Source organism: the organism of the source record quoted next, unplaced genomic scaffold, assembly GCF_019419815.1.
Source record: "Pyrus x bretschneideri cultivar Hongxiangsu unplaced genomic scaffold, Pyrus_bretschneideri_v1 Contig18, whole genome shotgun sequence".
In the NCBI taxonomy this organism is placed as follows: Eukaryota; Viridiplantae; Streptophyta; class Magnoliopsida; order Rosales; family Rosaceae; genus Pyrus; species Pyrus x bretschneideri.
The window spans coordinates 6,493,519-6,565,607 of record NW_025999479.1 but is presented as its reverse complement, the minus strand read 5'-3'; the positions used below and the strand labels follow the sequence as shown (position 1 = coordinate 6,565,607).

The 72,089-nt window shown below is 36.9% G+C and overlaps 1 protein-coding gene, 1 long non-coding RNA gene and 2 pseudogenes across 2 annotated transcripts; all 4 read left to right on the top strand.

The window, feature by feature from the left end:
• Positions 1–9,947, top strand: part of LOC125476233 — a 23,197-nt pseudogene extending 13,250 nt beyond the window's left edge.
• A 21,272-nt stretch (positions 9,948–31,219) lies between these two features.
• On the top strand, positions 31,220–33,452 carry LOC103931422 (heterogeneous nuclear ribonucleoprotein 1-like). Its single transcript, XM_009340898.2, has 2 exons — positions 31,220–31,492; positions 32,253–33,452. The coding sequence occupies exons 1-2, from the start codon at positions 31,271–31,273 to the stop codon at positions 32,799–32,801; spliced, it is 771 nt and encodes a 256-aa protein (XP_009339173.2). The 5' UTR covers positions 31,220–31,270; the 3' UTR covers positions 32,802–33,452.
• A 1,641-nt stretch (positions 33,453–35,093) lies between these two features.
• LOC103931594 lies at positions 35,094–41,972 on the top strand. The gene is made up of 2 exons (XR_007257527.1): positions 35,094–35,774; positions 40,577–41,972. It is a non-coding gene; the product is annotated as an uncharacterized LOC103931594 (long non-coding RNA).
• A 10,343-nt stretch (positions 41,973–52,315) lies between these two features.
• On the top strand, positions 52,316–53,127 carry LOC103931421 (annotated as a pseudogene).
• Positions 53,128–72,089: the final 18,962 nt, after the last annotated feature.

Sequence of the window (72,089 nt, the reverse complement as noted above, 5' to 3'; positions counted from 1 at the left end):
ATGGTTCTATCACAACAAAATCTATGCAGCTTTCACATGCATTTGTATATTTACATATACATTCATGCACAAAATTCCATAACTAGGGTAAGTGAGGATCCCCTTACCTAGTCTCCAAGCTAAGCAAGCAATATTCCTCACCAATACCTTGAATAAACGCAAGCACCGTGTGTAATTGGAGTCTCTAGTTCAACAATTACAATATGTCACTATATGTCCATATATAATGACCAAACTTTATTCCCATAACAACAACTATATCCAATAGGGACCTTCACTTTACTAGAAAAAAAAAAAAAAAATTGTATTTGAACTTTTTATTATTTCAAAAAGGTTCCCAAACTTTTGATAATTGCATTTTGGCCCCTAAACTTTTGGTAATTTGCAAAATGACCCCAAAATTGAAACTATTTTCGTAGTTCAGTCCCTGGTATGAAACCAGCGGCTTTGAGGTCTGTTTTCCCAACAATTCAACATATATTTCAAGCCAAAGCACAATCCATCAATAGTACAACTTACTTCGTCTATACAAACGTCCTTTAAAGACCAAATTTGATGAATTTCGAGTCAAACATCAAATTTCTCTAAATCTCATCTATATGAAACTTGTACAAAATCCCAAAAATCTGATCATATGTAAATCTTTACCTTAATGTCTCAGAAATCGTTGTCTAGTCATCAAATAGGCTTCAAAGCCCTCAATTCCAAAGCTAAAACGAAGATCCACGCCACTACTGCAATAGCTAAGCTCCACTTAAGCAAATTCCTTGATCACTCCTAAACCAATGTATTTCTTCCACCCTTATTTCTTTTCTAATCTCTCTTTTCTAATCACTCTCCTCATATGTATATAAATATTAGAACTAACACTTTGCATATCAATCTCTCGCGGTTCCTTTCTCCTTGGTATACATGCATGCAACCTTAGATCTCATTTCCAATCCAACTCATGTTCTGAAAACAGAGAAAAGTCCCTATTTATAGTAGGCAAAGGTCTGCTAAGGGAAGAAATACATAGAAATGGGCAGAGAAGAAACATTGGTGCAGCCCTTAAAAGGAACACATGGTTGATGACTCATGGAATGCAGTACCACGTGGCAATTCATAATAAGGTGACTAACGGATCACAAGATGATGTGTCATGCATTTCATATGGCCATGTAGGAAACCATTTTTCCTCATGGTTCTATCACAACAAAATCTATGCAGCTTTCACATGCAGTTGTATATTTACATATACATACATGCACAAAATTCCATAACTAGGGTAAGTGAGGATCCCCCTACCTGGTCTCCAAGTCAAGCAAACAATATTCCTCACCAATACCTCGATTAAACGCAAGCACCGTGTGTAATTGGAGTCCCTAGTTCAACAATTACAATATGTCACTATATGTCCATATATAATGACTAAACTTTATTCCCATAACAACAACTATATCCAATAGAGACCTTCACTTAACTAGAAAAAAAATAAATAAATAAAAAATTGTATTTGAACTTATTATTATTTCAAATAGGTTCCCAAACTTTTGATAATTTCACTTTGGCCCATGAACTTTGGGTAATTTACAAAATTACCCCAAAACTGAAACTATTTTCGATGTTCAGTCCTTGGTATGAAACCAGCGACTTTGAGGTCTATTTTCCCAAAATTCAACCTATCTTTCAAGCCAAAGCACAATCCATCAATAGTACAACTCACTTCCTCCATACAAACGTCCTTTAAGGACCAAATTTGATGTATTTTGAGTCAAACATCAAATTTCTCTAAATCTCATCCATATGAAACTTGTACAAAATCCCAAAAATCTGATCATATGTAAATCTTTACCTTAATGTCTTAGAAATCGTTGTCTAGTCATCAAATAGACTTCAAAACCTTCAATTCCAAAGCTAAAACGAAGATCCATATCACTACTGCAATAGCTAAGCTCCACTTACTTGAGCAAATTCCTTGATCACTCCTAAACTAATGTATTTCTTCCACCCTTATTTCTTTTCTAATCTCTCTCCCCATATGTATATAAATATTAGAACTAACACTCTGCATATCAATCTCTTGTGGTTCCTTTCTCCTTGACATGCATGCATGCGACCTTAGATCTCATTTCCAATCTAACTCCTATTCTGAAAACAAAGAAAAGTCCCTATTTATAGTAGGCAAAGGTCAGCTAAGGGAAGAAATACATAGAAATGGGTTGAGAAGAAACATTGGTGCAACCTTTAAAAGGAACACGTGGTTGATGACTCATGGAATGCAGGACCACATGGCAATTCATAATAAGGTGACTAACGCATCATAAGATGATGTGTCGTGCATTTCATATGGCCAGGTAGGAAACTTTATGAATATGAGGTAAAGATGGCTTAATTAGTGACTAAGCTATGCATGCAAACTCAAGCTAATCATGTAAGAAAAGCTCCATGTAAGTAGCTTGGTGGCTATCAAATTGATCTCCAAGTGGCTAATTCCATCAGTTGTGGCTACCTTGTGTCATCGACACACTGGTCTAGCATGAAATTATCTTAAAAATTCATTCAAGTTCCGGAAAGTAATCCAAAGATGTTATAGAACTCGTAATGACATCCACAATCTTTTCATAAATACCTTCTCAATAAATAACATAAACATATATATATATATATATATTCAAATATTTCTCTTCTTAGATAATAAATTATTAGGATCTCACAATCCACCCTCCTTAAAACAAATCTCGTCCTTGAGATTTACTTTAAGCACCGAATTACTTAACAAGTCTAGAGTTTCCACCTTTGATCAGATTGTCATTTACAAGTCAAGTTTGAAATCTTAAGCGTATTGATTATGCATACCCACATTTAACACTTAGTCGAACACACATAAACTCTCAAGAAAATTATGGGTACCTTTGCACAATTTTCTTAGTGTCATATCTATTAAATTTCTTATTCCTTAAATCAATGAACATTCCAATGTAGAGTATCAAAGATCCGGTGGCCAGTCGGATACTTAACTCGAGCGAATGACAATGATTACATGAATAAGAAAAGAAACAGATAGCCCGATACTTTCCCATCATGCCACTAAGTAGTGAACTATTATACAAATGTAGGTGGATATCTAAATGTCGGATTCCTATTTCCAAGTTGTTTCTTCAGGTTCATGGTATTGTCATTTACATTTCATAACCCGATTTCTAAGCCCTTTCATTTCCCAATCAAGTATGCATGTATGAACCATATCCTCCAATACTTGAATTACTCGCTCTGACTGTCCATCATTTTGCAGATGGTAAGCTGTAATTAAATCAAAGCGATTTCCATGCTCATTTTGTAACTTATTCCAAAGTCATGCAGTGAATCTTGGACCTCAATTTGAAACTATTGTATTTGGAATTCTGTGTAATTGAACAATCCATTCAATATACAATTTGGTGAAATAACTGATAAACCAATCCATCTATACAGATCAAAAGTGAGCTACCTTAGTAAGTCTATCAACTATCACCCAAATACCATTTTTTTGTTCTTTCTTTGATCTTGGTACGCCGGTAATAAAATCCATCATGATGTTGTCCCATTTCCATTTTGGGATCAGTAGTGATTGTAGCATTCCAAAATGGCTTCTGGTGTTCTACCTTTACTTGTTGGCACACTACACATCATCCAACATAAATAGCAACATCACGCTTCATACCTTTCCACCAATATTGCCTTTTCAAATCCTTGCACATTTTAGTACTTCCAGGATGCATATCTAATTGCATTCTATGAGCATCATCTAATACTTTCTTTCCGACTTCTTCATTTCAGGTACAACCATTCAGCCTTTGTACCTCACACTACAATTTTCATGAAGCTTCCATTCATTAAGTGCTTCTCCTGAAACTATCTTCTACTTTACTTTTTGTAGTTAAGGATCTTCATGTTGTTTCTGCACTATATATCACTCCAACTAAGGTGCTAGACTAAGATTCACCAAATAAGAACTTATGCCATCATGTTGCAATTCTAGATCATCATCTTGTATTGTATCAAACATCTCTTTATCCACCAACATCAGACAAGACCAAGTGCTCATGGTCTTTCTACTTAAAGCATCAGCAACTACATTTGATTTCCAAGGATGATAGGACAATTCAAAATCATAATCCTTTATGTACTCCACCCATCTTCTTCGCCTCAAATTCAAATCACGTTGAGTAAATATATACTTAGGACTTTTGTGATCTAAATAAACATTGAACTTACTGCCGTACAAATAACATCACCAAATCTTCAATGCATGTACTATGGTAGCTAGCTCAAGTCATGTGTTGGATAATTCCTCTCATAATTCTTTAACTATCTTGAAACATAAGCTACAACTCTTCCATTTTGCATTAGCACACATCCGAGATGCATCCGTGTATATCTCAAATGGATCTTGGTTACTAGACAATACTAACACCGGCGATGTGGTAAGACTGGTTTTCATTGCGTCAAATGATGACTCACACTTATTGTCCCATCAAATCTTACTCATTTTCTTGTGAGTCGGGTTAGTGGAGTTACAATCCTTGAGAAATCCCAAACAAATCTTTTATAATAGCCAGCTAATCCAAGAAAACTTCGTATCTCTGAAACACTCTTAGGTTGCTCCCAGTTCAATACCACTTCTATCTTACTAGGGTCCACACAAATTCCATCTCCAGATATTACATGTCCAAGGAATTGTACTTGTGTTAGCCAAAAATCACACTTCAACTTCTTAGCATACAATTAGTTGTCCATTAAAATTTGTAAAACTATATGGAGATGCATTTCATGATCCTCCGTAATAAGGATATCATCAATGAAAACAATAACAAACTTATCCAAGTACTGTCGGAATATTCGATTCATAAGATCCATAAATGCAACTAGTGCATTTATCTCTAGTATATCCAAATTCATGGCAATGATAACATTCAATAGGCCTTGGCCTTCTAAATCCGTATCCATCATTGCCACTACTACTTCCATAATTTCATGATAAGTTTTAGGTCCTTGACCTACAATGTGCCTTCAAACAAAGTCTCTAAGCCCTTGTCTGAACTTAATTGCCATTGTCTTCTGTATTAGCAATACCATCAAAGCACTTACTCAACTCAGTAAATTTGGCGATATACTCAGCCACATTCATATTCCCTTGCTTAAGATCAAGAAATTCTTGAATCTTGGTATACTTCATTGCATCAAGAAAGTAACGCTTGAGAAAAAGTTGCTCAAAATCATCAAAATTCATCTCTTCAATGTTATATTGAGCACGTATAGTACCCTGCCATAAATCTGCTACACAAGAACATGTGAAGATAAGTTAACTTGAAGTTATAGTGGTACATGAAGAGTTCTCATATTCTTCTTAATATGTTCCACCCAACTCTCAACTTTTTTAGCTTCAGGCGCTCCCCAAAACTTGAGCAGCGTATTTTTCATAAAATGATCGAGATAAGACATCTACTGATCATGTGTATGTTCCTCATTAGTGTGCATATAAGCATTCGTCGATGCTTGAAAAGTCCTAAATATTTCAGCTATTTGTTGTGCATCATCTGGTGCCCTATTTCCATTTCAACGTGTCAAAGGACTAGGCATCTTGTCAACAGAGTAAGAACTGAAATGAGAGATATTGACTCAACAACTTGTTCAAGATTTGACGCGACAACAAATGAAGTAGAAGTTTGAATTGAAAGGGCATGGTAGAGTCAATCCAAAATGCAAATCGAAAGTGGAATTCAAAACTCTTTTTAGAACCAAAACAATTTAAAATAAAGAGAAACAACAAAAATTTTTAGAAGTGGATCAACCATTGCACTGATACCATTTTTCTTCACGCTCCAAAAATGGGCACGTAACAATGCCACACTCTATTAGTAACGCAATATTATAGTTTTAAAATCCAACACTATAGCACTAAATTCTCAATAGAAAGTACGGCTATTTGAGGGGAAGTAAAATATTTTTAACCAGTACGGAAGTGGAAATGATTTTGGTAAAACGAAGAATAAAAGGGCAACGGAATTTGGATAAAATTTTTACACAAGAAAAGAACTTCACAATCTACAACAAAACCAAAGAGTTTAAGGTAATTATCATACTAACCAACTCTTTAATACGATTTGAAAATGCAAAACGTTGAGTTTGGCTACAAAAATCCCTTCAAGATGGTGAGGCAATGAATGACCTAGAGGTTGACAAGTAACAAAAAACGATAGTCCCGACTTTAGTCCAGAACGTCTTTTTGCAGGTGCACCAGTCCTGTAATAAAGTAGGGGTGAGCATCACAAACGTTCATCACTCCCCTTCGGGGAATCCACCCCCAGCTAGGTTTGAAAATAGTATACGACACTATATATACTATAGGTAAATGACTGATGCAAAAAAAAGCTTTGTTTAGTTTGGAAATAGATTGTATGCTCACACAATTTCCTTTTTAAAAAGAAAACAAGGATCCCAATAAATCGCTACATGCCTAATGATTGGTCCAATGACCAACTACCCCTTTACTTGGACCAACTTCGAACGAATATACTTATAGTAAGGTGTAACGATAGTGTCCTTTAATGCTTTACTCTTAGATATCCTAGTACTCTCCTAGAAAGGTAGTGGTACTAATCCCTTTATAGTAGCCCATTCGGAGGTTTAGGGGATCGAAACCCAAGGTGGTTGCTATGCCCCCTTCATTCTCAAGTCATCACTTTAATTTGTAGCATAAAACAACATGCATATCATGATATAAAACAAAACCATTTTTCCTCATGGTTCTATCACAACAAAATATTTGCAGCTTTCAAAGGTATTTGTATATTTACATATACATACATGCACAAAATTCCATAACTAGGGTAAGTGAGGATCCCCCTACTTGGTCTCCAAGCCAAGCAGGCAATATTCCTCACCAATACCTCTATTAAATGCAAGCATCGCGAGTAATTGGAGTCCCTTGTTCAACAATTACAATATGTCACTATATGTCCATATATAATGACTAAACTTTATTCCCATAACAATTATATCCAATAGGGACCTTCACTTCACCAGAAAGAAAGAAAGAAAAAAAAAAAAATTCTGTATTTGAACTTTTTATTATTTCAAATAGGTTCCCAAATTTTTGATAAATGCACTTTGGCCCCTGAACTTTGTTAATTTACAAAATTACCCCAAAATTGAAACTATTTTCACAGTTCAGTCCCTAGTATGAAACCAGCGGCTTTGAGATCTATTTTCCCAACTATTCAACATATATTTCAAGACAAAGCACAATCCATCAATAGTACAACTCACTTCGTCTATACAAACGTCCTTTAAAGACCAAATTTGATGAATTTTGAGTCAGACATCAAATTTCTCTAAATCTCATCTATATGAAACTTGTACAAAATCCTAAAAATCTGATCATATGTAAATCTTTACCTTAATGTCTCAGCAATCGTTGTCCAGTCATCAAATAGGCTTCAAAGCCCTCAATTCCAAAGCTAAAAAGAAGATCCACGTCACTACTGCAATAACTAAGCTCCACTTACTTGAGCAAGTTCTTTGATCACTCCTAAACCAATGTATTTCTTCCACCCTTATTTCTTTTCTAATCTCTCTCCTCATATGTATATAAATATTAGAACTAGCGCTTTGCATATCAATCTCTCATGGTTCCTTTCTCCTTGACATGCATGCATGCAACCTTAGATCTCATTTCCAATCCAACTCGCGTTCTGCAAACAGAGAAAAGTCCCTATTTATAGTAGGCAAAGGTCTGCTGAGGGAAGAAATACATAAAAATGGGCAGAGAAGAAACATTGGTGCAATCCTTAAAACGAACACGTGGTTGATGACTCATGGAATGCAGGACCACGTGGCAATTCATAATAAGGTGACTAACGCATCACAAAATGATGTGTCACGCATTTCATATGGCCAGGTAGGAAACTTAATGACTATGAGATAAAGATGGCTTAATTAGTGACTGAGCTATGCATGCAAACTCAAGCTAATCATGTAAAGAGAGCTCCACGTAAGTAGCTTGGTGGCTGTCAAATTGATCTCCACATGGTGGCTGTCAAATTGATCTCCACGTGACTAATTCCATCACTTTTGGCCGCCATGTGTCATCGACACATTGGTCCAACATGAAATTATCTTAAAATTTCATTCAAGTTCTGAAAAGCAATCCGAAGATATTACAGAACTCGTAATGACGTCCACAATCTTTTCATAAATACCTTCTCAATAAATAACGTAAACATATTTTTTTTTTCGAATATTTCTCTTCTTAGATAATAAATTCTTGGTATCTCACATAGTACAACCCCCTTTTCTGAGTACCACACCCAATGATCGCTTGAGTTCATATATCCTGAAGTAAAGAGAAAGACGAAAACATTTGCACAACACAATCTAATTGCTTGGTGACCTGTCCCAAGGATAACAAATGGCTAGAGATTGTGGGAATAAGTAAGTAGTTATGCAATGATAGATTAGGAGTGCTATCGAACCCGCCCCTGTAAGCAAGGCAACGCCTCCATTGGTTGCGACAATACTATCCCATGGTGGTGGGGTTGTATAGTTAAACAAAGTACGATCATAAGTCATATGATCAATGGCTCCGAAGTCAATGATCCAACCTATTTCAAGATCAATAAATGCTATTAAACTTGTGTCTGTGTTACCTGAATCATCGGATTTCTCATTTGAAGCAATCATATTTAATAAAGAGAGTTGCGGGCCCAATTCATCTGGGTCTGCTTTCTGACCATTTTCTTCGGGTGGGCAGGTTGAGCCCATGCTGTTTGGACCGGTGCATAGTCTGCTGTTGCTTTTCCATGGGAGTGTCGGGCTCCTGACTTGGCAGGCCCGCTTCCAGATGCTGCAGCAAGTTCTTTTCCGTGTTGGGCCCCTGACTGGGCCTGCTTCCAGGCGCTGCAACCATTCCTTGTTTGATCCTAGTCAAGATTCTTATGAAAGTCTCTAGCCTCGAGCCTTTCAACCTTTGAAAATAGGTAATTGTTTTTGGTCTGTGGTTTTGGCAGCTAGTCAAAGAACTCTGGGCTTTCTGCAGTCGGCTGGTCAGTGAGCAAGATTTATTATTTTTTTATTATTTTTTATTTTTTCTTCACGTTGGCAATAACTGAGTTTAGAGTTGAGGAAGAGCCAAGCGGGAACCTCCTTTGATGCCAAGATAAAATTATTTTTAGGGTTTCAATCTATTTTCCATATTATTTTTCTCCCTCTTGGAGGTAATATATATACTAATATATCTCTCGTAATACAAGCAATGGTAAAGGACTCCTAACTAAACTAGGAAATACAATTCATTATATTCCTAATCTATTAGGGCTTACGCCAACAATTCTTTTCCCCATGATGTCCTATGTTCAGTTACCATTTCCAATGGATATCCTTTATGCTGATCCTGATCGCAAGGTAATTTTATGGTGTACAACATTGTGTATGTTCAGTTGTTGAATCTGTAATTCTGATGAATGTAACTCTGACTTGACACTTCTGTTACAGGCATATGATGTTTTGGGATTATACTATGGACTTGGCCGAACTTTCTTCGATCCCAGCTAGTGCACGCTCTTTTCCTGCTTTCTGCTTATTATCTTTAATCCAGCTACTACTTTCTATGATATTCATATTTTTTTGGAAAACTATGATATACGCAGGCAAAGGTATTTTCAAGATTTGAGGCTTTGCAGAAAGCTTTGAAGAACTGTACCATCGAAGCCACTCCAGATGACAGAAGTAGCGTGTTACAACTGGTTTAAACTCTGATTTAGTCTACACTTGAGTCTTTTTGGAAAGATCTTTTACTTTCCTTATTTGTAATGAAAATCGGGGAGGGATGTTTGTCTTCAAAGGTTGCATGGAAAGACGAAGGGACAGGTGATCATGCCCCGTTAGATGATGTCTTCGATGTTCGCCGCAAAGTTTGAGTCTCGTAAACCAGGTAGTGTTTCCATACGAAATACGGTCATTCATATTTCATGCAGCAGTAATCAGACGTTAAAAAACAGTGCCAGTAAGACCATGCATGCCTTAACATTTATATAACATTTATATAGTTATAATTTAGGAAACTTTAACGGAAAGCTTTTGGTGCTGTTCACTTTAATGAAAAATCATATTTTTATACTAAAAAGTCAATCATGATATCACTTTACCTTTTATTTTGTCTTTACCGTTAAAACTTAAAGTTTTTAAACACTTTTCATCAGTTTTCCTTATAATTTAATGAACGCAGATAGATTATGTAATTATACCATATAGATTCACATACTACACAAAAAAAACTTTATTTTTGTACATAAATAGTACATGATATTTTGTGCACCTTCGATCAAGAGTAAATCATGACTCCTCGAGGAAGTTTACGCTTAACCTTCATTTTAATTGGTTCATCGTCATGGTTATATGGATGACTGAACAAATCGGAAGACGCTTGCAAAGTAACAAACACATAATCCACCATTCAGCGAAACTCTCTAAAACCAGAGCAATTAACTTACATGTGACGTGTTTACACTGTCACCCTCCAGTTTGATAATACTATGCAAATCAATATGGTTCTTCTGTTACAATTTGGTCAAAATTTTTGTTATGTACTTATGTGGCACATATGTAGGTCCCACAAGTTTAATAAAATATTGTCACGTTTTCATCACAAATAGCCTTTGAATTTGACTCTTACCATCAAGATGGTCCCTGAAATTGAAAATCGATGAATTTATCTTGAAAATGAGTGTCGCAAATCAATGTGATCATTCTATCATAATTATGTCAAAAATTATTTTATGTGCTGATGTGACACATAACCAGGTTCCACAAATCTAATTAAATATTGGCATGCATGTGGATTAAAAATCTGATGTTTTTGTTTATTACTTTTTAATTTAAGTTTTAATTATTTCAAATTATTTCATTATTTTGAATCATTTATCCACATTGCACTATTTTATTAAACTTGTGAGTCCTAGATATGTATCACATCACATAACATAAATTTTGACAGAATTGTGACGGAATGACCATATTGATTTATGACACATATTTTCAGAGACCACATTGATCAATTTTGAATTTCAAAGACTGTCTTGATGGGGTATGTTAATTTCAAAAACCATTTGTGATAAAATTAAATTTGTGGAAAACCATTTTCAAGGACTACATTCATCGATTTTCAATTTTAAAAACTATTGTGATAAAAACCCTTTAAAAAAAATTAGTTTTTATGATTAATTCAGGTGCCACCATATAATTAGATTAGTGGAACTCTCATGAGCCATATCTTCACACAAACAAAATAATTGACAGAATCCAAAGGAGATGCTAAATTTTAAGCATAAAATTTGAATTTGAAAGCTTATGCATAACCTTGATTTTTTTCCTTAAATTTTTTTTACCAATATCTCAAATTTAAACTATTATTGATTCATCATTTATTTTTCATAATTATAATACACATTTTGAAAAAAAAAAATAGAAATGACTAAAAATAAATTTATTAATCACTAAAAATATATTTAAAGTTGCTGTCGAATTTGACATTAATCACATTTACGGTCAATTCACATTATGCCACATATAAATTAGCATTTATGTTGGAAAATACTAATGCTATCTTTTTTTTTTTTTTTTTACTATTATTACTAATGTTGACTTTTTGACTCATCCTTTAGAGATGCTTTTAGACAACGAGGACCAAAGTAATTTGTGATACCTATATTCAGGGATGATATTGATGAATTTTTTATTTTAAGGAACATCTTCATGGTAGAGGTCAACTTCAGGGACTAGTTTTCCGCCACCTGAAGTCGAACCAGGATGTGTAAACTCGATCCATTTTTATTGTGTTATAGCAGAATATGTTGCTTATTGGAGAACTACAAAGCAATTTACCAGCAAAACCATTTGCCTAAAAATTATACAAAAGTCAAAGGTTTTCTCCATCGTGAGAGCCCTTCTCTTCGCCATGAGAGTCTGATCAGCATCATTCAGGACATCACTCACTCTCCCTAGAAACTTCAGTTTACTTTAACCCTCTAATCTACTCTCTCAGCTACCCATGCTTTTAGTATCTTGAGTTCTCAACCACATATGCTCTTTAATACTCTGAGTTACTCCTTCAACAACCTAGTCATGTTTTGCCCACTCTGTCTTAACCTCATATCTACTTTCCTAAATTCTCTGGCTTTTTATTACCCTGACTTAGTCATTCAATAACCTAGTTCGGTTTGCCTGCTTTGTTTTATTCTTAGATTTACTTTCTTAAATCTCCCAGAGCAACCCCCATTTTAGTTTGGTTTGTTGTGTGTCCTTGGTTGGGGATTATCCCCTGGATGGTTGGTGGGATGTAAGGCGGGGCTTTAACTGAGATGAAGCCCACTTTATTATCTAAATACTTATTGCCCAAGATAGGATTGTCAACCACCTTACCAAGGGAAGTTAAGTCCGGATTTGGGACCAGTTGCAGGGAACCAACAGACGAAGATTATTCGGGTGGTCTTTTGCCTTTTTTTGTGTGGTCTCGTCTTCTTTTGTTTTGGAACCTTTGAGGTGCAACATCATTCTTACCTGGAGGGTGTGGATGTAAGATGGCCGATCAAAGTGTGGAAGATCTGGCGGTACAAGTAGAAGGGACCATAGAGTTGACAAGTATGGAGAATGGCATAAAGCTGGTTACGGGTGTTCTGGTAGACCAACCACTCAACAAGTGGGGGGGTCAGAAATATCATAAGGAACGCCTGGAAGGATATGGGTGAGATTCAGATCAACTGGGTCAAGGACAATACCTATATCATCACAGTAAGAGACGAGGAGATTGTGTCACAAATTCTAAATCAAGTACCGTGGGCTATGATGAAACAGAATGTCTTGGTTAAAAGGTGACCTTTAGACCTTTCTTGGAAGAAATCCCTGTATATCTGGTGCCATTTTGGGTACAAATGAATGGGATTCCATTGAACTTTGGAACATAGGAGAATGTGAAGAAACTTACTACTGAAGTAGGGGACTTCCTCGAATTAGAGAACGTGGCTCTGTCGAGAGGTTTTTTAAGAGTTAGGATCTTGGTTAATACCAGAAACCCCTTGGTGATTGGGTGTTGGTTAGCTAGAAACAATGACTGAGACTTGTGGGTTGAGTTCAGGCATGAACAGCTGTAGGATTTCTACTATAAATGTGGAAGAATTGGACATGTTGTCAATGAATGCTCTCTCCAAACAAATTCGAGCAATGTAGCAGCATATGGGGAATAGATAAAAATGAAAATGATTTGCGATTATCAAGAACCTCTTCTGGCTCAACCAGTCGTGGTGGGTGGCCGGCGACATGCGGGGGCGAGCTGTGCAAGACACTTAACTCTAGCCCAGGGAAGGGATTCTCACACACATGGGGAAGCAAGTGGGGGAAGGTGTTGTCATGATGTGAGGTTGCAACTGCTGCAGAATGGATTAATTGTCGGACGTGGATTGAGAGACGTGTTAGGAGGATGTTCAGAAAGCACAAATAAAAGCAGGGGAGACATTAATCCCTCTCTGGGGACTGTCAATGATTTGACAAGGTGCGGCCTTTACCAATTAGACGTAGGTAGTCAACTTACAGGGGTTAGAAGGGGGCAGTTTGTTAGGCTCACGTAGGGAGTCCAAAATCGAGGACTGAGAATTGAGGGGATAACTGAAGATAAGCCGTCGAACCAGGGGAGACCTTTATATCGAACTAGATCAATGAACCCAGAGCATTGGGCTGGGTATCCCAGCATGGGTGAATAGGTGTAAGCCCAAAAAGTTGGAATTAATTCTCCAGGGCTTTCAGATCAAAAAATGGTGGCCCTTTTTGAAACACTAGGAATGAAGAAGGTAAGGGTTGGCAACACATATGGAGGTAAACAGCTATTAAGAAAGCAGCTGAGGAAGGGGGAAACAAGCGCCGTATGAGGGAGTAGGAGAGCATGACGGGGTAGGCTTGCAACGGGTGGTCTATATGCATAAGCTCTGGACAATAAGAGTATTCATGTTTCGGTTGATGGAAATTTACAAGAAGTCCCAGTGATACAAGATGAATCTTGGTCACATAAGGAGGGGGTTGAGCTTGCAAGGGTCCAAAATAAAGGAAAACAACAGGGAGGCATTGGCGGCTAGCCTGAAACAGCCGCAAGGTCGCCATGATCCACCTAATGTAGAACTACCGTGGTCTTGGGTCGAACATGGCAGTTTGAGCTCTTAACAAGCTCATTAGACAGCACAGACCCTCTGTGATCTCTCTAAGAAAGCAAAATGAAGGATCACATAATCAATGGGGTAAGAAGAAAAACGAGTTTTAGTAACGGGTTTAATGTTCACCCTATAGGGACTACAGGAGGTCTTAGATTATGGTGGGAGGACTACTGGGAGGTAAGGATTATGTTTCTAATAAGAACCTTATTCACACGGAGATGTGCCTTTTTAGGCAAGATGAATGGTTTTTTGCATTCTAGATCTATGGGAATCTATATCGGACCGAGAAAGAAGGTTTTGGGAGATGGGCTATGAAGTCTTTACAACCATCTTCTCATCCGTGGTTTTGCGGAGGGGACCTCAATGTGTACCTGTGGGATGATGAGAAGGATGACGGTAGACAAGGCTGTTCGAGTTAACCGCGCTATTTGCACAATTTCATGGCAAAAATAGAGCTTTTTTATTTGGTTTTCAATGGACGTCATTTTAATTGGTGAGGGACACAGAATAATTGTCTTGTGTATAAAAGATTGGACCACAGAATGGTGAATGAGGCATGGCAAAACTGGTGTCCTGGCATAACGGTAACCCATGCCGTTATCAAGGCATTGAATCACTTTCCTCTGGTGATCAACTCGAATCCAAAAAAGGTGAAGGGATTGAGACCCTTTAGGTTTGAAGCGTTTTGGGTGAAATAACCAAGATGCAGGGAAGTTGTTGGTAATAGTTGGAACAATCAATATGATAGGTAGTGGCTCTACTGATAGCAGAAAAAGAAAAAGATCACCAAAAAGAACCTAAAGGCTTGGAGTAGGGAAACCTTCCATGACCGGAAAATCCAAATCAGCCATCTTACGGAGCATTTAGGTTCTCTCCAAATGAACTGGGCTGAGAATGTAGAGCAAATTAAGGCCACTACCGCAAGAATCACGAAACTGGAAGAACAAGAAGAGTTGTTTTGGTTGCAAAGATCTCGTGTTCGTTGGCTACAGGTCGTCAACTCCAATACGGTATTCTTTCATCACTCTACCATTCAGAGGAAGAGATCAAATTGCATTAGGATGGTTATGGATGCTGGCGGGTCCTGGATTGAGGACCCCGATGAGATCCGAAAGTCTATCAACTACCACTTTCACAATCTGTTCAGATCGGTGGGGCAAAGGGATTGGGGGAACCTTCTTGATTATATAAACCCTAGCGTTACACCGAAGATGAATGAGATGTTCTTGAATCTAATTACTGAGTCTGAAGTTAAAGAGGCTGCTTTCCAAATAGGGGGATCCAAAGCCCCTGGGCCATATAGCTTCCAGGGCATTTTTTTCCAATCCTTCTGGACATTATTTGTGCTAAAGTGAATGGGTTTACAGTTGAGTGCCTGGGTGGTGGTCACAGCCTTTGCTCTATTAATGCTACGAACATTGTGTTGATCCCAAAAACCCTAAACCCTAAATCGGTTAATCAGTTTAGACTGATAAGCCTCTGCAACTACTCGTACAAGATACTCTCAAAAATTCTTGCCAACCGACTAAAGTCCCTCATTCCCACGATCATCTCACCAAGCCAAAATGCTTTTGTGGGAGGCCGCCTAATACAGGACCACATTGTCATCGCCCATGAAGTATTCCATTTCCTCAAGCTCTGAAAAACCAAGAAGAAGCTCGAGCCTGACATCAAACTAGACATAAACAAGGCCTACGATAGAGTTAAATGGGACTTTCTTGAAGCCACTATGCTGAAAATGGGGTTTAGCCGATTCTGGGTGAGGCTTATTATGAGATGTGTCACGATGTGGAGTTTTCGGTATTACTGAATAGAAGTTCGGGTGATTACTTTAGACCGACTCGTGGCCTTCACCAGGGGGATCCAATCTCCCCCATATTTATTCCTTATCATTAGCGAAGTTTTGTCCCGATTATTCATGCATGCTTTTGAGACGGGTTTTATCAAAGGAATTAGGATTAGCGCCCACGGTTCTACATTATCTCACTTATTATGATTTTCTTGTCGGCATCAAGGCGATATTGAGAGAATGTGAACATGCTACTGAAGACTTATTGTCATGCCTCGGGGTAGAAGGTCAGCACCCAAAAAAATGATTGTGTATTTCAATGTTAATACACCCTCATTTGTTTAGGATGAGCTATGTGGGATTTTGAACATGATAAGGGTAGACGATCGTGGAACCTACATTGAAATCCCAGCAGGGTAGGGTAAGACTAAGATGGCGCCTCTGTCTTATATTAAGGATTGGGTATTGTAAAAAATTCAAGGGTGGAAGAACAAATTTCTTTCATAGACCGGTCATGAGGTGTTGATTAAAGCAGTGGTTCAGGTGGTGCCAACTTATCCAATGAACGTTTTTCGCCTCCCAGATAGGCTTTGCAAAGATATTGACGGGGCAATCGCGAAATTCTGGTGGGCCAATTTTGATAAGGCTCAGGGCATCCACTGGGTTAATTGGCGGGACATGGGGATGCCCAAGTGTGATGGCAGTTTGGGTTCAAGAACTTTGGGGACTTTAACCTCGCTCTTCTTGCTAAATAGAATTGGTGTCTTATCCAGAAGCCTAATTCATTATAGGCTCGGGTCCTTAAAGATCTGTATTTCCTAAATTCCTCGTTCTTTGAGGCTAAAAGGGGAGGCCGAGCTTCATGGATCTAGTTTAGTATTTTGGAGGGATGAGATGTAATTATGAAGAGTGCTCATTTGCAAGTTCTCAATGGTAGGCAAGTTCGACTATGGAAAGATGTATGGGTCCTAAGTATTGCGGTTAGTCATCCTATCCTCATTGGCAATGGTGCAGTGAATTTGGAGCAAATGATAGAGTCAATCATCAATCACGAGGCTGGTGCATGGGATTTGGATCCTACTTGTAATGTCATCTTGGCGATGGATAAAATGGCAATTGAGAGTTCTCATTTTGGTGATCCCAATAAGCTTGACCGTCTGGTTTGGTGGACAAACAAAATGGGGAGATACACGGTAAAATCAGGTTATCCGTGGATTCTTGGGCAAAGGCCACCTTGTACAGGTCCTATTGAATCAATTAACTCAAATGTTTGGAAGTTGTTTTAGGGAATACAGGCGTCTCCCAAGATGCAAAACTTCATGTGGCGTGGAATTCGTGGAACTATTGCTACCTTCCGAAACCTATTTCGGAGACGATGCTCCCCTTCCCCTACATGTCCAATCTACGGCGAGCATGATGAGTTAACTGAATACCTCATTCTCCTATGCCCATGGGTAAAAGCGGTTTGGTTTGGTGACCCTCTTGGTTTTCAGTTAGACCGGAATTTCATTTCATCATTTGATGCTTGGTTTCTCAGGGTGGGAAATGGGAACTATGGATCTAAATTGGAGAGGGCAAGGTCTCTCACACTGGTTGCATTCTCCTGTTGGTTCATTTAGAGATCTAGGTGCATGGTAGTCTTCGAATAGCACAAACCGTCGCCCTCAAATACAATTGCTGACATCAGGAACGCGTTTGACTGCTTCTTTTTGGCAATGCACTGCTTGCCTTCGTCCTCCCTCCAGCGGGTGTCTATCCGGTCCCTTCCATGGCCCCCTCATCCTCCAAATTTGGTTAAGGTCAATGTTGATGCCAGTTGGAGGTCGGGGGATTCTCGGGGTTTTGCAGGCATCGTTATCCGTGATGAACACTGTAGATGCATCAAGGTGGCTTAGGTGGAAGTTGCTGCTTTTAGTGCCCTGATGGTGGAAGCCATGGTGATTTGGGAGGGGTGTGCCCTTGCTCATCGAATGAACATGCTCCAGATTGTTGTTGAATCTGATTCCAAACTGATGATATCCTATCTTAATGCTGGCTTGGATTATACTCCTTGGGAAGTTCTCCTCATTCTAAGCCGTGTCTTGGCTTTGGGAAGTTCTTTCCAGGCTTGTACCTGGTCTTGGATCTCAAGATCAGCAAATTCTATGTCGGACTTTGTTGTGTCACATTGTGTGGCAGGGATGCACAATTTTGTGTGGGTCAAAAGACCTTCATCCTTGCTTGTGGGAATCCTTAACAAGGATGGTCTCCCATGCTCCCAGTAGGTTGTTTTGGTTAGAAAGCGTTGGATCGATGTGTTTGCCGATACTCAGCTACGTCTTGTAACCCTTACATCCCTCTTGCTTTCTCTCTGTTGGTTTCTGTCAGCCTTCGTGACTCTCTCCTTGTAATTTGGCTTTTGCCCTGGTTTTATGAAAGTCCAGCTTCCTCAAAAAAAAAAAAAAAAAAAAAAAAAAATGTCTTCCACTGTCAAGTCGAACCTGGATATAAAAGTCTCTAGTGAAGCGATATTCAGCTTTATTGTGCTACATCGATGAGATGCTATCAAGGAAGTTGAAAAGTTCTTAAACGTAAAAGAGTTGTTGCAATTTATGATAATAAAATAAACAAAATATTTTCAAAGAAAGGGAAGTCAAAACTACATAAACTTAGCATAGTATGATTCATCACCGATATTATTAATTATTAGGTGTAGGTTTTATCATCAAAAATCTCGATGATATATTATGGGTGAAATCTCCCAAATATTAGTTGTTTATTTTTTTTATCATATATATGTCATATGTAGAATTCTATTTTCCAATTAAACTACGAGTCCTTGCACGGTATTTTATGTATGATTTCCATATACATATATATGTGTGTGTGTGTGTGTGTGTGTGTATATATATTAAATTGTTTGAGCTTGAGCTTATAACAAGATTTTCGTAGTGGCCCGCTTATTAGAATCCGAATCAAAGTCAAAACTTTCGACTCACTTAGAAAGGTGCTATAGAACCAGAAAATTATATAAGCCGTGTGCATTAGAGGCTTCGAGCATCTTGTATATTGAAGTGAGTGGCCAACTAATATATATGTCTAAAATAAAAATAAGATGTTTGCCAAAAATAAAAGTAAAAATAAGATTTCTGACTAAGGCATCAACCAATTCTAGAATAGATGGTGAGGTTGTTTCCGCAGATCCCACATCACTTTCATTGGCCTAACCCTAACATGTATATAAAGGCATCCATTAATTCATGTTCTCACAATTAATCGCGGTTATCATATAGTATTCATCTTTATTTGGTGATAAATAAAGCATCATTTTTTATCTCTCAGAAATTTCATAAAAATGACTATCTAGAGACCCGTAATAGCCAATCTTCATGTCTCACTACTATATAGTATTTATCTTTACTTGGTGATAAATAAAACATCCTTTTTTATTTCTTAGGAATTTCATAAAAAGGAATTTCTAGAGACCCCCAATTGTTCTTAGTTTCTTTGTTTATTTGTCATGGGAGAAAACCAAACACCATTAAAATGGGAAGGCAAAACCTCTCGTGAGCTCGAAGGCCACCAGCAGAACAGGTTTGGCATATCTTGGTTGATTTTTGTAACTTGCACAAATGGTTGTCAATCCTTGACACATGTTACCTAGTTGACGCAGTCCCCGGCCAACCGGGTGTGATCCGTTACTGCGCCACTCCTCTCCCTTATCTGAACGATGGGACGACCATCAAATGGGTTAAAGAGAAGCTCCTCATGATTGTTCAATCAACCATTGTTTAAGCTATGAGATCAATGAAAACAATCTCGGGTTCAAGTCGTACATTGCAACCATGCAATTAGTCCCAATCAACGGTGACGAAGGCAGCACCGGCTGCAGGATCGAATGGTGATTCATTAGTGATCCGGTTGAGGGATGGAAATATGAAGATCTTCAAGCTTTTTTTGAGAATTCTCTTGGATTGATAACAAAGAATATGGAGAATGCTCTTCTATCTACTACTTCTAGGTGAACGTTGAATTGGTTTCATCCAAGTTGACATTATTGTATTGTGTCGTATCACACTTTGAATTGGTTTTCATCCAAGTTGACATCATTGTATTATTGGTTGCATCACACCATACGGAAGTCGTTCTTTTGGATGTTGAGATTGAGCAAGGCGCGGGCGAGGGTGAGATTGTGGGGGAAAGAGGAAGTTTTGAAGAAGCCAGTGAGAGAGAGGTTGGGATCTGCGGGGAAAAGGACAGGGGAAAGAGGAAGTTTCAAAGTTTATAATTATCTAAAAATAAAAATTGTTTTTTATTATTTAAATATTTTTAATCTATAGGACAATATTTAATTAGATGTATGGGATCCAACTATGTGCCGCATCAGCATATAGTAAAATTTTTGACAGAATTGTGATGAAAGTATTACATTGATTTGTAACACTCCTTTCAGGTACTACATTCATCAATTTTGAATTTTATGACCATCTTAATGAGTTTGGTCAATTTCAAAGATCATTTGTGATAAAAAAAAAACACTTCAACAAGTACGGTGAAGTTAAGTATTGTGAGATCAAACCACTACGGGCACATTTTAGGTTTGATTTCTGGTGCTGGTGATCATATGATAGTGACCAAAGAAGACTAAAATGCTTCTATGAGTATTTTCAACACCCGAAATAATGAAATGCCAAGCTAATCCCTTTTTTAGAAAAAAAGGTACCGTGAGATCATTACCAACAAAGTTAAACGTTACCCAAAACGATGTGGCTTTGTTACCTTCGCTGACCCATTGGTGGTAGAAAAGGTCTTGATTTTAAGGTTCGTTTCAATTGCCTTTTCAATCTATTCATTTTAGATGTTTGAACAACATATCTCTTCTGTTTTTAAATAGGGGATTTTAACAAAAAACTTCTGATACTGTTCACTTTAACGAAAAATCATATTTTTACACTAAAACGTCAATACTAGTACTATTCACTTTATCCTTTATTTTGTCATTTTTGTTAAAACTCAAAGTTTTCAAGCCATTCTAATTAGTTTTCCTTTTTAAATAATGTTTGGACAATTAGCTTAGTTAGATCATTTTTTTATATTTGTTTGCAAAAATGATCAATTTTTACCATGGCATTATGTTATCATTCTGTGGTCATTATGTCATCATTGTGTTATCAATAGATGATTAATATGCCGTCGTTACTAAAAATTGATCATTTTTGCAACCAAAAGTCAAAAACTAATCATTCCGCACTAAAGGGACTTTGTATTTTTTTTTTTTTTCATTAGTGAATAGATTAGGAGTTGTTATTCAAATTCCAAAAAAAGCTTTCGCGCCTTATTTATTTCCCAAATTTGTTTGATGATGAGTGGGTTACTATAAAGCAATGTTCTAAAAAACGGTCTAGGTGCTGGACGGGTTGGAACCGAGGCAATTTCGTGCAAAACGGTTGGAAAAATCGGGGTGGCTCTAGGCAGGCTAGGCGGTGCTAGGCGGCTGGGCGGATTGTTTTTTTTTTTTGAAATTTAAAAAATAAAAAATAAAAAACTTAAGTTCTAATTATCTTACATTACTATATTTCCTTATTTTCCTCCTACTTTGCATTTTATGTTGTTTTAAATTGTGAACTTGTTGTACATGTGTCATCCTACATTACAATACTCTTCACCATGGTTATATGGCATATATATACTTAATGCGTTTTTAAATTTCGGACTTGTTGGATACTCTTTTTGCATTTTATCATTCTTTTATTATCTTATCCATGGATTTCATACAAGTATAATTTTATGTACGTGTCAATATGTACTTATTTACAAGATGTGACAGCCCGTCCCGGGAATTTTAAAAATGTACGTGTGAAAAGACGATTTTGCCCCTAGCGAGATTTTTCGTTGTGTGGTTGTTCTTTTGATTGGTGTGGCCAGTTGTGGACCACACACACACTCCCAAATCCCCCACACCCTTTCCCATTATCCTTGCACCCTGTCCCGAGTCCCTTTCCCTTCCCATTTTCCCTATAACGTACGAACACACTCCAAAACCACCCAAATCTCCACAGATCGAAGGAACAAAATACATATCCATGCTCGTGAGGCTCGTGGGAGTCCAACCATACCCATTTCAGGTAAGGTTACCTTTGTTTTCACGTCGAACTCGTGATGTCCGATTTGAGGTATTGTTCATGCACACATGATTTCTCACTTTTTAGGGAATTTCAAGCTTGTAGGGAGCTTGGTGAGGTCCCTAGGAGGCTCGGGGTGGTTCGTTTGATGGTTTTGGACGTCGGGATCACGAGTTTCGAGGTTGGCCGGAGTTGGGGTGATTTTTCAGGTGAGATTTTGTGGATTTTAGCATTTGAAAGTGGTATGATTGTGTTCCTCTCGTTGTAAGCTTCATTTTGGTACCAATTTTGTGAAATTTGGTTGAAAAACGAAGAAGATAGGACGTTTTAAAGTTTTCCAGATTTTCCGGCGCCGGAGGCTCGCCGGAGAAGACGACGGAATATTCCATCAAATCTGACGGAATATTCCTGACACCGTTGACGGAAACCGTTATAGATAACGGAATATTCCTGACGGCGTCAGTTGATGCCGTCAACGTGTCAGGCACGTGCCTGCGCGTGGCCGGCGCGTGGAGGCGCGTGCGACGGTGAAAAATTATTTTAAAAATATGGGGATGTTCCTGAGGTTGAGTAGATCACGTTGATGTATTCATACACCCCATTTGAGCAATGTATGAGAAGTTATTTCTAAAGGTTGGTTATGTGCTTTAAAATTAACCTTTTTATAGTTGTTTCGCATATAGGTGAGACGTATCCCGAGGACGAGCGTGGTCACTCGAGGCAGGGGGGTTACGACCCTTCCACTTACCAGTGAGTGGGCTTTTGGTTTTCCGTATATACCTATATACTTATACTTTTCCCAGAAATTGATTTTAATTCGTTATTCGTTATATGCCATGCATTATATTGCCATTTGTCATGCGTTATTAGATATATATATATATATATGTATGTGTATTGGTGCCGCGGACGCACAGGTAAGTGCCAGGTGAAGGTGACTTTATATTTACATCCAGTAGTGATTTTAGAGACTTAGTCTGTTAGTGCTCCCGCCCAGAGTAGGGCACAGTCCTTCACGTGATGTTCACCTCCCGCACCACACGCTCATCTTGGATCCAAGTTAGGTGCACAGTCTTGTCGTACAGACCACTTTAGGTGGTTCCGACTCGTAGGTGACCCACGATTATTCGCCCAGCCTTCACGTGATCGTAGCACTAGAGCGTACTTATATTACACCCAGGCCTGTCGTACAGACCACTTTAGGTGGTTCCGACTCGTGTACAGGTATAGTTAGTGAGATGGAGATTCGAGCTCTAGATTCAGCCGTACAGGTCACGTTAGGTGACTCCGGCTGACAGTTACTTGTTATTGATTGATGTTTCCTGAGCATTTGCATATTACTTCGAGGCATATTGCATGGCACGTTTTTCGAGCATGACTTATATATATATTCTATTTTCTGGGAAGTATACAGGTTTTACGGCGAGGGGTTAAAACTTATTTATTGAATTGGTTTTCGAAAAGCTTTGTTTTTTGCCCACTCACGCTTTTGTTTTGCGCCCCTCCAGGTTCTAGTTGGCTAGCACGTTTGGTGGATTCCCTGAGGACTTTCCCGGCATATCTGACAGACCACCACCAATGTAGGACCACCTTCGGGTGTGCTTTTGTTGTCGTCGTTTTCTTTTGGACTGCATTAGGCTTTACGCTCTGAACTTAGTGTCGCACTTACGCTTGCACTTGTTTTATTACTTGGTGTAAAGCTAGTTTTTATTTATTCGTACTATTTACATTATTTTATTAGCTTCCGCACTGTGCACATGGTTACGTCACTTCCACGTGACGGCCAGCATGCCCTGATCTCGATCGGGGTGTGTCACAAGATATACAAGAAATTTACCTAAATCCGCCTAGGCCACCTAGCCGTCTAGGCGCCCGACTATCGCCTAGTGTTTTTTAGAACCTTGCTATAATGAGTTTTTCGGAGTCTGAATAAAATTATTTTTCTTGATAATAGGGTTAATTAAAGTTTGTTCGAGTTTCAGGAATTTTATTCTCTTTTATTCATCTTTCTAATTTAGGCCAATCAGTCAGTAATCTATCCCTTCTTTCTTTGGGTATGGTATCCTAAACTTATGCTCATTAGGGCCGGATTTTTGCCCAGGGAAACCAGGACAAGAGACCAGATCCTCATCAGACCAGGGGCACCAATCTTTTTAGGTTGGTCGATATATATATATATATATATGTATGTATGTATGTATGTAAGGCACACCCGTATATGCTTATATAGCTTCTTTTTTTTTTTTTTCTTGGATAGAAATTGGACATTCAATACCAGAGCAGAGAAAGCCGAAGCATGGCTAACAGAAAGCTTAAAAACAAACACAGCCGAAGGAATGTTGTGGAGATACAGAGACCTAGACGCTGCACTAAGTGCCGAGCGTCACTCCACAACATCCCTGGAAACTTAACTAGACGGAGGACTAGGTAAGCCATTCTTGGACATGCACCGGAGAAGATGGAGGTCTGACGACCCAAGTTTCAGTATCCATCTCCTGAAAAATCTTTTACATAAATTTATCATCCGCCATATTAGCTGATGTTGGGTTCCAGACCAGAGACTTGAAAAATCTTTGACGCCAAATTTTCAACCTTTTTAAATTTGTTTAGTTCAATAAGAAGTAGCCACGTGCTACTTTGTTTTCCCAAAACAGCAGCACACTACTTTTTCCCTTTCCCAAAAACAATTTTCACCTTTCTCTTTTTAAACAAAAAGGGGATAAAAAGGGACTATGATTCTCTCCTTTTTTTTTTCTTTCTATCTCCTTTTATCTTATCCTCTCATATTTTTTTTATTTTGTCTTTTTCTTGTTATAAAAAATTAATATAAGATGTTGATGTACCTTAACCGTAACCGTTCAAATAAAAGGGGAGAGAAGGGAAGGGAAAAAAAAAAAAAAAAGGAAAGAGAATCTTACTCTATAAAAAGGGGCAGGAATTTTTTTTTAAAGTATTTGGATATGATTCCTTGTTCATCCATATTATGGTAACAATATTATACATATACTAAAACTCAGTTCGGCCGACACTGTTTTTTACTGTTTGTGAATAGTGAAATGACAGAAATACCCTTTGTTTCTTCTCACTTCCAAGTTCTATTGTTTGCTTGGTATAGAAAAATTCCCATTTTGCCCATCTTCACCACGAGTCACTCATCGTTAACCCCTGGTTTTGTTCCTTTTTCTCTATCATTCTTTCGTCTTCCACTTCTTTCTTTGTTGGCTATGCGTCCATCATCGTTGCGACTGGGATTTCATCGCTTTACCGTTTGGTTTGCGCGTTGTCTATCGCCACTTTCTGCTTCTTTCCAGGTTTTGCTCTTGCTTTTAGTTCTTCTCGAATTGTCTCTCATCGTTAATCTCTCTACTTCAACTGTGTCTTCTTCACTTTACTTTTGGGTTTTGTTTTTCAGCTTAGCTAATCTATGATTCTCTTCGTGATGTAGGCTACGACGAGTTGATTCGGAGAATCGATTTCGTGTGGGCTGTGGAGAAGGACGAGAACAAGAAGCAGAAGAAGAGCTCGAAAGAGAGCACTGCAACGTAGTGGCAATGGCAGAGCATGGTGGAGAACTTGCAGTGGAGGAATCAATGAAATTGGCGTCTGGATTTCGAATTGAATCCGACTACAAAGCCTGCACCATCCTCTACAGATTCCCTTCCAACAATCCCCGCAAGCCCACGCCTATTGAGCTCTTCTGGATCAACCTCTTCTACAACTCCACCCCCTCCTTCAAGTGATAATCCTCTCCCCAACCTCCATCATAAACCTTAATTTCTTGGGTTTTTCGCTAATGGGTTTGATTGGTTTTCGGCAAAAAACAAGCTGAGTTTGACGCTTAGGTTCCCGCTCCAGCTAGAGCTAAGAAATTTGCTCAAAGGTTTTTTTAATTATTTGAGAGAAGTTTCTTATGCGTCTCAATTCTTAGCTTGCTAGGGGACATTGTGGTGGGTTTGCTTGTTGCCATTGGTGCATTGTTTGGAGCTTGATTCAATGGTAGTGCCTTCCTTTTTTTGGTTTGAAATCTGACTAAGATTAATGGGTTTTGATTAATTTGTTGTAAGTTAGTTTGAAATTTGGTTTACTTTTTTTAGATTCTATGTTGCTACTTTGATGATGCATGTGTTTTTGTGAATGACCCGTGTTATACTGTTGCAAATTTGATTTCACCCATTATATTTCTGTTGTTTCATGAGATTATAATTTTGGGTTTTCTAAGATTTATGCTCTCTTTTTGGGGTTGCCAAGATGGTGTCTTTGTTTTTCTAGAATTAGTTGTATTAATTTTTCCTAATTTAGGTAATTACAGATGTGGTTTATGTTCTTATGTAAAAAATGAGTTTTTGAAACCAGCAGTTATTGTTGCATTGATGCTTAATTTGATGCCTTTAGATTTAATTAGTTATGAATCCATCCATGTTCCTAATCAGTGATTCATTCTTTTTCCTTTCAACATGAGTAGGCCAAAATTTTCTATAACCATTGAATGAGCATGGTGAAATTCCTTATAATCTCTCCGGGCCCGGAAGGGGTGGATAACTGTGACTTGCCACCAATTGTCTCCCTTCCGATTATCCCATGATCAACCTCTACCTTATGATAACGCGATAACAACGTCGGTGTTCCTTGCTGTGTTTTGATGGCAGTTTTGTTTGTTTCACACATGTATTTGGAAATAATAAGGTTATGACAGCTGTTGGTGATTTGAGAGATTCCAGAGTGCTTCCGAGAGATCATATTTTGTTGCATATTTTGTGTATTACTCCTGTATATATATCATGTATTTGTAGGCTAATTGGAATTTGAAGCAATGTTAGCACACGACATGTTTGACAATTATGTACCCCATCGTGTATTTCCAAACAGTTATTCCTTAATTTAAAATTTTTAATTTTCTGCAAGCGCGAGGGCGATGCATATTTCTAAAAGATCTTCAAGGTGTAAATGCGCAATGATAGATTTCTGCATTCTTTTGATTCAAGTAAGAAGGGGAATATTGAATGCAGTTTTCAATTCAAATTGTATGTGGAGTGTTGTTTGTTGTTTTTTTTTTTTTTTGGTTTCTTTTTCATACAATTATCATCATTTGGTCATAGTTGCTCGAGTTTGAGTAGTTTGTGTCCAACTTTCATGTTGTACTTTCTGTTGACAATGATCTCATTGTTTCTAATGTGGGACAATGTTTTGAAGTTGGAGAGACCAAGAACTGGCCACCCTCTATAGATTGCAGTACTACTACTCTTGATGAGGTCTATTTCAGTTCCTCTCTACTCTCTCAATCTTCATAACTTGCTTTTTTATGTCTATCAATCTATCTATCTTCACATTTATATATTAGAATAGACTTAAACCATTTACTACTTGATTATAAGGCTCTTTCCTTTAGCACTTATTTGTGGTAATGATCCATATGGTTTCACCAATGAACTCACATCCTTGGATGGCAAGAGGACTCAATAGAGCTCAGTATATAACTCAAAATCCTTTCTACAAACCTATCTTTTTTACCTTATTGAACATAAGGATGTAAGTAGATTTGGATATAAATGTACATAGATTTAGTATATTCCGCACATTAAACATGGTTTCAAAACCCGCAACATCGCGCAGGCTGAATTCCTAGTGTCAACTATAACTAAACGTATTATAAATAAGTCAATGAGGTTTTATGGTATAGTAATGCACGTAAAAAACATTATAACTAATAGTCTAATACCATTACTTGGCAGCTGACATTACAGCTGAAAGACACTTTCTAAATTTTTGAGATTTAAGAATGAGGTTTTATGGTCAACCCGACTTCGGACTATGCAACTGCAGGTTTTGTTCTGCGACTTCAAATTCGTATTGTGGTTTCTATTTTAGTATAGTCAAATTAGTCAAACCAAATATTCAAATTTAGTATGAGTGGTTTCAGGCTCCTATAATACTACAATCCAAAATTAGATGTGCCTAAATTTAGATTTGGAATTCGTGTCGTGTTTTCCGTGTTAGTATCATTTTTGTGTTATACTCGATATCTTAATGGGTTGTGTCGTGTAAGATCCGTTAAAGTAAACGGGTAATATGATTTGATCCGAAATCGACCCGTTAATACTATCAGGTAATATGACCTAACCCGTTACATGTTAAAGAAAATATTTTTTAAATCAATAAATAATGAAAATGAAAAACATAATTTGACAAAGAAAAAGGGAAACATGGTACTAAATTAGTATATGCATATCACATTGTCACATAAATATTACTCCAAAACATAATAAAAAAATTGGTCTTTCAAGTATTTTATACTCCAAAATAAGAGCCTAATGAAAAAAAATTAGTATATTACTATAAAATACCAAATGTTTGAGCATATGCAAAGTGAAGGAAGGTGCGTTTTAAGGTTGAGGAACCTTGCACGTTTATATATGCTTTCACATTTTTTAGACTTGTATATTAATGATTATGAATTTTATTTATTTTGAACTCCCTTAAAAATACTATTTATGAGGGTTTGTATGGTTTTAAAATTCAAACGACATTGTACCTATACTCATAGCGTAGAGGATGCAATCACGAGCCTTTGCATATTTTTTTAACATTTTTCGCACTTGTAAATTAATTATTATAATTTTTTTAATGTGTTCGGTATTTTTAAATTACTTGATATTTTTATTTTAATGTGTTTTATAATTTTTTTTAATCTCACTCTTTGCCTATAGTATACTATAAAAATAAATAAATGCATAAAACTTAAATTTTTAAATTTATATAGAATAATAATACAATAATACATATTTAATATTTAATATACAATATATACATATACACAATGGCTATTGTGTTTATATATAGTAAGGTTTCTTAGAAGTTTGAAAAACTAAAATCATCAAAATAACTTTTTTTCTTAACGTGTCGAAATAGGTTACACACGTGTCACTTTTGTGTAAACCTATTAAGAACCCGTTATTAGTGGGTTCTTATTGTGTGACCTGATAACGATCCGATTAGTTATCGTATTGACCCGAAACCCATTATTTTCGTGTCTTTTACGTGTTGTGTTAACGAGTTGTGTAAGAAATTGTCAGGTCTACCTAAATTAACTATAATAAAATAGAAACTGCAACATATATTATGAATTCACAGAATTACAAAACTTAACTGCAATACAGTATTTACCCTGGTCTTCGATTGTTTATGAAAGATTTGTTGGTTTGTAGATGATTTTGTGAGTTGTGATGGATGAATTTGGTAAAGAAAAACGGTTGTCCAAAGCAATCTCATAACGTGGGAATTAAACCCAGATGAGAAATCCGTAGTTTTTATTTCTTTACTTATTTATTTTTTAATTTTCAATTTTAGTACAAGAGAAATCCATAGTTGAATGGGTGAAATGGGACATGGTGAGTAATTCGATTCCATTTTCTTTGAACTAAAATTTTAATTTTCAAGCGAAATAAAGCATTTACTTAAAGAATGGGTGGATTTGGCAAGAAAAAGAACGGGTGAATAATTGCAAACATGGACGACGGGGGGAGGATAAGGTGGGGAGTTGGAGGGATTTATTTTTTGTAATCATAATGTTAGGGAGACCAAAATTTTAAATCAAATTTATAAACCAAATGTTGTAATTGATGATTAGATTATTATTTAATTGTTGAATAAAAAATATTTTCCTATTTCTATTTCTTTTTATTGATTCAGTCCAGTTTATAAGAAAATAGGAGATTTTGTAACAAAAAAGGAAGAAGAAGAAAGTACATTTTATTGGTAAACAAGAAGAAAGTACATTGGTCGCCCATGTTTGGTCCCAAATGGAGATGTTAGTATGTTACCCAAATCATCTTCAATTGGCGTCAATGTGTTTGTTTGTTTTTTTAGGAGATTGTTTCTGCTTACCATCTTTAAGTGATTGTGATATTCACCATCTTATTTATCACTATTGGATGAGTTTAAATTTTAAGATTTATATAATGCATAGACACAAGTATCAAAATTTAAACTTATCTAATAGTAATAAGTTCGGTAGTGAGCAAAAATACACTTTTTTTTTTTTCCGAGACTAGTACGTTGACCTATTCTTAAAGGTGTTTCTTTGGAATTTCGCATTTATTAGTATTGGTATTGGAAGTTCACCTTAGTACTTAAAGTTCGTATTGGTAATATCATTGGAATTTTGCGTCGACATTGGCATAAAAAAGGGCATCATTATTTTTTTTTTCTTGGCAAACTCATATTGTTCACCATCATTTTTTTGACGCATGGGAGGAGGGGGAGTGGCAAATAATTTAGCAAATTAGCAATACAGTTTAATTATATGTTAAAAGTAATTTTGTATTTCATTTATTGGGATTTCTCTAGTAGGATAAAGATTAGGATGTTTTCCCATGGATTCAATATATATTTTCATATTTGTTTTCTACTTTATTGTTTACACAATATGTCACATCCTGACCCAGGCCTCCACCACATTTCGGGCCCGACTCCACCGTAGCACGATATTGTTCGCTTTAAGCCTCCCGACCACGCCCTCACAGTTTTGTTTATAGGAACTCACACGAGAAATTCCTAGTGGGTTACCCATCCTAGGATTACTTTCGCGCGAACACGCTCCAATTTTTGGATCGGGGTGTGTCACAATAACCTATCCAATACTCATAATAATTTAATTCAAATTCGTGTTTGAAAAGAATCAAACTTAAAATGACTCACTTACATATGTAGAAGATTACCACAAGACTTTAATACTAACCGCCAATTAATTTGAGAGAAAAAGATGAAATGGTGAAGGCAAGGATGGAAAAAAAAAGGGCAAGAAGATTGGGTTAGTAGAGCAGAAAGGAAAACAAAAATAAAAAATTGCCTTACTAAGGATCCGACACAATCTGAGCCGTCGAATATATTTTGAACGGTGAATTTCATATGTGTACGGACGGGTAAGAAACCTAATCCTAGCAAATCTCTGTTTGTTAGTCAATATGATTACGTTATGATTACTAATACCTTAGGGAGAAGGAATACTCTCAAAGTAATTAAGGTAAACTCTCCTAGTACGGATCACTTGTAGTATTTGGTGGTGCTATTTTCGTTCTATATAAATTTAACTTTCTTCTGAACTGCTTCTCATCGATCATTACTTTTTTCTTTGAAAAGTTGCAAGGCTTTTCTGGGTTCTGGTTGCGATGGAACCTCTGACCGGAAAGTTGTTCGTGGCTAACTTACCAAACGAGTTTACTGAAACTACCGTGAAAGAATATTTCACCAAGTATGGCGAAGTAAAGGACTGTGCAATTATTGTACACAAAGTTACTCGTAACCCTAGAGGATTTGGCTTTGTTTCCTTCACTGAGCCATCGGTGGCTGAAAAAGTCATGGGAGAAGGGCATATCATCCTTGGTAGAAAGGTATGTTTCAATTTTAGTTTTGTAAATTTGTATACAACATAGGTGTTATGATTCTCTACTAACTTTAGCAAAAGTGTGCATGAAACTTTTAGTAAAACTTTTCGTTAATTTGGAATTATGACTGAGGGTTTAGGGTTTGTATAAGAATAATTTATAAAAATCCATATTCATATAACGGTTTGTTCCTAAACAAAACTTTTCTAATTTATTTTCAATTTAGTTTTTTTAGAGGAAATTGAAACATAGAATTGTTATTTTAATAAAACGTTTATACAAATTTCATAAAACGTTTATATGAGTTTGTCAAATAACAATTTTAATAAAACGTTTATATGAGTTTGAGTCATCATTCCGCATTGACAAAAAAAAAAAAAACAATTTTAATAAAACAGTTAAAATTGAAGCATAAAATTGTTATTAAAATTATTCATCTACCAACTGATAACGGTTGCATCTGTCCATTAACAATTTTATGTTTTAATTTAACCGCTTTATTAAAATTGTTATGTTTTTTTTTGTCAAGGCGGGAGGTTGACTTGTACTCATGACTTTTATTTTCCTACCAATGAGAAGAAAAACAACAGCATACTAAGAGCTATTTGGTTTTAATTATTTTTCTTAATAAAAAAGGGGTCAAATACTTTGCTAGGTTTGTTCAAAATTTTATGAATCTATATTTTTTTCAATTTAATTTTGTGTATTAAATAGTCACCTCTCTTTTCTTTGGTCATGGTATACCTTATTTCAAATTATAATGTAGGTAGATGTGAAGACAGCTTCACCTAACAGTACTGTGAAAAAACAAAATCAAGAAGGCCAACATGGTCAATCAGAACCATATTATAACTCTAAAAGGATTTTTGTTGGAGGTTTACCACACAATCTAACACAAGAGGAATTCAAGAACTACTTTGAGAAGTTCGACACAGTTACAGATACGGTTATAATATGTTGCAAGGAAAGTGGCAAGTCCAGGGGCTTTGGCTTCATCACTTTTGAATCAGAGGAGGCCGTGGATGATGTTCTGCAGAACAAATATCATGAACTGAATGATAAATTCGTGGAGGTAAAGAGGGCACAACCAATGGGTTCGAAGAAGAATCCGGTCACGACACATGACCGTAACCGAGTAGTATTCGATTATGGAAGAAGGCCTCATCGGTTTGCAAATTCTGGAAATTTTTACTATAGTGGTGCTTACTGCATTAGTTGTTTGTGTGCTTATGAGTTTGGACACCTAGAAGGGTGTCGTACACTTGGTTATCTTTTGCCTTATGTATGTCCATATGACCACCAAGTCTATTCCTAGGGGCCGGATGGATTAAGTACTTGTAATTTCAGACGCATTCAGGTTTTGATTAATGAATGTGACATATGGTATTTGCTTATGATTTATATAGAAAACTGTGATTCTAATTCCAAACAGTTACCTTAAGACGCTTAGAATTGCAATTTCTCTTATGTTTTATAAAATAAAATAAAACTATTGAATGATGACACTAAATGAGTATGAATAGCAACCCTTTTTATATTTTAGATTATGTTTTTGTTCAGAAGTAGTTGTTTTGAAGTTTGAAATTATGTTGAAATAGTATTTTTGGTTTTAGGGTTTATCAACTTGTGTTTATTTATTTATTTATTTATTTTTTTTTTTGAGGTTGAATAGGGTTTATGAACTTTAGACAAAACAGTTGTCGATTAAAAGTACATTACTTGTAGACAAAAAATTATAACGGTAAAAGATTTGACTTGTTGATTATTATCTTTTAGATTCAGAATTACAGGTTTGTCACATAATAATTTATGATTATGTAGCAAATTATGTTTTATTGTAATGATTAAAAACAATTTCTTTGCATTCTGATTTCTTTTTTGTCTAAATATTTAATTTACTAACGTTATGATTTATATAAAAGAAAAAAAAAATTCTCCAATTCCAGCCACCCGAAGTTTTTCACAGGTCTATGATAGTGGCATTAGTCCAAATCAACTGATATAGCTTGGACTACTACTCAAGTCTGCCTCATAAACATCGGTCATAAACATCGGTCCATTTTGTGAAATAGGTTCTCAGATAGTTCACACACCTCACATCTCATGTGACAATCTATCCTTAATTTTACGAATTTATTAATTTTAAAAGAATAAATTGACGAAAATGCCCTAGAGGTGTGATTGTTGACTTTAGTTGACCGCCTTTTAGTGACACGCAGAAGTTATAATTTTATTGTATTCTTAAACTTCTCGAATGTAAGAACGCGTAGGCTCAAGCGGAAGCAAATTTGGAGTTATGATTAAAATTTTACGGAAACTACGAACGTGAAAGGCATTTTGATAATTTTACATCGCAGGGATATTTTTCCGTTTCGTTCTTTTGTGACATTGCTTTGTGAGCCAGTGGGGCCCATAGCCCATTCTCTCTCCCATTCCCCTGTGTTCCCTAAGAGCAAGCCCAACGTGGGCATTTGCTTGGGGGACGGGGGACAAAACAGGGGCCCGAGGCCCCGTGGACCAACTCCAGCGTGGGCAAACCCGAGTGAAGGTGGAGGCCCGAGCTCCGGGCCCGTGGAGAATTGCCAGCCCGAGAGCCTGAGGCCATTTGACGTCAGGCATTATTTAATTTTTTTTGTGTCAGGCGCGTGCACCCCACTCGCGCGTGGGGGCGCGTCGCAGACACAAAATCAGAAAAAAAAATTAACTTTTTCAGTTACCGTTGGGAAGCCACGTGGCTTCCCACGATCCGTTTGATCTCAACGGATATTTAATTCGGACCGTTCGATCTCAACGGTAAAAAAAAATAACAGAAGTCTTATTTAATATCCACCGTTGAATCTGAGATCATAGGTGGATATTAATATGCTTTATAAATAAAAAAATAAAAGAAAAAATAGTTTTAAAATTAAGAAAAGTTACTGTTATAACACGTGGCACAATCTGGAGTGTTGGAATTCAAATTTTTTTATATCCAACTGCAGAGATTAATTAATTGAATAAAAATTTAAAAAAATTGTAAAAAATTCAAAAAAATTCAAAAAAAAATCTGAACACGTGGCATAATGAGTACGATTAAAAAATTTATCGGAAATCCATCCCCAATAATTGTCTTTTCGGATTTTATGACAAGTGGCGCAACGACAACGATTAAAAATCTTATCTGAAATTACAAATAAAATTATTTTGTATTATTTTTTTATACTTCGGATAATGATACGTGGCGCAACGAGAACGATTAAAAATCTTATCCGATATTACAATTAAAATTATTTTGTATTATTTTATAAATAAAAAAAATACTAATATTTTATTGCCTATTGCCAGGGCTATTGAAGTGTAACGTTGGAGATGTAAATGCTATTGCTAGGGCTATTACTGTTCATTAAGGGCAGTTACTGTTCATTAGGTGGATTGAATAGTGCATAGCCTGGGGGGAGGGCTCCAATGCTGGAGTTGCTCTAAGGTCCCATTTGGTACGTGGGACGTGATGGAATGGAGTGGGATAAAGTGTTCCGTCCTACGTTTGGTGTGCCTAAAACAGGTGGAACGCGCTGTTCCACGGGATGAGTTTTGGGTGAATTTTCGTTTCACCTCCCTCTTGGAACGACTTGTTCCACCTCCGTGGAACACAAAATTGAAACATTTTAGGACAAAAATGCCCCTCATCTTTTTCAATATTTACCATCCAAATCATAAAACAAACCCCAACCATTCTCTGCCGCTACCTCTCTTCCCGTAGCCTTCCTCCTCATCCTCATCCTCTTCCGTAGCCGCCGACTACACCTAGCTCGCACGGAGCCACTACTGTCGCTAGATCGTCTCAGCGAGACCCCCCGAATACCAGCGGACTAGTAAGACCGTCATCTCTCACGTCATCCTGCTCTGCTCCATAAGCTTGCCGGACCATTCCACGACCAACGCTGCGTCCTCATAAGTCTCTCAGGGCTTCCTCTTCCCCTTCCTCTTCTTCATTTTCTTTGATTTTGTTTTGAGATTCGTGAAATTATTAGTGGGTTTTGAATGATTTCTGGTTGTGATCGATTTCTGGGTTTAATCGATTATGGGTTTTGATTTACTTTTGGGATTTTTGCATTCTGATTTATTTCTAGGTTTTGATTGATTTATGGGTTTTAATTTGATCCACAAATCAGTCATATTGTTTTAGGAGAATGTTTGATCTTGCAGAGAATAATCGTCTTCCTCTGAGAAAATTGTTCTGTGCATGTCATTCGAGAGGCCCTGTTGTTATTCCTAACATCGACCTTGTCGATTATGCCTATCAATTCGAGTAAGTTTGCTTCTTAATTTGTATGTTTTTTCTGTCATGTTTATTTTGTGTTTAGTTGCACAGAAAGTTATGGAAATTAAATAGTGGAAATGTTGGAACTGGACTAGGTTACTCAGAGTTTTGAGAATGCAAAGTATGAAAGCACTGGTATACTCGGGAGAATTCTTATTAACATGAAACAAACAACTTCGGCTATTAAATAGCCTTACATCAAACAGGAAATCAAATAACAACCCACGATTATACAGGACCTAAAATCGTGGTGAGTGACTAGGTTAAAACAGAAAACAACTTGTCCCTCAAGTATAGGAGGGTTATTAGCACGTCTAGGAATGAAGCCTAGAATAAAAGAACCCTAACAACTAGACTTTTGACTATTTCAACATCCTCCCTTAAACTGAATACCATTGATATTCAGTTTATTCCAGGGTATTCACGAACACCCATTAACTCTCGCATCTTCAAAAACACTTCAAGCTTTAACGGCTTTGTCATGATGTCTGCAATCTGTTCTTGAGTAGAACATTGTAACAGCTCCACAACTCCATCTTTGACAAGATCTCGAAGGAAATGAAACCGAACATCTATGTGCTTACTGCGACCATGCATTACCACATTCTTTGAAAGTTTAATGGTTGAGACATTATCACAATAAACTACTGTTGGACCACTTTGCCTCAAACTTAAACTCCCCAGAATTCTTCTTAACCACACCACTTGACATGCACTTGAAGCTGCAGCTATAAATTCTGGTTCAGTAGTAGAGAGAGTAACCACTGGTTGTTTCTTCGAAGACCATGAAACTGCACCTGAATTCATCATAAAAACATAACCTGAAGTGCTTTTTCTGTCATCTTGATCACCGGCATAGTCACTATCCGTGTAGCCAATCAGCTCTTCATCTTCTCCCTTCTTGTAAAACACTCCAAAACCAGTGGTGCCTTTCACGTACCTTAAAATCCTTTTAGCTGCCATTAGATGAGTCTCAGTAGGATACTCCATATACCTACTAATCAAACTTACAGTGAACATAAGATCAGGACGTGTAGCTGTTAAGTACATAAGACTTCTAACCATCTGTTTATAAAGCGTGCTATCAACCTTCACCCCCTCTTCATCACGAGTCAGTTTAAAACCAGGAACAACAGGATTGTGCACTGAGTTGCATTGATCCATATTAAACCTTTCCAACACTTCCTGTGCATACTTTCGTTGACTGATGAATATTCCATCCGTTGTCTGCACCACTTCTATGCCAAGAAATTACCTCATTTGCCCGAGATCAGTCATGTCAAACTCATCCATCATAGACCTTTTAAATTGCTCAAACTATAACTCATCATTCCCTATGAATATAAGATGATCAACATAGAGGCATACAATCAAAGTTTTACCTTCAATTGCTGCCTTAATGAACAGTGTATGCTCGTAGGGACATTTATTGAAACCTTCCTTGATGAAGTACAACTCTATTCAATTGTACCATGCCAGTGGAGCCTGCTTGAGTCCATAGAGTGCCTTCTTGAGACGATATACCTTGGACTCACTCCCCTTATGTTCATAACCAGGTGGTTGTTCAACAAATACTTCCTCATCAATTTCACCGTGCAAAAAGGCTGATTTGACGTCGAGTTGGTAAATCTTTCAACTCTTTTGTGCAGCAAGAGAAATGACCACTCGAATTGTATCCAATCGAGCTACTGGTGCAAACACCTCAGAGAAATCAACTCCATATTGTTGACTATATCCCTTCGCAACAAGTTGAGCCTTGTACTTGTCCACCTCCCCATTTTCATTCAGTTTTGTCTTGAAAACCCACTTCACTTCAATAGTTTTTCCCCCGATGGTAGATTAGTCAACTCCGACGTATCATTCTTTTCTACAGCTTCTATTTCTCGATCCATTGCTTGTCTCCACTTCTCACTCTTCACGGCAACGTAATAAGTTGTTGGATCACCATTAGTAAACAAGGCTAGGTGAGCCAAGTTTACACTTTCTTCATCAGAGAGACCCTCGCCAGTTTCATAATCTCTCATCCAAATTGGTGGTCTTCAAGTTCGTCCTTCTTGAGATGCACTGTCTTCAGCCGTGACTTCTCCTAGTTCAAATGAATCATTACCATGAGACTCATTGGTTCCCATATCTTCAATAACCCCATATCCTTCTTCATCTTCTATGATTGTTTCTTCATCAGTTTCCCATTCAAGATCAGTTAAGATAGCCTGCTCATGAATGTCATCCCAATTCCATTGTTCATTTTCCTCAAAAACCACATCTCGACTCACAATAATTTTCTGTGAGATGGGATCAAACAGTTTATAAGCCTTGGATTCCTCACTTACCCCCAACCGTATGCATTTGAGGCTTTTGTCATCAAGTTTCACTCTTTTGCTATCAGGTACATGCACATGAGATACACATCCAAAGACTCTAAAGTGATCCACCGATGGTTTGTGCCCACTCCAAGCTTCTTCAGGTGTCTTGCTTTTTACGGTAAGAGTTGGACTTCGATTTAATACATGCAATGCCCAGTTCACTGCTTCGGGCCAGAAAGTTTTTGGAATTTGTTTCTCTGATAGCATGCACCGAACCATATTCATGATGGTTCAATTTTTCCTTTCAGCTACGCCATTTTGTTGAGGTGTGTAGGCAGCCGTCAATTGTCTGTGAATGCCATTCTCACTGCAGAAACTTATGAATTCATGTGACGCGAACTCACCTCCTCGATCTGTCCTTAAGCCTCTTATGAACGTTGCTGTTTCCTTCTCCACTCTAGCTTTATAAGTTTTGAACATGGCAAAGGCTTCTGATTTCTCCACCAAAAAATAAACCCACGTTCTTCTACTAAAATCATCAATAAAAGTGATGAGATACCTCTTCTTGCTATTTGAGACTGGACTTATTGGGCCACATATGTCAGCATGTATCAATTGTAATATCTTAGAGGCTCTCCATATACTTTCCCGTGGAAAAGAGTCACGGTGCTATTTTCCCACAAGACAATCTTCACACACTTTCTGAGACGCTTTGAAATTTGGTAACCCTTCAACCATATTCTTTTGTTGTAGCACTTTCAGTCCATTCCAGCTCAAATGCCCATACCGACAGTGCCAAAGAGTTGCTTGATCAGTGGTTGTCATGGTGAGACTTTTTTGTTCCTTCAGTGAGCAGCGAACAACCAAGGCAAACATCCTATTGCATGTCATCTCAGTCTCAAGAATTAGACCTTTCTCAGGATGAAAGATCTTGCACTTTCCATGTTGCATGAGCACAACAAGTCCCCTCTCTTGCAGTTGACCAATACTCAACAGATTATTCTTTAACTCAAGTACAAAGAAGACTCCTGTAACAACATGCACGATCCCATGCACCACTATTCGCACCTTGCCCTTGCCCTTCACACTGAGACTAGAGTCATTTCCTAGCTTTACTGACTCTCTGAAACTGTCATCCATCTCGATAAATACTTCCTTGCTGCCACTCATATGATTACTACATCCAGAATCCAGGAACCAAGTGTACTCCTTCTCAGTTCCCTTAACATCCACTTGCGCCATCAGCAACATTTCTTCCTTTGTTTCTGCAAAATTCGCCTGTGAAACCCTAGCTTTCTTTGGACATTCCCATTGAAAATGCCCTAGCTCATGACAGTTGTAGCATTCAATGGTAGATTTGTCGAACCCAAATCTACCTCTTCCTCTTCCTCTTCCTCTTCCACGGTATGAGCCACGACCACCACCTCTTCCTCCTTGTTGAATTCCATAAATGACTTGAAGAGCTTGTTCATCCACAACTTGCCGACTGACTCTTTGTTCATGCACAAGAAGACTGCTCTGGAGTGCATCAATGGATAAAGCATCCAAGTCATTCGACTCTTCAATCGAGCAAACAACATAATCATATTTTGAAGTCATGGACCTCAAAATTTTTTCAATGATTACCACATCCTCCATTCTTTCTCCATGAAGCCTCATCTTATTGGCTATAATGAGCGTTCTTCCAAAATAGTCATTCACTGTTTCTCCAGCCTTCATGTGCAGTATTTCAAACTCTTTCGAAGTGCCTGCAGTTGAGCACGTTTCACACGTGTTGTTCCCTGATACTTCTGCTTCAAGGAATCCCATATATCCTTCGCAGTTTCCTTTTTCAAGATCGTTTCAAAAATTGCACGATCAATGGCCTGGAACAAATAGTTCTTGGCCTTCAAGTCTTTCAATTTCTGCTCCTCCAACGCCTTCTTCTGTAAGTCACTAGATTCAGCCCCTCCTGCTCCTGCAGTGATTCCTGTCTCCACCAAGTTCCAATGTTCTTTGGAACACAGAAAGTTCTCCATTAGCATACTCCAGTGATCATAGTGCCCATCGAACCTTAGGATGGCAGGTTGTACAAAGCTACTCTCAGACGTCATGTTTTTATTCTCTCACACTGACACCAGGTTTGGTCTGGCCCCGTGATAGGGCTCTGATACCAGATGTTGGAACTGGACTAGGTTACTCAGAGTTTTGAGAATGCAAAGTATGAAAGCACTGGTATACTCGGGAGAATTCTTATTAACATGAAACAAACAACTTCGGCTATTAAATAGCCTTACATCAAACAGGAAATCAAATAACAACCCACGATTATACAGGACCTAAAATCGTGGTGAGTGACTAGGTTAAAACAGAAAACAACTTGTCCCTCAAGTATAGGAGGGTTATTAGCACGTCCAGGAATGAAGCCTAGAATAAAGGAACCCTAACAACTAGACTTTTGACTATTTCAACAGGAAAGAACTAATAAAGTTGATAAATTTTCTGTAGAAATAGAAAATATGTGCTCTTGCAGATTGCAACATTTTGGTTATCATTTTCACTTCCAGATGCTACCCTCACCAGTGTAAAGTAATCTCATTCTATGATAGGTGGTCTATACCATTCATCAAGTTTTGGCGACTTGAAACTTTTCACTCGAGCTTCCAGCGCATGTAAATGGCCATGCCTGTTTTGCAAATGTGATTTAAACTGATTAAGTTGTCGTTTAGGAGGGACAGTTTATCCCCGCCACTGTGAAGGAAGGAGACAGTGTTCTGCAGCCAAAATATGAAGGAACTGAAGTGAAGCTTTGTGACAAAAAGTACGTATCTCACAAGGCCTTATTGCTAGTTTTCTTAGATGTGCAATATTTTAAGCTGCTTTTAATTATGTATAAACTTCTGAAAGATTTCTGTCATGATTCTAATAGTTTTTGGGGCCTATTTACTAAACCATTGCTGACCTGAATTCAATCGAGAGATACAATGGAAGCTGAAACTCACTTACTTAAGCACTGGGACTTTTGTTTTATAAATTGACTTCACATCACGTAGATAAAATATTCATATGGAAGAACTGTGTAGAAAACTAGATCTTAGATTTTGTGCTGATGATCTCCCTTCCATACGTGATTCAGTGACTTGAAGTATTACTGAATAATACGGCTGAGATGCTTTCCATTTCATGATTTTGCGCATATATGTTTTATGAATTTTTCCATGATATATGGATACAATACGTAGTGAAATGTTACCTGTTTCTCTTACACGAATGACTGTCCATGGGGTTTGTATGTATGTGTCTTATTTGTATCGCTCTCTATAAACAGGTGTGCTTTTGTCCATTGTATGTGTCTTAGTACTAGGATTACAATTTGGCGAATTGACTCAAGTAGGCATCTTTGCAGTAAAGCAGAGGTGTGCTTTAGTTAGCATGTGTATTTGGATTTCTGTATGTGACACTGAACAACATTTGAGAATGCATACTATGTTATGTATGTTACAAGAACTTGTGAAACTAGTCAGGATTGAGAAATAGATGCAGTTTTGAGAACATTTACTTTTGTATTATTTCTTTCGACATTCACTTCCTTTGTCCGATTAGGTGCTCATTATTTTATTTTATTTTAGTTTTTTGTTTTTTTTTTGCTGTTTTAGGTAGCATCTATATCGAGATGAGGATATACTGGGAACACTGCACGACTGATGTATTGTTTGACCTATGATCGTGTTAATTTTGTTCATGATTTATCCTAGTGGATTTAAGTTCCATAGCATGAAGTCGATCTTTGTCAATGCCCTACTATTTAAATTTGTTATGTGCTTATATATTAGATGAAGGAGAACGTGTAAAACTGTTCTGCTATTGGGCAAATAATTTGAATGCAACTAAGACGTCTTTAATATGTATCAAGTTTATCTGAATCCCTACCACATGTCTGCTCCAGTTATACAATGTTTATTCTTTGCTTATTTTTGAATTCGCAATGTCAACGAGGACCAGAGATGCTTGCAGACCGGTGGTCGCGGCTGCTTGCTTTCTAAGGTAAGGTTTGTCAATTCGCTCGGTCACCGAGTGCTTCTGGTTGTGGCTCTTTTCAGTTTTTGACAATGGAGCTTCACGAGCTACTACTGTTATGGTAGCGTTAGATAAAATCACAGTAGTGGTGCTTTGAACCAGAATTTGTTATGTTTTTAGTTCCAATCTTCTGCCGATTGCTCACCAGATTTTGTTATGTTTTTAGTCCCAATCTTCTGGTGATAGTGTTGTTTTCATTATTCTGCTTTTTAGATCGATACTGCACCAAACACTTCACTAAGCTAGTCCAACTTAGTCTAGTCTAGTCTAAGCCAGTCCAGCTTAGTCCTTGAAGCTAGTCAAGTCCGAGATAGTCCGGTGCAACAAACGCACCCTCATTGTTCAAGGAATACAATCTTTAGTCATTCACTTTCTCTCTCTAAATTCTCCGCCATTGTTTTTCATTTTGGTTCTTTTGCAATCTCCAAAAGCTAATCATGGTATTGTTATAAAAGATGACGAAATTCATGGCATAATATATCTTTAGCCATGTGCTAGTGTAAAAAATATATCATAGTTGAGCATATATGTGTTCAAATATGAACAAGTTAAAAAAAAAAAAAAATTGTCCCGTCCCGTCCCACGCATAAACATTGTACCAAACAACAGACGGAATAGGGTTAAGTTAGTCATTTAATCCTTTGGTTCCGTTATGTCCAGCGCACACCAGACGCAGAACAGAACAATCGTCTTGTTCCGTCATGTGCGTATCAAACATAACATGGAACCTTCGTTTCGTCCTGTCCTGTCCCATCCCGTTTCGTCCTGTCCCGTCCCGTCTGCATACCAAAAGGTACCTAATCTCCCAGGCCTTTCTCTTTCAACTCTCATTTCTGTCTCTCCACTCTTTCTCATCTAACTTTCTCTCTTTTCACTCTCTTTCTCTCTCTGTAAACACAGAGACCTGCCATCACTACCACACCTCTGGCGACCTTAAGGCCATTACCTGTCATCCTTTCCAAAACTCAAATTCAAGGGGATCGAACTCCCTCACATCTTCCTTAGACGCCCTACCTTTCTCACTCACTATGTGCTCGTTGCACAGAAGCAACTATGGCGTTCACCAATGCCCTACTTCACGACCACCATCGTCCTTGTCTTTAACCCACCACGAATGCAGTACCATGTACAAACACCCTGTTTGGGCATCCAAACCCAAAAACTAGAACTCGGAACTCTCCAAGTATTTTTTCCGTTGTCCCAAGTGTAAGACTCAATATCCCTTTAATCTTCTGCTTGTTTATGTTCTAAACAATTACTAGGTTGTTACGTGTGTCTTAATGGTGCAAAAACCTCTTAGGAATGGAATTTCCAGTTTTCTGGAAAACCATTGAACCGTGGCTGTCAGGCCATCTTTAGGCCATTTTTTCGACCAACACTGACATTAACTCGGCCCCAATTTGGTATAGACTTTTTCTCCACATTTCTAGCTTCAATATGGCTTTTGAATCATTGCATTTGGTTAAAAATTAAGCTTGAAATGATCTGTAAAAGTTGAGAGAAAAACCTACAAAAATCTGGAAATCGGGGTGACCACATGTGGACGCACGTGGTGGCCAGTGCGTGTGGTGCATGACTGCCGGTGCAGCTTGTGGTGGCGCGTGGAGGAACCCGAGGTCCCTCCTTAGGTTTCTCGAATCCGAATATGCTGTCCGTTTTCCGAAATTTGATCGTTTTAAAATAGTTCATTTATTAGCCGTACTTTGTATGAAAATGCGTAATTACGTTAATACGCTACATTTACATAAATGGTCTCGTTTCTAGGTGAAACGTATCGCAAGGATTATATGTGTGTGTGTTTAGTTTCCATATATACATCTAATAATGAATTTTCTATGTGACTGCCGTAATTAAATTAACGTTCATAGGAAATGACGTAATGATGAGAATTAGGAAATCATTATAAATCTTACGGGATGCTTAATTAAATTTATGGCTACGAATAATAATATTGTTGACTAGAAGTATCGAATCATTGTAACATGACTATATTTATGTTATCTGCTCATCGTTTACTGTACCAGTGTTTGTACTAGCTCGGGCCAGGGCCAATTTTTCACATGTATGTTCACATCGCACTGTACGTTAACTTTGGATCCATTGTAGGTGACAGTCTTATCCTAAATTGATATAAGCAATTAGGACTCGTAAGCGATGGGCATAACGCCAGTCTTCACATGATTGTAGTATTAGAGCGTAAACCATTATTACATCCAGTCATGTTCATGTCAGAATACCTCTGCATGAACTCGTGTGTATCAGCATGTGTCGATGAGCACTTGATGTGATATATTTATTTCTGAGAGATATTGGGATTACTAGAAGTTATATGCTTATTTATGAATTTATGACGTATTGAAGTTTTGAGATATTGCAGGCCACGGTAAGTATTTCATACTATATGTAATATGTATATTTTGAAAACTATACTTGTTCTACGGCGAGGGGTTATAATGTTTTCAAAAAGGTTTTATAAAACTTTATTTTTAGGCCCACTGACCTTTGTTTTTCACCCCTTCAGGTTTTAGTGGCAGTGTTCGTGTCGACGAGGATTTATGGCAAACGCTATTATCGGAGACAACTTCCAATGGCATAGTTCTTATTCTAATTTTGCTCTGACATCATGTGTGAAATGAGTTCATTCCAGCTCACAAGCGCACTCTTATATTTAGGCACCTTTAGGTTTAAATTTATTCACATTTTCCACATCATTACACTTATGGCTTCGTCACCCTCCTGGTGTCGGCCAACACAACTTGATTTGGAGTCCATGTGGACATTTTAGGATGTGTCACCTCAGGCCATATCAACAAAACAAAACAGTTCATCACATCACAAAAACAAAATAAAAAAAGATAATTAGGAGGATTATCAGTTTTTGATACTTGGTTACAAAAATAATCAGTTTTAGCATGTTGTTATTATATTGTCGTTGTGTTGTTGTTTTGTCATCGTTGTGTCATCGATATATAATTAATATATTGTTGTTACTATAAACTAATAATTTATGCAATCAAATGTAAAAAACTTATCATTCTAGCTAATTGCCCAATAAAAACGAGGTGAACTTAGCAAACTTGTATTGGTTTTGGTAAGTAGTCTCACATTTGAGATGAATTAAAATAATATTTACAATTGGAGGTTAATTGCTAATGTCACTGAGATCTTTTGTGATTAAACCTCACACCTAATAATAGTTGTAAAGTTATGACAATATTGATGATATTGGTTTTGGACCATGAGGAGTCTAAAGATTATTATGGTACCATTTTTGCACACTTTTCCCCCTCACACAATATACAAAGGCATTATTGCTCATGTCACTGCGGCAGGGAACTCATTTTTGCACACTTTTTCCCTCATTCTACACAATATGCAAGACATTATTGCTCATGTCACCGCGGTAGGAAACTCATTTTTGCACACTTTTTCCCCTCATTCTACACAATCTCTTAGGGCATTTAGCTACAATAAACATATTTTGATACATTAATGCAAAAAAAATTAGTGTTTATTATGTCGTCATTATATCATCATTTGTGTTGTCGTTGTGCTCAATATATAATTAATATGTCTAGCTGGAATGATCATTTTGGTTGTAGATATGATAAAGTGTCATTGTGTGGTCATTCTGCCATCATCACGCCGTCGTTACAAAAAAAAATTATCATTTCTATCCAAATGTAAAAGAACATGATAATGCGTGATACACTTAAAATGCCGTAATTATAGCGTCTCTATTACATTTATATCCAATGTAAGGAGTTTGGATTTTTCTTTAGAAAAGAAAAACCTACCTTCCAAATAGGTGTAAATTCAAGTATTTCTAATATACATTTATTTTTGGTACACTTTTTTCACCCAATTCGTTGCTGCTCGTGTGGTCCATTGGAAAATGTTTTTCGTCCGGTCCAGGTGGAGGCTCTTGCTGCAAGGGAAGGTTTGGTGATAATCGTTGAAAGGGGCTTATCAAATGTTATTTCGGAATGTGATTCTTTCCAGATTGCAAATGCGTTGCGTGGACATTCTCCGACAAGGTCAATGATTGGGCCTATTATTGAGGATGCTAAAGCATCTATATCGTCGATCACTGGAGTTGTTCTGGCCCATGTTCGTTGTTAGGCTAATGAAATGGCTCATCAGCTCGCCAAGTTTGCGTTATCTTGTGATAGTCTTCGGTCTTAGGAACCTCTTGATTTTCTTGCATACCCTTTTGTAATTGATTGTAATGGTTATGTTATGTGAGGGCTGTGCTTGTACTGTGTAATGTATCAACTATTCTTTTTGTTGGAAATGAAATATCTACAGTTGCTTTCAAAAAAAGGAATGGGAGAATTGTAATGATTGAATTATAATGGCTATGTTACTAAAAAAAGATATGAGAATTGTTATTTTTATGCTTCAAAAATTTTATTATATATTTTTCATAAATAATTTTTTTTAAATATAAAAAATTTAGAACATACAATAAAAATAAAAATGTTGAAATGATAAGAATTCCCAAACAAGTTATTACTTACTTTCTTGTATATCGGATTGTCCTCTCCTATCAGAGCAACTCCAGCGTTGGAGCCCTCCCCCCTGGCAATACACTATTCAATCCACCTAATGAACAGTAATTGCCCTTAATGAACAGTAAGTAGCCCTGGCAATAGATTTTGCATCTCCACCGTTACACTTCTATAGCCCTGGCAATAGGCAATAAAATATTAGTATTTTTTTATTTATAAAATTAATACAAAATAATTTTAAATGTAATATCGGATAAGATTTTTAATCGTTCTCGTTGCGCCACGTGTCATTATCCTAAGTATTATTAAATAATACAAAATAAATAATTATAATACAATTATTGGTGATGGATTTCTGATAAGATTATTAACCAATCACGTCGCGCCACGTGTCATAATCGGTTCACAATCTTTGAGGATAGATTTCCATCAGATTTTAAACGAATGACGGCATGCCACGTGTCATAATCTGTTAACAATCTTTGATGATAGATTTCCATCAGATTTTTAACGAATGACGGCATGCCACGTGGCATTATGCAGAACCTAATCCTTTCTGAATCCTCTATATAATCCACCATCCATCTTCACAAATCTCACACCAAAATTCTCAAGATCTCTATCATTATTCATAATTTCTGCTTCCTTATTCACAAAAATCAGTTTCAATATTCATAGTTTCTGTTTCTTTCTTTCAATGTCTTCTTCTTCTTCCTCAAGGATGATGTGGGAATTGAATCAGGAAGAGGAAGACTTGTTTAACCAATCAGAATCAATGTTCAATCACCAGGGGGTAAGAAATGAGAGGGAAGAAGATGAGGAGCGTCAAATGAGAGATGACGACGTAAGAAGGGGCAGAGCCTCACATTCCCGTCGAGTCATCCAAGCTGCGGCTCAGATCTGCAGGCCCAGGCGTTCCGGAAACCTTGATAGAAGCAGGCAACGACGAGGTATGGAACTCTTGGATGATTATTTTGTTCCTAATAGTGCATTCCCTGATACGTACTTTAGACGTCGTTTTAGAATGGAACGACATTTGTTCAACAAAATCATGATTGCTGTTTGCAACCATGATTCTTATTTTGTGCAAAAAAAAGATGCTTTTGGTGCTATGGGTCTACTGCCGGAGTAAAAAATTACTGCTGCCTTGCGGATGCTTGCATATGGAGTATCTGCAGACCAAGTGGATGAGATAACGAGGATGGGGCAATCAACCATTCTTGAGTCCCTGATGAGGTTTTGTGGAGCAATCGAATCTATCTACACCGCTGAGTACCTCCGCAAACCCACACACATGGACTTGGAGCGGCTGTTGAAGAAGGCGGAGATGCGTGGCTTTCCTGGGATGATTGGAAGCATTGATTGTATGCACTGGACGTGGAAAAACTGTCCAAGTGCATGGCAAGGCGCTTACGGGGACAGAAAAGGGGCAAAAAGTATCATTCTAGAGGCGGTGGCATCTTTTGATACATGGATTTGGCACGCCTTTTTCGGGGTCCCGGGAGCTCAAAATGACATCAACGTCCTTGCCCAATCCCCAGTGTTCAACGATGTCCTGCAAGGAAAGGCACCAAAAGTTACATATGAGGTCAACGGACGTATGTACGACGGGCCATACTACCTAGCTGACGGCATCTACCCGCGCTGGTCAACATTTGTCAAAACAGTGCCACGTCCGCGGAGTGCGAAGGAAAAACACTTTGCAAGCTGTCAAGAGGGGTGCAGGAAGGATGTGGAACGTTGTTTTGGTATCCTCCAAGCTCGCTGGGCGATCGTCAGGGGTGCTGCCAGATTGTTTGATGTAGAGTCGCTTCGATCCATCATGATGACGTGCATCATTCTTCACAACATGATTGTGGAAGATGAGTACGATTATGAAGCTGTTGATGAATATGAGCCAGACCCGATGAACAATTCAAGAACACGTATATATTGTGCTCATGACGCCATCGATGACCCTGTGCAACATGAGCCATTACAAAGGGATGGACGTTACAATGAAAGGCTCATTCAACGATATACTGCATTTCAAATGCCAGACATGCACAATGCCCGACAAATTGACTTGATAGAGCACCAGTGGGCATTGAAACAAGCTGAAGATAATTAAGTTCATTTTAGTGTGTTATTTTGAATTTGGTATGTTTATGTTATTTTATTTGGTGTGTTTTATTATTTGGTATGTTTATGTAATTTTTTTATGTTTATGTTTATGTAATTCTTAGTATGTTTATTTAGTATGTTTATGTTTATGTAATTCTTATACAAGGACTTTTAATTAGAACGATGGTCATGGTCATGGACTTTTAACAACATAAATAACTTACCAAATTAAATAACTTACCAAATTAATTCTTAATATAAATAACTTACCAAATTAATTTGAATAAATATTCATGAACATGGAAACAACATAAATAATACAAACAATAAATAATAAATTACAACCTAAAGTGATTGGAAAATTATGGGCTCCGATTACAAAAAGTACTCTATTCATCATCACTTAACCAATTTGTGGTGCTAGGATGATCTTCTCCTACGGTGCTAGAACCACCTTGGCTTGCTATTGTTTCTCTTGCACGCCTCCTTCGCACCACGTCCGCTTTCTCTGACTTCCAAAAAAATTTAGAATTTGGAGACTTCCCTTCTAAAGACATGTTCATAATCTCACGATCTTGTTGAGGTCGTCTTTCTTCTCTAACATGTTCCCTTTCTTGCCTAAGTAGCTCTCTTTCTCTCTCATTAGCATAAAATTCTCTCTCAACAGCTGCTGCTTTTGATGCCTTATCAACCTTATCAGCCTCATCTTTCGCCAGTTCCCTCGCCAAAGTCAATTCACCTTGGCGAGTAAGTTCTTCCATGAACTTTGCATAATCGTTCTTGGAAGCACTCCCTTTTCTCTTTGAAGCCTTCTTACCTTGAGGCCTAATTGGAAAACGGGTCGAACCCGACGTTTGTTCAGGGAGGGGCGTTTCGGGCACTTCTTCTGCATCATCTGCTCTCTCATGATCGGGTGTAGAGTGTAGAGGGGTGCTGTTCATGTGCACTTCTGGATCAACTAGCACAACTCTAAATTTAGGACAATCTTTGACAATATTCCAACATTCCCACCGGTTGAATGATTTATTTTTGCTTTTGGTTTTGGCAGCGTACCAAGCTTGTGCTTGAAGTTCCTACACAATAAAAATAAGTAACAAATAAATAATACAAAAAAATAATTATAATGAAATTAAGTAACTAGCAAATATATACATATATATATATATAAGTAACAAAGATAATGAAAATAAGTAAGAAGGCTTCAAGTTTAGTAAATAATGAAAATAATTAACAAATAAATATATATATATATATGTCATGTTAACAAGCAAATATATATATATATATATATATGTCATGTTAATCATAACATGGGGCTAGAGTTCCAAGTTTAGTAAATAATTTTAACCTTAAATATACACATTTTTTTTTCTTAATGTAAGTGATATTATACATTAATTTTAATGAAAATAAGTAACAAATAAATAATACAAACAACATAATTATAATGTAACAAATAAATGTAACAAATAAGTAACAATAACATAATTATAATGTAACAAACAAATTAATAATACAAACAACATAATTATAATGTAACAAATAAGTAACAATAAATAATAAATTTTGAACGTAACAAATAAATAATACAAACAATAAATAATAATATCTTGTTACAATATCCGAGTAATTTTCCCCACTTCGAATATTACTACTAGCTTGTGCCAAAGCGTCTCTCCACGTACTAAACGATTAGCTAAGTAATTTCCAACGATTGGACATCGATTCTTTGGTTCTTTTCCCACCAATTTTCTCAAGATAATTGGTATGAATAAGACTCCACATTTCTCGCAACTGCATCTCATTACCCGTAAGCGAACTATGAGTAACTTCAACCCAGCTAGTACACAACGCAACATCTTCAATAAGCGACCAATTCGTACCTGCACCAGTGGTCATTTTGTTGAAAAAAAATGGATTCAAACTTTGAGACAAAGAAAGGAATGTGATTGAAAGTAGTTGAGAAAATATGAAATTGTTGTGAAGGTAGATGATAATGAGAAGGTATTTATAGAAAAGTAAAAACAATTTTTTTTACAATTTTTTTCAGATTTTTCAGATATTTTTTTGAATTTTTTTGAATTTTTTACAATTTTTTTAAAATTTTTATTCAATTAATTAATCTCTGCCGTTGGATATAAAAAAATTTGAATTCCAACGCTCCAGATTGTGCCACGTGTCACAACGGTAACTTTTTAGATTTTTTAAACTATTTTTTCATTTATTTTTTAATTTATAAAGCATTTTAATATCCACCGTTGATCTCAGATCGAACGGTGGATATTAAATCTGACACTTTTTTTTTTTTTTACCGTTGAGATCTAACGGTCCACATTAAGTGACCGTTAGGATCTAACGTACCGTGGGAAGCCACGTGGCTTCCCAACGGTAACAGACAAAACTTTTTTTTTTTCTGATTATTGTGTCAGGACGCGTCCCCACGCGCGGGTGGGGTGCACGCGCCTGACACAAAAAAAATTAAATAATACGCTGATGCCACCCTGGCGTCAGCATGGCGTCATCCCCACCTCGGGCTCAAGGCCTGGCAATCCCTCACGGGCCTGGCCCTCGGGCCTCCCCCATCCCCCGGCCTACCTCACGCTGGAGGCCATCCACCGGCCCTCGGGCTTTTGTTCTGGAGACAGTTCCCCGAGCAATTTGCTACGGTGGGGATGCTCTCAGTGCATTTGAAAATCTAATAGGGTCAGTCGGTACTCTCCTAATTAGGAGGGCTACAGGATATATGAGTCATATACTAGATTCAGCCTTTTTTCTCACCCAAATCTAGCAGAATAATAAATCTATAGGCATATAGAATAGGGAAACCTACTTAATGAAAATGTCAAAGAAATTTGTAGCAGCAGCTCTAGATGTTCCAGTTATACAAGTAGCTGGAGAGAGAGAGAGAGAGAATCTTAATTTTTGAATGTGACATGACACAGTTTCTGTGCCTGTGTATGGGAGAGAGAGAGAGTAATGGGCTTTTGGAGATTTGCAGAGAAATGGGATTGGTTTCGAATTAGATTTTGTTTCCAATTCACGTTTTCAAATGTCAAATGCGACATTCCCCTTCTGCAAATCTTAAGGAGTATATAATTACTAATTTATTAGTATTGTTGGTTCACATTCAACAAGTTTATTCTGACACGGATAACGTGTATGCGCGGCCATTCACACAAAACCGAGAACTCCTGCGTTAATCAAGTTCATTTGCGATTCTACTTGCATGTGGAATGCCATGTTCAGTCGGGCGTCCTGAAACATTTCCCACAAAGAGAGGTCTGTCTATTAACCTTCACATTAATCATAAACAACTAAAAACGTTAAACTAGAATCATCATTAAAGAATACCTCAATACCATTGCTTAGTCCATTAAAGCCGGCCGATTATGATTGAAATAGCATATGCACACGAGGATATTCTAATACGATAAACACTATATAAAATCAACAACAAGAATTATATACCATGGCGGAACAAACAATGTTCATGCATGCCTTCTATACAAGCTTTATGTAATCCAATCCATTAATTAATCAAGGGAAATTGAAGAATATGAGTACCAGTGACTCTAAGGTTGTTCTAGTCACAGGTTGTGCCAAAGGCGGAATTGACTATGAATACTGCAAGGCTTTTGTCGAGCAGAAATGCCGCATCTTCGGCATCGATTTCTCACAGCGCATGAACGACATAGACCTAAGTCTTTCGAACAACATCGACACACTCGAGCTTGATGTGTCTTCGGACGAAAGTGTCGCATTGGCTATAAAGACAATTATTTCCAAGTACGGCCGCATTGACGTACTTGCTAATAATGCCGGAATAGGAAGCACGGGACCTCTCGCGGAGCTTCCGTTGGACACTATACAAAAGGTTTGGTAGATTGGGAGATTAACACGCTCGGGCAACTCAGACTTGTACAACAAGTAGTGCCCTATATGGCATCACAACGAAGTGGCAGTATTGTAAATATCAGCAGCGTGGTGGGCAAAGTACCAACACCATGGGCAGATTCTTATTGTGCAAGCAAGGCAGCAGTGCATGGAATGTCAAACACATTGAGAGTTGATCTGAAGCCTTTTGGGATTGATGTTGCTCTGGTTATGCCTGGGGCCGTTTGATCAAATTTTGGGAGTGCAAATATAGAGAGGTTGGACGGTCAGGATTGGAAACTTTATTAGGAGTTCAAGGAGGCCATTGTTGAGAGAGCTAGGGCTTCTCAAGGAAGCAAAGCAACAGATGGTTGTGTGTTTGCTAGCACTACTAAGAATAACTTCTTGGGTGATGAAGGGGAAAGCATCGCGCAAAGTCCAAAACCATCGCCGAAAACATTGGGCGGCAAAGAGAGCGTCCCGCCAAGCTTGTGACGTCAGTCATTACGCAACGAAGGGAAACTCTTCGTCACACAAAATGAAGATTGAACGACGAAACTGGTGGTCGTTGCATGTACCGAGAGACAAAACTAGGGTTCGACCCCAAAACTCTTACAAGATGGAAATAGAGGACGTCGCAATAAAATTTTGAAATTAGTTTTTTAAATAATTTTTTTTTTAATTTTTTTTCCTTTTAAATGTTGCTAATATTGTTTTATGTAAAAAATAATTTAATGAAATTAAAAATAGAAAATGTTAAGAAGAATATTGAATTAAAAAATTATTGTAAATGTACATACAATGGAAAAAAGTATTTTTAAATTTGAAAACAATTTAAAACAAAACTAAAATAGGCAGTCCTCATCATCATAATCGCCGGCTGGTGGTATTGCTGTTGCGTTGGGGGGCTGGGAGGTCGTTTCTAGAGGTGATTCAACGTTGGGGAAGTGAATGCTAGAGATTTGAAGTGCGCGACGAATTTGGTTCATCAAATTGTTTTGGGCTTTGCCTAGAGAATGGGGCAGGCGGGTCTCGAAGGCGAGCTTTCCCAAGCCCCTGGTGAACATTCCCATACTGACGATCGAGGGTCTGATCAATTGTGTCTATCATGATCTGAAAACAAGCTTCCTCATGGAGGAACCACCTCCTTGATCGGGATCTCTAAGGGAAGCTGGGAAGCCACCTCCTCTAAAACAGTCTGGCCCTTCTTCCACCATGGTGGACTAGAAAAATGAAAAAAACAAATTAATTTGAATATACATGTAATTAATATTAATACTAATTGAATATTAAAAACTGAAATAACTTGCATGCAGCTACTCCGTCAGCTCATCCCCAGGCTGAACGTACACCTCTTTGAACATGTTAATTTCAGGAAACTTTGACCCCCCCTGAAAAAATTTAAAAAGTGTTAACATAGATTACCAATTGTGTAATAAAGAGTAAAAACATTGAAAACTCAAAATAAATATAGGGTTACCTTACGTCGCTTTTCCAACCTATAAGAGCACTTCCAGCGTTGGCTGGCGCTCAGGGGAAGGTGGACCAAACAGGGCTCCATAGCCCGGCAGAAGCACTCCAGCGTTGGGAACCCGAGGGACTGGCCAGGCCCGAGCAAGAGGCCCGTGAGGAATCGCCAACCGACGCGCCCGACGTGGAACTGACGCAGGGCTAACGTAAGCTTGGTGTTAGTAACAATTTTAAATTTTTTTTCTGTCAAGCGCGTGCGCCTCACTCGCGCGTGAGGGTGTGTCAGCAGACAAGTTTCAGACCCTAAGGGCCCGAGGAGTAGTCGGCCTCAGTTACCGTTGGGAAGCCACGTGGCTTCCCACAGTGCGTTCGATCTCAACGGCTCTTTAAAATGGGTTGTCCAATATGCAACGGTAATGAAAAAGAAAATTCTGATTTAATATCAACCTTTCGATTTGAGATCGACGGTTGATATTAATCTGCTTTATAAATAAAAAATAAAAGAAAAAATAGTTTTAAAATTAAGAAAAGTTACCGTTGTGACACATGGCACAATCTGGAGTGTTGGAATTCAATTTTTTTTTATATCCAACGGCAGAGATTAATTAGTTGAATAAAAATTTTAAAAAAATGTAAAAAATTCAAAAAAAAATCTGAATTTTTTTAAAAATTGTTTTTTTAAATCCATTTTTTTTCAACAAAATGACTACTGATGCAAGTACGAATTGGTCGCTTCTTGAAGATGTTGCATTGTGTACTAGCTGGGTTGAAGTTACTCATAGTTCGCTTACGGGTAATGAGATGTAGTTGCGAGAAATGTGGAGTCTTATTCATACCAATTATCTTGAGAAAATTGGTGGGAAAAGAACCAAAGAATCGATGTCCAGTCATTGAAAATTACTTAGACAATCGTTTAGTACGTGGAAAGACGCCTTGGCACAAGCTAGTACTAATATTCGAAGTGGGGAAAATTACTCGGATCAGGTAACAATATATTATTTATTTGTTTGTACTATACCCAAATTTACATTATAATTATTTGTTTGTATTATTTATTTGTTACCTACTTACATTATAATTATTTGTTTGTATTATTTATTTGTTACCTATTTTCATTATAATTATTGCTTCTCCCGTATTGTGTAGGAACTTCAAGCACAAGCTTGGTACGGTGCCAAAACCAAAAGCAAAAATAAATCATTCAACCGGTGGGAATGTTGGAATATTGTCAAAGATTGTCCTAAATTTAGAGTTGTGCCTATCAGTCCAGAAGTTTTCATGAATAGCACCCCTTTACACTCTACACCCGATCATGGCTCGCATGTTCATGAAGATGATGCAAAAGAAGTGCCCGAAACGCCCTTCCCTGAACAAGCGTCGGGTTCGACCCGTTGTCCAATTAGGCCTCAAGGTAAGAAGGCTTCAAAGAGAAAAGGGAGTGCTTCCAAGAATGATTATGCAAAGTACATGGAAGAACTTGCTCGCCAAGGTGAATTGACTTTGGCGCGGGAAATGGCGAAATATGAAGCTGATAAGGCTAGAGAGGAGGCAAAAGCTGCAGCTATTGAGATAGAATTTCAAGCTAATGAGAGAGAAAGAGAGCTACTTAGGCAAGAAAGGGAACATGTTAGAGAAGAAAGAATGGCTCAACGTGATCGTGAGATTATGAACACGCCTTTAGAAGGGAAGTCTCCAAATTCTAAATTTTTTTGGAAGTCAGAGAAAGCGGACGTGGTGCGAAGGAGGCATGCAAGAGAAGCGAGAGCAAAACAAGATGGCCCTAGCACCACAAATTGGTTAAGTGATGATGAATAAAGTAGTTTTTGTAATCGGAGCCCATAATTTTCCAATCACTTTGGATTGTAATTTATTATTTATTGAAAACAGTACTTTATGTTATTTCCAATTTATTGAATTTAGTACTTTATTTAAAGTGAGAGTAAATTTATTGAATTTGGTAAGTTATTTATACTAAGAGAATATTTATTCAAATGACAAAAACACACCAAATAAAATTTTATAAGCATACCGAATAATAAAAAAACTCACTAAATAATAAACTGAAAAAAACACACCAACTAAAATTAAATAAACACACCAAATAAAAACTAACACACTAAAATGAACTTAATTATCTTCAGCTTGTTTCAATGCCCACTGGTGCTCTATCAAGTCATTTTGCCGGGCATTGTGTATATATGGCCTTTGAAGTGCAGTATATCGTTGAATGACCAATTCATTGTAATGTCCATCCCTTTCTAATGGCTCATGTTGCACGAGTTCTTTGGTGCGGTCATGAGCCAATATATACGTGTTCTTGAATTGTTCATCATGTCTGGCTCATATTCATCAACGGCATCATAATCGTACTCATCTTCCACAATCATGTTGTGAAGAATGATGCACTTCATCATGATGGATCGAAACGACTCTACATCAAACAATCTGGCAGCACCCCTGACGATCGTCCAGTGAGCTTGGAGGATACCAAAACAACGCTCCACATCCTTCTTGCACCTCTCTTGACAACTTGCAAAGCGTTTTTCCTTTGCACTTTGCAGACGTGGCACTATTTTGACAAATGTTGACCACCTTGGGTAAATGCCGTCTGCTAAGTAGTATGGCTTGTCATACATATGTCCGTTGACGCAGTACATGACTTTTGGTGCCTTTCCTTGCAGGACATCATTGAACACTGAGGATTGGGCAAGGACGTTAAGGTCATTTTGAGCTCCCGGAACCTCGAAAAAGGCATGCCAAATTGATGTATCAAAAGAAGCCACTGCCTCTAAAATGATACTTTTTGCTCATTTTTTGTCCCCATAAGCGCCTTGCCATGCACTTGGATAGTTTTTCCACGTCCAGTGCATACAATCAATGCTTCCAATCATCCTAAGAAAACCACGCATCTTGGCCTTCTTCAGAAGCCTTTGCAAGTCCATGTTTGTAGGTTTTTGGAGTTACTTTGCGGTGTAGATAGATTTGATTGCTCCGCAAAACCTCATCAGGGACTCAAGAATGGTTGATTTCCCCATCCTCGTTATCTCATCCACTTGGTCTACAGATGCTCCATATGCAAGCATCCGCAAGGCAGCAGTAATTTTTTGGTAAGGAAGGAGACCCATAGCACCAAAAGGATCATTCTTTTGCACAAAGTAAGAATCATGGTTGCAAACAGCAATCATGATTTTGTTGAACAAATGTCGTTCTATTTTAAAATGACGTCTAAAGTACGTATCAGGGAATGCACTATTACGGACAAAATAATCGTCCAAGAGTTCCGTACCTCGCCGTTGCCTACTTCTATCAAGGTTTCCAGAATGGCTAGGCCTGCAGACCTGAGCCATAGCTTGGATGACTCAACAGGTATGTGAGGCTCTGCCTATTCTTGCTTCGTCATCTCTCCTTCTACGCTCTTCATCCTCTTCCCTCTCATTTTTTGCCACCTAGAGATTAAACATTCCTTCTGATTGGTTAAACAATTCTTCCTCTTCCTAATCGAGTTCCCACATCATCCTTGAGGAAGAATAAGACATTGTAAAAAAGAAGCAGAAACTATGAATAATGATAGAGATTTTTGTGAAGAAGGAAGCAGAAACTATGAATAATGATAGAGATCTTGAGAAAATTGGTGTGAGATTTATGAGGATGGATGGTGGGTTATATGGAGGATTCAGAAAGGATTAGGTTGTAGATAAGGCCACGTGGCATGCCATCATTCGTTAAAAATCTGATGGAAATCTATCCTCAAAGATTGTAAACAGATTATGACACGTGACGTGACGTGATTGGTTAATAATCTTATCAGAAATCCATCACCAATAATTGTATTTTCGGATAATGACACGTGGCGCAACGAGTACGATTAAAAATCTTATCGGAAATCCATCCCCAATAATTGTCTTTTCGGATTTTATGACAAGTGGCGCAACGAGAACAATTAAAAATCTTATCCGAAATTAAAAATAAAATTATTTTGTATTATTTAATAATACTTCGGATAATGACACGTGGCGCAACGAGAATGATTAAAAATCTTATCCGAAATTACAATTAAAATTATTTTGTATTATTTTATAAATAAAAAAAATACTAATATTTTATTGCCTATTACTAGGGCTATTGAAGTGCAACGGTGGAGATGCAAATGGCGATTACTGTTCATTAAGGGCAGTTACTGTTCACTAGGTGGATAGCATAGTGTATTGCCTGGGGGGAGGTTTCACACGCTGGAGTTGCTCTAAGAGAATTGTCGTGAGCCAGATCGATGAAGAAGTTTCTTCCTCGACCGATCGATTGAGTTTGCCTTCACTTTTTTCTGTTGAATTAAAAAAACGTATTAGTTTACATATTTATAACAAATTAATGAAAAAAAAAATAACATCTTATTTAAAAATATAAAAATTTTGATTAAATATTATTGAAATATATGTTATACTTATAAGGTATTTCTTGTCTTGAAAATGGCCACAGAGCCACTCCTATTCAGCCCAACGGTTCCCCAACTCTAGAGGGCACCCAACTGCTAGAGCGACCTCCAGACCATCATATAGCTCATAATGCTTGTGGAGGTCACTCTTCCATTGAGTGAACCTACCATAGCAAAGGTCGTTGATGTATTGCAGTTGATTGGCATCGAGGTTGGAGAGCTCATAGTGATGCTGCAAAACTCAACAAATAAATAGTAGTTAAAATTTATAATCTTTGTATACTTTAATAAAAATTTAGTATTTGAGGTTGAAAATACTTATCGATAATTCATGAAGAATGGTTTCCTTGACTTCTTGTGGGACAGCTCTCCACGACCCCCACATGAGGGGGCAATGGTTCCTGATAAGCGACCCAACGTCGGTGGCCAATGCATTGTGCTGCTCCTTTGTTGCAGACGCACGATGTCGAGGATCCCACGTAATGGTGATCTTCTCGGTCATGGTGCGAGTGGTCTGTGACGTCTTAAGTAGTCTGCAAAGTCCTTTTTTTGTTTTTTTGTTTTTTTTTTTTTGACTTACGAAATAAACAATGTAAACATTAGATGAATTCTATTTTCTATTGAAAATTCGGCAGACCCTCCCCTAAAACTATAGCATTTCCTAAAACCTGCAGACAATACAATAACAAAAACAACACATCCACCCAACAATTCAAACAAATTATACCAATTGGGGGCATTAAAACAAAATTTACAACTTATTGATATGACTTCACACTGCAAGTTTGCAACAAGCTTTGGCTTTCAAGGCCAGGTGTGCCAACTTAAATCGTTTACAGTAGTGGTTCTACTAACTGACAACAATATAGGCAAAGCACTAAAAGCTAAGTTCTTAGTAAGTTCGTTTTAATTAATGGGAATGTGACAATTTTGAAGGTTCAAACATGCCTACATACTAATGTAAATGTTTTTGGACCATCATGAAACCATAAGCATATCCTAACCTTTACAGTTACAAATAAATAAATAAAATCGTAAACAAAGTTCCAAATACATTCCTAAATTACAAAACTTGTACAAATTATGAATGGAAGATAGTTACAAAACTTGAACAAACTGACAACAACTGATACCATGACAGTTACAAAACTTGTTGCATCCCTAACATGTGTAATGCAAATGTGAATGAGGCTAGAATGTGTGATATAGTAGCTCAATGTCTTAGCGAATGGGATGATTGTGGTTAAACACATAGCTCAATTCCCAACAACCAAATAAAATGAGAACTTAGAGCAAAAGCATTCTTAAAATGACACGATGAAATTAATTCCAACTAATTATCAAATGCATGTCATGACAAAGTTAAAACCAACATATTATCAAATCAATAATAGGCAGCAATTAGATTCTGCATGGTGAAAATTAGTGAGGTTTTAGTGAGGTTTTAGCAATTAGAATATGCAGTTGGATTGATGATATTGTACATACAGAAGAAGAAACTCAAAAAGGAAGATAAAAATCTCAGACAAGGACTCCAACTTTTATTTTATTTATGTGTATATGATTATAAGATTGAGGAACAAAAATATAATCCAGAGTATCATGACATTGACAATGAGAAATGCAGTAGATAAGGTGTTAGTATTTTATTTCGAAAGTGTAACTACCTGCTGACTTCATTTTTAGCAGTAAGAACTAAGAACTTATTTCCTCAGTGAAGAACACATGAGCATAGCTCACACAGGGGTGGCAAATTTATCGTTGTATCGTAGGTATAGTCATAGGCATTTTTTTCTTTTCTTATACCTTTAAAAATAAAGAGAAAAATAGGTCAAAATATTATGCTTGAAGGCATCATCAGGCTCTTATGGATCTAACCAACTTCTTTCCAGATCTGATATGCAACCGCTACTAATGTAGTCAATGAAAACTTCAAACTAATAAAGCAAATTAAGAAATTATGCAGCCTGTTTAGTATGTTATAATGGCATTTATATCACTTTCATTCCCATACCACCGATAAAGTTAGAGCACCCAACCAAGGACCAATTGACAATGAGTTGAGAGGCACAAGATCGTTAATATATTCCTATGTGAGACTTCACATTCTAATTGTGTAACCACACTCAACGGTACCCTCATGTGTAGTGTAGAGTAACTTGAGCTAAACACATAGAGCTAAGCGCATGGACAATACATACATGGGATGACATGAGAGCACGTGTAGCCATTGGAGCTTGACACATAGATTGTGTGCTTGGATACGTGATGTAAAATAATGTGCATGGCTTTGTAGTCCCGACGTAAAGATTTATACTCTAAACAACGACTGCACCATTCTAAACCCAGACACACAAAACAAATTGCAGGTACACTACACCTTCTCCATAACCAATAACTGAAAAGGTTCAAAACTCCATCTAAAACAAAAATTGATTACACATAATCAATACAGGCATACCGGAAACATAAACAAATGGATCAAGATCCAATTTTGATCCTACCCTAGGAACAACTATAGTAAGGTGGGTACCACATGCATGAAGTGACTACAAAGATGCTAATTTGAAGTCTCAACTCTGACAATAAAAAAAGAACAAGCAACCCCTTTTCTCATGAAACACATATCATGCAAAAATAATCATTTCATTGCCCCAATTGCCTTGATTTTCTCAGCAAACAAACATAATTACAAAACAACGAAATGATGCAAAAACAAAACAAAACTCAATAGAACCCAAATCACAAACCCTAAACCCAACATGCTAAAAGGGATTAATCAAACACAGAGGAACTGAATGATTCAGAAACAATGAGAGTAAAAAGATTAGACCTTGGAGAGTTCAAGGAGCGCGTTTTCACAAAGTTGGGGGTTGCGCGTTTTCATCCTTTCAAATTTCTAACTATCCTAATAAAAAATGTTGTCCCAGTAAAACACATTTTTCATTATCTAGAAACAAAATATGAATACATATTTATAATCAAAACTAATTAATAAATTCATCAATAACCCAAGATCCCCAATTTGAACCCTAAATCCCTAACCCATGATTCCCAATTCCAACCCTAAATTTCTAAATGTTGTAATTAAAACAGAAAAATTGAGAAAATTGCACTTATAAATAATTGAATTAAGGGATACCGGGTGCTTAGCTAGTAATGTTGCGGTGGCGGGGAGAAGGTGTGGAGTCGGAGTGCGACGGATGCGAGACGGAGAATGACAGAGAGACAGAGAAACAGAGAGAGTGCGAAAGAGGGATAGAGGGAGACACTGAGATAGAGAAAGATAGAGTGAGGAGCTTGAGTTCAGACAAAATCAATAAAAAAAATTTAGTGAGTCTAAGATAGAGTGAATTGAATGTGACAAAATAAAAACGCGCCCAATTTTGGGAAAAAAAATCAAATTTTTACATGTTTGCACGACAAACATTTTTAAAACATTGTCGCGCATATATGTAAATTTAATTTATTTTTTGGTTTAAATAAATAAATATTTTTTTTAATTAATTTTGTTACAAATTTTCAAGGAAACTTTCGCTTGTATACAAAATAAATACCATTCAATAAATATCATTACATTTACATCACAATTTTTCATTAATCCTCGTCTGAACTAGAATAAATATCATCACTATCGTCAGATTCAAACTCCCATTCCTCCTCATCTGTAGGCATGTCAACATCGTCATTTGCACGCTCGGGTGCATTGTATCGCGGTAGATCCTCGAGGTTAATCATAATGGAGTTGATCAGTATTTCGATTTCAGGACGTCTGGCTACCTGATACGGTTCTTGTACAATAATCATATCCCGTAATGTATCTGCACCAAGTTCCGTTGAAGTCTCCAATTGTTGGTCAACAACGTCACCATAATCGTCATCGGTAGCAAGATCTCGGTCCGAAATATGATACAGCCCTATGTGCCCAATCTTCTAAACTACTTTCCATCACCTCCTGCCCTTAAGATCATTTATATAGAAAATTTGTTTGGCCATCGTTGCCAAATGTAGGGGTCGTCGTTATACCAACATCTGTTAGTGTTGATCGATAGCAAACCATCATCTCGCTTAACACCTCCAACCCTACATAGGTTTGTATCAAACCAGCGACACTTAAACAAGATAACTTGACACCGGTCTTTGTAAAGCAATTGCACAACACTTGTCAGTTTTCCATAGAAATCAATGTCTGCAATGTCGGCTGCACCTAAAACATGTACCCCATTATTTTTCGTACAAAGCTTGTCATTGCAATCAGCTGCCAAAAACTTAATGTCGTTTACATGACAACCAGAGTACAATTCTGCGCTTAGGGACCCAATAGCCAAGTTGTACAAATCTTCAGTGTAAGTGGGCAAATTCATTTCCTTCAATTTCTTCACCTAAATAAATGAGAAAAAGTTACCGTGTTAGTTTAACATTTACAATTATGCAAATAACCCAAAACATGAACAACTTACATTTTCATGAAACCATCGAGGAAACAATTCACGATGCTTTTTGGCTTATAAATGTGAAGGATGTTCCTGCTTCATCAACTCTTCATGCTCATCTAGGTAGGTAATTGTCTCGTCACAATTGTTAAGTACAAACCAATGTGCTACCTCCATGTCCATTTTGTCAAACGACTCCCCTCTGATTGATTCGCCAAAGGGTCATGCAATTTGGGCAAAAACATAAAGTTTTTCACTTCTCACACCACTGTCATTATTGCGTTGCTGTCAGTTGAACGTAGTCACAACGTCTTAAAGGTACATTGCACAAAATGTAAGCGACTCAAATGCGACCCATGCCTCCACGATTAATCCTTCGGGCTTTGCCCTATTCCATACACTTTTTTTTTTAAATTCACCCAGTAGTCCGCATCAATAAAATTAGTCAAATGATACGTACATCACGAATTAAAATATTTATGACGATTATATACCTTTCTATCGGATACATCCATCGATAGCTGACTGGTCCGGCTAAAAATGCCTCATCCATCAAGTAAATCATTACGTGGATCATGCTTGTGAAGAAAGCTGGAGGAAATATCTATTCAAACTTGCATAGTATTTCAATAATATCGTTGCACAACTGTTTAACATCAGACTTACACTAAGATCTTGTAGTTAATTAAGAAAAATATCTCGCCAACAACATAATTGGCTTCACCACGTTTTCGGGCAAGAGATGTCGAATTCCCACTAGGAGAAGGTGTTGAAGTATGACATGACAATCAGTACTCTTGAGGCCGGAAAATTTGCCTCCATCCACGTTTGTGCAACGACCGATGTTTGAAGCATACCCATCTGGAAACTTTACAGAATATAGAAATTGCAAAAACTCTTTCCTCTTATCCGATTTCATCGAAATCGATGCGAGCTTCCTTTTAGCTACGTCTCTTTCCCTCGATGTCTAGTATAGTTCCGACCAATATATCAAACACATTTTTCTCAACATGCATTACATCGATGTGGCATCTCAATTTTAATTTGGACCAGTACAAGAGCTTGAACAACCTCGTCTTTTGTGTTCAGTTTAGATGTGTGTCTGCTTTTGTCCTATTTACAGATTTGCCCAACAGACCAAAATCCAACTGATTCACTTGAGCCAAAATTTTGTCATTGGATTATTCTCTGGGCCTTGGCCGAAGCTTTGTGCTGTTGAAGAAGGTTGTCTTGTTTTGACGCCACTTGTGGTCCCATGGCAACAATCTACGATGCCTTAGGTAACAAACTTTTCCTGCGTGGCAACTAGACGTTGTGTTCTCTTTGCAAACTGGGCATGCGTGATAGCCCTTAGTGCTCCACCCAAACATCATAGCATACGCAGAAAAATAGTTTATAGTCCACATCACGGCTACTCTCAAAGTGAACATCTTCCCGGTAGATATATCGTACGTTGGAATACCAACAGTTGTAAATACACATCAATAGACGTGCCCTGATCTTCGGTTATCAACAACGTCATTATCATATATTCTTTTTTTATGCACTTCCAAGGCGGCAAATTATACGGAATTGCGAATATTGGCCAAATGTTGTGGTTTTGGTTTAAAACCCCGAACGGATTAAACCCGTATTTCGCAAGTCCCAATCTAACGTTATGGGGCTCACGTGCAAAATCGGGGTACATTTGATCAAACTCTTTCTAGGCCTCTCCATCTATAGGATGTCTCATAACATCATCATCCACTCGTCTGTCTTTATGCCACCTTATGTCGCTTCCAGTGTGCATCGACATATACAATCGCTGCAACCTAGGCTTTAATAGGAAATAACGCATAACTTTTTGTGGAATCTTCATTGTTCTATTCTGAGAGGTCATTTTAAACCACAACTCATTACATACAAGGCATTTATCCAACGCTATTCTCTTTGTAGAACAAAATGCAATTATTTTTACACACGTGAATTTTTTCACATCCCAATCCAAGACCACTACGCCTTCTTTGCACTTTTATGATCTTTAGGAAGGCAATTGTCCTTTGGAAGCATTCTCTTGAAAACCCCTAAAAAGTAATCAAAACACTGCTTTGACATACAAAACTTTGTTTTGCTATGCATCAACTCAACAATGGTTGTGAGCACCGAAAATCCTTCGCAACAGGGGTATAATTCTTGCTTGGCACCTTTTAATAGTTTTTCATATTTTTCAAATGCTTCACTGTCCATGGTGGGAGAGGCGTCATCTTTTACTTCCTCATTCATATTGGAACTAGCGGTTGGAAAAACATCATTGATAATGTCCATAATTTGGTCATTTAGGTCCACAACAAATTCTACTGTATCCACTGCTCGAGTAATGTGGGAGGATGAAGCATATTGTATTTGTTCTCCATGATGATTCCACGTAGTATAGGTTTCCATCATCCAATTTCTGACTAAATGGTATCGAACAGTTTCAAAATATTCAATCATTAAGTTGTTACACTTTCTACAAGGACACCGAATTTAAGTTGAACCGCAATTGTTTGCAATTGCAAAATCAATGAATTTATTTATTCCATCCAAATAATCATTAGCACATCTATTAGGATTATGTATCCACTGTTTGTCCATTTCACCTGCAAACAAAACAAAATTACAAGGGTTACAACAACTTCAATTATGACATGCCACCTTATACCTCCGGTATGGGTCCTATCTCATTCGAGAATGCATAGTTACGTACTGTAATTTACGACTCTAACACATTAGAGTTCGATCGTGGGAAACTTTTGACAGCATTTTCCTATAGTTCTTCAAGTGCAGGACGTGGATACAAAAAACTACCAATCACCCGAAGAATGCAAAGAGATGCTACCACATTTCCCATGTTCAAACTCTAATGCGTAAATCGCAAAATACAACATGTAATTGTGCATTCTTAAACTGTCCAAAATTTTGGGACAATTCAAGAATTAATTGGACCGCAGTCATACTTTTGCATCCATTCGCGAAATCCAACTAATTCTCAAACAAGAAACTAAGCTCATATGAACATTGCAAACCATGTTTTGTACATCCATACAAAAATGTTTGCATACAAATATATAAACTCACAACACCTATAAACTACATAAAACACAATTTAAATGAATGGAAATTAAATAAGTTAGTTAAGAAAAATTATACCTCCGAGACTAATGACAATCCTGACGGCCGGAGGAAATATTTCTAGGGGAAGGTAGCTGCTGCAATGCAATTGTTTTGTAGCTTTTGCCTTCTTGTATTTTGGTTAAGTTTAGTAAAGTGAAAGACTTTGCGTGACAAAAGTATCGTCGCGCAAAACCTTGGGCTTCAACTTTTTTGCTTTCGTCATGCAAAACCTTGGGCTTCAACTTTTTGGCGTCATCCAACTACACTTTGCCGCATTTTTATAACACATTGCATGACGAACCATAGTTCGTCGCGCACTACTTATTATTATTTTTTTAACAGTTCTTTTTTCGAAAAAATTAATTAATTTTTTCATTCACTCTTCAATTTTTTCAAACCACATAAATACTTAATAAATCAAGAACTTATTTCATTATACCATTTGTGCATAGTTTATCAATATACATATTTATTAAAATGCATTAATTTTATTAATATCAAACATTAAGTACATATTTAATTAAACTCTTCATACTAAAAAAAACTTAAAATTCAGTTCTAATTATTAAATAAGCAATAAAATTAAAATAAAAAAACCCTTTTCTACTCATCCTCCAGTAGTTGTGGTTCTTGTTGTAGTTCTGTCGTGCATTGACTATCAAACTTCCACTCCCGAAAACGCGACTTGAACATGTTATCAATAGCCTTCATCAAATTTGGGTCATTTTTGTCAATGTCCCAATTAGGTTGTCATGCAAAAATCAATAAATTAAAAACTCACTATTATATTATATTTAACAAACATTATTATTTAACTAATAAAATTAACACATATAGCTAACTCATCAATCATTTGCAAACAAATTTTCATTTCTAATATTTATTCTAAAAAAAATTAAAACCTTAAATAAATTGATATTATATTCCATTCAATTATTTAAACATCAAACAGGAATTAAAGCATAATTAAGTCCAAATACATAACTTATAAAAAAAACCTTAAATTAAAATATTGTCATAAAAAACATAAATTTAAAACTACTATTTTGATGGTGCTCCATTCTGCTTGACGTCAGAACGCCACCAGTTGTAACCTCCCTCCAATGTTGCCTCCATCAACTTCATCAACACTTCATTCGTATCATCATCAAGAGTATACCTACACTGTTACACATATAACAAAAAAAATTCCAACATATAACAAAAAAAATTCACAAAATTAATTATTGATCCATCAATAGTATACTTACTAATAATTCATCCATCACCGCCTTCTTCACATTCTCGGGCACATTTTCTCAAGAACATCACTCAACAGTAAGACAATTATTCCCTATGGCTACAACAATCACATGCACGAACTCCACATGTTGCCTCAAATCATTCGGGTTGGCGGGCACGCTCTGATTCTTGTTTTTATCCTCCATCCCAGCACGAACATAATTGTGAAGAATATGGATAACAGAATTATGAAGAATAAGGAGAGCAGAAGTGCATATTTATAGGAAGGTTAAGGCCTTTGCACGACGAAGGCTTTGTCATGCAAAAACCTTCACTAAATGCAGTGTAGATTCGTATTGATTCACATGCATTGAATGCTCTGACTCAAAGCTGACTATAACTTGCACGACGAAGCCTTTATCATGCAAGTGTTCCTCGGTTTCCCATGCATTGAATGCCCTGCCCTAGAAACTGTACAAGCTTTGCACGACGAAGCCTTTGTTGTGCAAATGTTCCGCCGGAAAATCTTCATCGTGCATTTATTTTCGTGCCAAAAAAAAAAATCACTTGCGATTTTCTTGCTGGTTTTGCGCGATGAACATCTTTTTTTCATCGTGCAAACGTTTTTGCACGACAAAGTTCTCCGTCGCGCAAAGTTTACCAACCTTGCTTGACGAATATATGTTCTTCGTTGCGCAAGGCGTCCTTGCACGACGGAATTTTCTTTGTCATGCAAGTAGTTTTTCCTACTGGTGTAGGCATGTGGCACATAACGTTTTGGGTCCCAAACCACCAAAGATTATTAGTTTTGGTCACATGACTAGTTTGTTTGCTGTGCTTTCATGTACCTTTATTATGTATATTTTTTATTATATTTGCATATTAGTTTATTCATTTGGTTTTGTGATTGTCTGTATAAATTTTTATATAGTTTAATTCTGATTAGAAAAATATTTTAAAAAGTCTTCCATTTTTTTTTTTTTTTGGGTTTTTAAACTTTAATCCTTCAAGAAAATTGAAATTTAAAATAAACCTTTTGCTAGATTACATATAGATTATAGTCCCTTGATGTGTCCTTAATTCAAAAAACTTAATGTGCATTTTATTTAATGTCTCCCATTAAATATTTAATTTTATTAATGTACAAATTTTAATTTATTTTTTGACCAAAAAAAAGTTTTTTTAATTAATTAATTTTATTTAACATTCTTCAAACTTGAAAGACTCAATTAATGTACCTAAATGTATGTACTGAAATGTATTATATTGAACTAATGTATTTAAATGTTAGTACCGAAATGTATGTACTGAAATATATGCATCGAAATATATTATATTAAATTAATGTACCTAAATGTGTGTACCAAAATGTATGCACTGAAATGTTAGTACCGAAATTTATGTACTGAAATGTATTATATTGAATTAATGTAACTAAATGTTTGTATCGAAATGTATGTACCGAAATGTGTGTACCTAAATATATGCACCAAAATATATTATAATGAATTTAATGTACCTAAACGAAGAAGACAATGTACATCGAAATATATTGTATAACAAAAATTAGTTTATCTAAATGTTTACAACAAAATATATTATGATAAATGAAATGAAAATTATAATTATAATGAAATAAAATTAATACATTAAAATTAGGAAGAAAAAGAGAAATAATTAAAAAATGCAGATGTAATTAATAAATGAGGTTATTGGACTAAAATTATATTTTGATCTTACTCATGATTTTAGTCTAAAAATCATCTTTGCCAAGGATTAGATTGAAGTTTCCTATTAAAACAAAAAAAAAAACAAAAAAAAGACATAAATATTATTATCAACATTACACCTGAATATTGGATAATCAAGACTAATGACTTATGGTTATGTAGAAGAAAGTATGATTTAAAGATTGTTTCAATATATATTATGGTGTTGTCTTTTAGAATTTAAATTAACCCACAATTTGCGTTCAAAAGAGAGTTGCAAATTAGCCTTGTGAATAAATTAAAGTTTGGGATAACGCCTTTTGTTTGTCAAAGTTTTGCATACTCCTAAGACAAACCTCATATACACTAAATATAACAAGAAAACTCAAGCGGAAAGCAAGAAGAAAAACTGTAGAGTATTTATACGGTGCTTTTCTAAGAAAAGGTCGGAAGAATGGAAATATTTTTCATGTAGCACTTGTATGTGATTTTGTAGGTAATAAACTCAAAAATTCATCTTTTATTTATATACTCAAGTGTCCATTTTTGAAAGGGTTTGAAAACCCTTCAAAACCATTTTTGCACCCTTTCAATAAGAGGCACCACTTCATGTGGAGCATCTTTTGTCATTTGAATTCAATTTCTAACAACAAAAGCATGAACCTAAAATGTTTTTAATACTTTTTACAACTTATCATGTTTGAAATTTCAAAGTAGTATGATGAATTTGGAATTCCAAAGTGGTGCGATGAGTTGTTTCACAACTTCGAGTCGATTTGGTCGGAGGGAACCACTTGTGAAATTTTTATGGTCCAATTGGGTGTTACAATAGTCATTGTGTTTGAGCCAAAAATGAAAATTAGGTTCGTTATGAGGAAAATTAATTTTTATTTAAGTCAAGACGTGCGACACTAGCCCACTAACTTCAAAGCTTAACTAGGACTAGTTATATAGGGCTCGTCACGACCTCTTCTCAGCACTTCATGGTTCTCAAGAACTTGGGTTCACTCATCCTGAAAGCATGTCTACCACGTAAATGACCAAAGACCCGTTACTAGACATGGCTGATGACAACACAACATGTAAACGATAGAAACGCATAGGCAAGGCACCTACCACGAAATGCAGTTATTTCCAGCGTCAAAAGACTTATCTACGTACCCCTACTCTAGCTTAGCGATAAGATCAAGGATGTTCCTCCATATTCCTATAAATAGTCAGATAGGCTTCCAAACTCAAACCCTTCGTCAAATTCAATCTCTACAATGAAAAACATCAAGTGATTCTTTAATCAGCTTAACTACTTTTAAACACAACCCTCAAATACTCTTTAGCAAAACTCTCAGTTCTTCAGCTACAACTCAAAGCTTTCTTCAAAGATCTTTTTCCTACGACCCATGAGATTTAAAACCTTTACACTTCTGCTACCACGTAGCATGATTCGATTAATGAACATCCCAACCAACCCTTATCACCTCCTTGAGGGTATGTTTTATTTGTAGTCCAGTCTGATATTAGTGATATCAACGAAATCCTCTAGCACTATTCTCATCTTACATGACTTAGTCTTGCTAGAGTTTTACTGCTTTCTTTACATTTCAAAGTCTTTTTACTTTCCAGTTTTGTAAAATGGCTCATCAATTTACCAGTTTTTTATGTACGTTTATATTCTTGACTCAATCATGAAATGATTACATTCAGTTTTCTGCATGCATTGTCATACTTTCATTTACAAACTCAGGCAAACATATTTTCACACTAGATTCCAATTCCTCGTTCACTTCAAGCATAAAAAAAAACCTAATCCAACCAGCGTCTCACTCGATGCACAAACGTTTTGGTTAAAAGGTTAGAACTAAGCGCAAATCCTACATAACACTAAACAATCACTGTTACAACCCCGTACCCTAAAATAATATATTTTATTCCTTAAAGATATGAAATGACCAAAATGCCCCTAGCTAGGTGTCTTGAGTAATTATGGAGCTTTGAGTTAGATTCCAATTTCTCATATTTTCCTATTTTATTAACTATGCTTTCATATTCACGAGTGTGTATGTGAAAGCGAAATCGAATTCAAAGTTACAAGAGTTAAGTTATGATTTTAAGTTGAGGAAGGGTATTTGTGTAATTTTAACTTGGGAAATTATGAGCAAGACTTAACCTATACTGATTCTTTCTTCCTGCTCATTTTTGTTAAAGTTAATGCTTTGCTTTAAAGTTAATCCTTTTATGTAATATGAAATGTTTGGGTCTCTAATTTATTGCCAGATGTATGGTTTAGATCTTTTGTAAAAGGGCTGTCTAAATGCCTTATTAGATGTCCTATGTGCTGAAATCAAATAAAAGAAAATATCTTTTTGGAGAAAGATCTCTCTGCTCTCTGTTTTTACCGTATCCTCTCTGCCATCTGTTTTCTCATTTTGCTGGTGTTACTGCCTCTTATAAAGATTTCCATCTTTCTCATTTTTATTCAAGTTTTATTAATGATGAAGATGGTCTGAATACTAACATGGTATCAGAGCCAATCTAATCAAAGAGTGGGGCATTTTTTTGTTCTCAAAAGGGGAAAAATTCTAAGTGAAGCCCGTAGAATCAAAATTTTCAAATTCATGGCTGGTTCAAGTAGTAGTGGAGAGATTCGAACTTCTATCTTCAGTGGAGAGAATTCTGACTTCTGGAGGACAAAGTGGAGAACAATTTTTGTATCTCATGATTGTGGAGCTTGATTGAAGATGGCTATGTGGTACCGTCTAAGTACTGTGGTTTTGATAGAGTCTCAAACAAGGGAATTGAAGGAAAACATCAAGAGAGATGCAAAAGCTCTTGGGGTCATCCAAAATGCTATCTTAGATGAAATTTTTTTGAAATTTCGAACGAGACAGATGCCAAAGCAGCTTGGGATGTGCTGGAGAAAGTCTACAGAGGCTCTACTAAGGTAAAGGCAGTCAAACTCCAATCTTTGAGAAGAGATTTTGAGTACATAAGAATGAAAGATGATGAATTGCTAGATGATTACCTAAGTAGATTGTCTAAGCTTATTAATCAAATGAAAAGTTATGG

What these genes read in the sequence shown, in the direction of transcription:
- LOC103931422 (XM_009340898.2), top strand. Translation starts at nt 31,271, where the DNA reads ATGGAACCTCTGACCGGAAAGTTGTTCGTGGCTAACTTACCAAACGAG. An exon ending in ATATCATCCTTGGTAGAAAG is followed by an intron (nt 31,493 to 32,252) that starts GTATGTTTCAAT and finishes ATTATAATGTAG; the next exon opens with GTAGATGTGAAGACAGCTTC.